The sequence below is a fragment of the Ursus americanus genome, chromosome 8 (assembly GCF_024610735.1).
Source record: "Ursus americanus isolate L20-20 chromosome 8, mUrsAme1.1.p, whole genome shotgun sequence".
Classification (NCBI taxonomy): Eukaryota; Metazoa; Chordata; class Mammalia; order Carnivora; family Ursidae; genus Ursus; species Ursus americanus.
In genome coordinates, this window is record NC_142134.1 from 66,705,404 (window position 1) to 66,777,492 (window position 72,089).

Genomic DNA, 72,089 nt, shown 5'->3' on the forward strand with positions numbered 1-72,089 from the left:
GGAGTCCAGATGATGTAGGATATTCTGAATCTGATGAGAGAGACTTTGGGTTTTCTCTGAGCATGTTGGGGAGCTTGCTGAGGATTTCAAGTAGAAGAATAATATAATGAGGTTGCCACTGGTGAAGGGTTTCCAGCTGCTGTGTTGAGAAGAGATTATAGGAGTGCAAAAATAAAAGCAGAGTGATCCCTTGGGAGTCTATTGCAATCTTCCAGGCAGAAGATGATGGTGGTTTGGATTATGCTGGGACAGGCGGGATGTGAGCAACCTTGTCAAGAAGATTTGCTGATGGGTTAGATGTAGGGTATGGCAGAAAGAGAGCATTGCGGATGATACTAGGGATTCAGAACTGAGGAAAGACTAGGATTGAATTGCCATGGATTTCAACAGAGAAGCTCCCAAAGAGACAGGTTTTGGGGAAAGGCTAACTCTAAAGCTCCCCCAACAGTGACATAGTTGCCTCGTTCCCCAACCAAATGTGGAGGATTCTCCAGAATTGCTGTGCAGGAAGAATTTAGAGACCATGGTCTCCCATTCTAGGGATGGAGGAGAAGCTTGGAACTACTTTTCTGACCACACTATAGGAAATTGAGAGAATAAAACTGTACACATCACAGAGTAATTGGCTATTGGAGAGTTGGGTTAACTAAGCCATTCTTTGATAGCAGCAGCGCAGAGGGAAATTTGAAGCTCCAGTGGTGGGTCTTTTGATCTTCCTGGAAGTAACCCCCTCACTGACATCCTTAGGGTTTTTCTGAAATTTGTTCTTTCGCCAGAACCGGAGGTATGGAAAAATGTTGCTATCATGTAGGTCAGTGACCTTGTTTGAGGCCTTTGTTGAAGAAAGAATCACCAGCATATCCTGCCTTATCAGAGAGGATTTGACCTCCCAGCAGAAGCAATATTAGCTAATTTAAAAAAAAATGAATCTATTACATGTATTTGTGGAAGCATTAGGAAGTGCAACCAGAAGACAAGGGAACCTCAAAATTGCAATTGTGGGAAGCCGCTGCCAACCCTAGAGTTGGAGGGATGAGCCAGGCCACCAGAAGAAGTGGGAACCATGCATGTCTGCTCAAGGGGAACTGGGACCACGGATTTCAAAGCTTTATCATATCCCCATGTGTATTTTAATTTCCCTTACGGTGGCAGATGCTTTAAACAAAGAGACAGAAAGAAAGGGAGGCCTTGGAAGATTATATTCTGTTTCACCAACACTCTTGGGGTAGGAAAATCTCACATGATGGAACTGGTAAAGGAAGATTTTAAGAGGAGAGAAACTAGGCAGTCATGTGGAATTATTAATTATGACAAAATAAAAATAAAACAGAGGTGAAACAGTAACCCCCCAGTGGCACTAATTCTTACATTCAGCTTTCCTCTCTGATATTCTAGACCATGGTTAGAAGTTCTCACTAAAATAATCATTTGCTTTTCCATCACCAGTTGTTCTTGGAGTTATGGTAAGCAAACCTCTTTGTCTGTTTCTCTTTCACAATAAAGTCATTGCTTTTGTGTCTAAGAGAACACCTACCCTGGACATGTAAATGACATTAGTTCTTCTGCAAGCATCATAACCTAGGAACATTTGTTGGATAAAATCAATATGGAGTCTGGCATTCAGAGATTGGCACGTTATACTTTGCAGAATAATTCGTTGTGAGCAACTGTTGGATTTTTCTTTGTTTGTTTGTTTTTAAGCAGTACTTTCAGGAGACACTAAAGTCAAAACTTGGTAATTCAAAATTCCACTCCTCGATTTGTAATTGTTGTAGACAAGCCAGATTTGATTTGCCGTCTGCAAGTCTGAAGTTTATAATGCATGTAATTTGATTTTCTTTCTCTAGAGATATTTTATCTATCTGATATGAGTCTTTATCAGCTTAAGCAAAGTGAAAATTTCCATAAAAGTTATTGTGAAGAATCCTATACTTTTAAAGAGACTGTTAGAAACTATTGCTAATTTTAAAAGGTATTTGTAGCTTGACTGTTGGACTTCAAGTATAAATTCTAGACAGGTTTCTAATTTTTGATTTTACTTTTTTCATTCTCATTTCCTTTTGTGTCCTCTGGCGTGTCAATGATATCTCCCATGTTAAATATTTGAAAATTCATCAAACTGGAAGTCATTTTCGGATATTCAAATTTGTATTTTAGAAATATTTATGTCTTAGAATATCAACTATTTCAATAATTAAAACTCTACAAATTGCTCAGTATTAATAACCTCTCAATGTGGTAAGCGCTTCATGCTTTTCACATTTTGCTTTTGCATATATTATCACAAGAGCCCTATGGAAGGGTTCAGGAGCATGGGTGACAACTGTCATTGTGATAGTGTGGCATGAACACAGGTCCATTGATGTAGAGTCTGTCTCTTCAAAGATGTCTTGTGTATAGAGCCCAGCAGAGTGAGCAGCGGAGTAGAGGTTCAGGAAATGTTGGCCTTCTTACCTTTACTGTCCTGTACTTGGCACATTGTCTGACTCTAGGGGGGTAAAAACCACATAAAAATAGGGGAATTACCTTGACTGTAATAAGATTCTTTAGTATCTTTCCAAAGTCGATAAAATAATAGCTTTTAAAGCAGCAAATGAGTCCCATTTACCTGTCCTGTTAATTCTGAAGGTTGTCATTTTTGAAGATGGGGTTCAGAAATTTATGCAATAAGTGAATGCCTAAGTAGACATAGAATAAGAAGCCTAAGTGCTTTGAATAGTGATTGAATCTAAAAAGGCAATAATATCTTGTTTCTTTAGAATTCACTCTTCATTGGAATGACTGCTAAATCCTTCTAGTTAGGATCGAAGTCCAGTTCTCCACAGAGGCAGAATAGATGTTCTCTCTGCTCTGGTTTTGGTAAAGGAACCTTTTTTTTCCCTTTACTTTCTTCCCTTTCTCAATCCCTAGACTTCTAGGCATCATCATTCGCAGTAGAATTGTACTTTCTGGTTGGTACAATCTATAAATAGCGTTGACATCTGATCCTGGGTCAGGCACCATGCGTGAGAATGACAGGGAACAGGGCACATTCCCTGCCCTTGGCAATTAGAAGAATCCTCCATGGAATTCAGTATCTTTGCCATTTATTGCAATAACTGCCTTCCTACCCATCATCTCATGAATTTCTCACCAGTGTCTTTGAGGATGGTACTAAGATCTTAGTAATAGGTTTGTCCTGAGGTTAAATATGCTTAATGTCTCTTGGAGACGAGGTGGCGTCTACATGAGTGGCGTCTACGCATCTATTTTCCAAGGCGGCAGCGGTGGTGGTGGTGGTGTGTTTGCTTCTGTGTGGGAGCCTCAGAAAGCCATCCTCTCCTCTGAGGAAATTTCACCCTCCCCTTGCCTTCACAGCTTCTCCAATCAGCACGCTAGCCAAATAAGCTTCTGCCTCCCTCTCCTTTCCTTGGGCAATCTGATCAAATGTGCGCGGTGTCTTCCGGGGGTTGCTGCCTTTGTCTACCCAGAGGTTGTAAAGGCAGAAAAAGAACTCTGCATTTTATAGGCTCCTTTGCAGCTGCAGTTGTGAACATAATTTATTTCCACCACTCTGATGCACTCACCTGAGATTTGGGAGGTGCAGTGTGGCCGAGGTCATCTGCCCATAGCTGCTCCGTTCCATCATCAAGCGCAGCCACGATAGTGGTCTTCACACAGCAGTGTTCTGATACAGAGTCACCAGCATTGGAGGGGTGACGAGAGGAGGGTGAAGGGCATGACAAGATCCTAGCATTAGGGTGCTGGCGACCTGTCTCTGGATGGCAGCCATGATATGTTACTAGGACGAAAAGTTCCAGCAGTGGCCATGATTTCTGCCTTTCAACAACTGGAGGGGCCCAGACTGCTATTAGTGTTCCCATTTTATAGACAAGGAAAACTGGAGTACAGAGAGGTTAAGTGAATTGCCCAACTCACACAACTAGTAAATGGCCAAGGCAGGGTTTAATCACCTGGTCTCAGGTTTGGTGTTTGCCCTTTTAATCTGGCTACTCTGAGTTTTTGAATATATGAGGACTAAACACTAATATCTCAGTCAACGATATGTCCACGGGGCCTTCTAAGAATGGACAAATAATGGGAAACCCTGCTCAAGTAGCGAAGCAATGCCTACAGCTTACAAAGAGTTGGAGGCCGATGGTGCAGAGCTATGTGGAAGTTTTACAGCTCAGGTATTGGGACGGAACTGCCACCATGTGTTCTGATTATGCATGTGTTGTTCTCTCTCTCTTTTTAAAAGATTTTATTTATTTATTTAGAGCATGATGGGGGGGGAGAGGGAGAGAGAGAATCTCAGGCAGACTCCCCCCTGAGCATGGGACCTGATGGGGCTCCATCTCAGGACACTGAGATCATGACTGGAGCCAAAACCAAGAGCTGGATGCTTAACTGACTGAGCCCCCCAGGCACCCCGGTATGTTGTTCTTTTGACTCTAAAACTGATGTGAGAGTCTGATGAAAACTTTAGACCACTTAATAAAAGAAATCTATTTTTATTTTTTTAATATTTTATTTATTTATTTGACAGAGAGTGTGTGCACATAAGCAGGGGGAGCAGGAGAGGGAGAAGCAGGCTCCCTAAGCAGGGAGCCCGATGCAGGGTTCAATCCCAGGACTTTGGGAGCATGACCTGAGCTGGAGGCAGATGCTTAACTGACTGAGCCACCCTGAGTAAAAGAAATCTAAACACACGCATGCAGTATTTTGTATGAAATTTATTGTTATAAATGGCTTCTCAGAATTAACCTAAACCTCCTTTTGGCAGTTTGGATTCCTTCTGGTGAGTTCTTTTTCCCCCACCATGTGTAGCCTTGATAGAGGTTGCTCTGATGGTCCCAGTATTCCCCGCCTCCCATCCATGCCGTTTGCCATGTGACATGTGACTCAGCAGTTTCTGTCACAGAAAAGATGGAGTATATGTTCCCCATCCCTTCAATATGAGTTTTCCCTCCAGAATATGGTGGGAGTGAAGGCGTACCACCTTCATAAAGAGACCTCGAGTATTTCTGCCTTTTCTCCTGTGTCTGTGTGAACGTGAGGAAATGTTTGGGCTAGCCTGATGGAAAATGAGAGACATATAGAAAAGGGACATATAAAGCTGAGGCCACTGGAGTTCGCCTAACAGTGGGCTAATGGTAGACATATGAACAATTTCAGTTCATAAGAAGAGCTTCCTAACTGACCCTGAGCTAACCCTAGATGCTTGTGTAATAAACACCCATTGCCATATGCCACTGAGACCCATGAGTGTTTATTGTCATTATTATATAGCGTTATAATGGCAATAGGTAACTGACACAGTGGAATTACAAATACAATACTACGTCCTTGTTCTGTCCAAGATATTGACAATGGCCAAAAACTGGGCCAATGGAGGACTTTAAATCTTGAGTCAGGTGACGAAAAATAGGGAGAAAAATTATTTTTGTAATCATTCTGTTACAGACTGCATATTTTTGTCCCCTCCCCAAATTTATGTATTGAATCTCTAATCCCCAAAATGATGGCATTTGGAAATGGGGCCTCTGGGAGGTAATTGAATGGTGAGGGTGGAGCCTTCATGATGAGATTAGTACCTTTTGTAGAAGAGACACTAGAGAACTTGCTTCTCTCTCTGCTCTCCTTCCTGTGAGGATGCAATGAAATGACAGCTATCTTTAAAAAAAGCAGCAGTCCCTTATTGGACTGGCTGTGTTAGCACACTGACTTTGAACTTCTAGCCTCCAGAACTGTGAGAAATGAATGTGTATTGTCTGAACCACCCAGTCTAGGCTATTTTGTTATAGCAGCCTGAGCCAAACACATTCACTCTGGCTGAAGGACCCAGATGAGATTGTTAAGTAGTTGCTGATACCTGCCTCCAAGAATATGCCTTGGCTTCTGCCCATTTGACTCTATGAGCCACATTTATTATTTCAATAAACTTATTTTTCTTTGAAATTAGCCCATTTTCTGTTTGTTGTTCTAGTTTCTACTGCTTTGTTCAAAGTTACTCCAAACTAAGTGCCTTAAAATAATTATTTAATTCCTGATTTGGGGGCATCAGGAATTTGAGGGTGGCTCAGATGGGTCATTTTGACTCGGAGCCTTTCATGTAGTTGCAGTCATTCACTGGAATGACTCACTGGAATGCCTAAGAGAGTTGGACTTCCAAGAGGACTTCGTTATGTGACTGGTCATTGTTGCTGGCTGTTGGCAGAGAGTCCAGCGAGGTTGCCCTCCAGATTGCCTACCTTTCACCTTGACATTCAGTCCCAGGATACTGGACTTCTAGCATGGTAGCTGGCTTCCCTCGGAGTGAATGTCCCCAGAGAACCAGGCATGGTTCCTCCCATGGGAAAAAGGTGAACAAATGTTGGCATGTTTGGAAACCACCCTATTCTGCCCTTTGGCCACAAAGTATTTTGATCCTTCCACTTGTAAAATATGCTCACTTCTCCCCAAACCCCTCCAAGAGTCCATCCACTGGGCCTGAGGTTCAGGCTCCAGGTTAAGGAGCATATTATCCTTTAAGTCAGGTGCATGTGTAGATGAGGCTCCACAGATTTGGTTTCTTGGCTGTAGGTTCTTTTAAGCTAAAAATCTTGGCACTAAGGGCAAGCCGTGTGCCCCTGACACACCCACGATACAGTGCTGCTGGTACAGATAGGACAAGTGCAAAAAACTCTGGTTTCGAGGTAAGAGACACATAGCAAGTCATGGGTCCCTGATAGCTCTGAAATCCAGAGGGATGCAAGCCTCCAGTTTAATTAGGGCCTGGTTCTGCTTCCTAAAGCAAAGCTTCTATTAGTGCAATGAAAGCAGTTGATTGGAAATTTATTTAATGATGAAGAATAGAAATAATCTTTTTTAAGAATTAAGATTTTTTGTTCTTTTTTCATGCAAAAATTATCTCTGCTTTCCAAAAAAAGGTTGACAGAGATCAAAATTATACTAATATCAGTTTGGTTATAATGAGGTGGTAAGATTGTAGAGAGCATATTGAAGTAACTACGTGTAGGTATCTTTGATATCCATTTGATTTTGATTATTTTTTAAGATTTATTTTGAGAGAAGAGTGCAGTGCGGGCATACAGTGTAGGGAAGGGTGGAGGGAGAAAGAGAGAGAGAGAGGCTCTTAAGCACTCTCCATGCCCCAGTGTGGAGCCCAATGCAGGGCTCGATCTCATGTCCCTGAGATCATGACCTGAGCCTAAATGGAGAGTCAGATGCTCAACTGACTGAGACACCCAGGCACCCCTGATTTTGACTTTTATTTTCACAGGAATAGTGCTGAAAACCCTAAATTATAAAGGAATAAGAGGCAAGCTGAGTATTCATTTTCATTATGCTTTATTATGGTCTTTGTTATATGAGGGAGGTTTGTCTTATGAAACACTAGATATTTCCAAGACCCTTTCTTTTGAGGTTGAATTCATGATTTCATTTCCTTCATCCTCAAATCAATGAGGGTATCTTTCCTGAAGTTTCATCATTGACGCTATATATGTTTGCTAGAAAAGAGTCGCGAGTCCTTTTTCAACCTCAACAGAAGTAATTTTCAGCAGACTTTTGTAGTATTTTTGAGTGTCTGCAGACTTCTGACAAATTGACTAGATTTTATCACTTTCAACTTTAGCCTGATGAAACTCTTCCTCCAGTACTGGAAAGTTTTCACAAATTTGTGATTCTCATCTCCTCTTCCAATGTGGCAAATTGGCCAATGGAATCCACAGTTGTCCGGCAGCAGCGTCCATAAAGGTGACTCCAGTGTTTCCAGTGAAATGATTTAATTCCTTCTTAAGTGCCCAGACAGCTGTCAGCTGCGCCAAGACATAAATGAACTCCACCCCTTCCAACTGTTCTGGGAATATGACTTACTTTTCTCATAAAAACATGTAACTGCTGCCCAAATTTCAATCAAGTCCTTCAAGACTCTTGTAAGCCAGGGAACATCTGTGTAGAAGATATCTTTGTATTCTGTCTCCTCTGAGCCAAAACCACATGAAGAGGCTGTGATTCAAGACCTAGCTCAGACGAAAGAGCCCGATTTCAGGGCAGCAGACAACACCCCTGGGACTATAGGTTGTCTGTGATTTCAGGTTGCAGTAAAGAAACCCCATGATGTGTACAGCTCCCTTCTTCATTAAAGCAGAAAAATATATTAATGTCATGTGTGACAGGTGATGCATCCATAGAAAACACCAAGAATTTGTGTGCCAGAGTTGTCCCTGGCAAATAAACTCTTCACTCTTTTGAGTTATCATTTGTATCCACAGTTTTCAAAGGGGATTAAAAAGTCATTTTTGCATAGATATAGTAAGTAGAAAATAAGTTTAGGTACTGGAACCACTGAGAGGGACCATGGTGGTTCCATCCAGTTAATGCTAAAGGAGAAAAATAAGGCGCATTACTACCTGAAACATATAAGAAGGGATACTGGCAGTTTTGGGGAGGATAATATTTTTGATAGAGGCAGGACTTCAGTTTTTTGAATTTGGCCATTTGTAAATCATATGGTTTTATGGACTGAATTGTGTGCTGCCAAAACTCATATCTTGAAGTTCTAACCCCGAGTGCCCCAGAATATGACCGCCTTTGGAGATAGGATGTTTAAAAGGTATAATTAAATTAAAGTGGGGTCATTAGGGTGAGTCCTAATCCAATATGCCTGGTGTCCTTATAAGAAGATGAGTTAGGACACAGACATTTACAGAGGGAAGACCATGCAGAGGCAAGGAGACGATGGCCATCCACAAGCCAAGGAGAGAGATTTCAGTACGAAACCAACCCTGCTGACACCTTGGTCTCGGACTTCTAGTCACCAGACTTGTTAGAAAATAAATTTTTGTTGTTTAAGTCACCTGGTCTGGGGCACTTTATTATGGCAGCCCCAGCAAACTAATACACATGGATTCTATAATATCTTGCCAATCATGTGAGGCTTTCTTTGATTGGCAATGTGGCAAGCATTCTTGGAGGATGCTTCAAAATTAGGTGTTTTGATTAAAGCAAATGCAGATTTTGGTAAAGTTCGTCTTTTCAAAGCAAGGCTTCTTTTCATGAAAAAGATCTACAATTCCTGCTGTCTTGACATGATCACTGAACATGTTTCTGTAATTGGGTTGACTTGAAGACTTATGCATGTGGCTTTTGTGTTCCTTGCTTTGGAAGAAAGCAAAGCCAAAAGATACCTAGGCTTTGTCCTACTAGCTGTTTCCAACTGAAGGTAAAGGTAATCATGATGAAAACTCAGGAAAAAAGTCCCTAATTAGAATGGCAAGGTATGTTTTCACTAATTCTTATCAGTGATAAATTATTCTAGGCCTCATTACATAATGAATATTTTAATAAATTGTTATAGGGCCCAGTCAGCTGAGAGAAGAAGGAATAAAAGGGAGCCCAGAGAAGAGATGTGCTTTTTTTTTTTTTTTTAAAGATTTACTTATTTATTTTAAAGAGAGAGAGCACAGGCACACACATGTACATAGTGGGGGAGGGAGAGGGAGAGAGAGTCTTAAGCAGACTCCACTCTGAGTGCAGACCCGCAACGTGGGACTCAGTCTCATGACCCTGAGATCACAACCTGAGCCAAAACCAAGAGTTGGACACTTAACTGACTGCGCCACCCAGGCACCAGATGTGCTTTTTTTAATGTCCTTTTCTTAAAGGGACAGTATCATTTCTGCTCACATTCTATGTCTGAGAACTAGTGACTTGGTCACACCTACATGTAGACAGGCTGGGAAAAGTCTCTGATGACACAGTCTCTTTCTAGTCACAACACTGTGTAATTGGAAAGGGGTGACAGACTTTGGTGGAGAGCTGGCTGGTCTCTGTCAAAACAGCTACCACCTATTTAATCCTCACTATGTGCTGAGTACTGCTCTGAGCACTTTCATTTCATATACCATTAAATCATCACATTTCATTAAGTTTGGTTAGCTTTCCTAGAATATTGATGACAATTGGAGTAGAGAAGTTAGATCAGTTGTTTACACTGATTTAATGCGAATGGAGGAATGAGAAGGCAGGATTTCAACCCAGCCCATGTAACCTTTAGGAGACTGCCTCTTGGTGTCTGAGTGTTTGGAGAAGGTGGTGAAGGATACTTACTCAGGAAAGCAACTCCAACATTGCTCCTGCCTTCTTTCTATCCTCCCAAAATATCCCTAGTTTTCCAATAGCTGAGTAAATCCCATGTCTTGGTCCATCCGGGCTGACATAATAAAGATATCACAGCCTGGATGGCTTATAAACAACACATATTTCTTTCTCACAGTTCTGAAGGTTTAGAAGTCCAAGATCAAGGTGCTGGCTGACTTGGTATCTGGTGAATGCCTACTTCAGGTTCATAGACATCTGTCCTTCCCCTGTGCCCATACATGGTAGAAGAGAGAAGAGAATTCTCTGGAGTCTCTTTTATATGGGCACCAATCCTATTCATGATGGCTGTGCCCTCAAGGTCTAACCAATGCCCAGAGACCCTGTGCTTAATACCATCATACTGGAGGTTAGGTTTCAACATATGAATTTTAGGGTGGACACATTCAACCTATGGTACCCCATGTCTTACATGTATCATTTCCTTATCTCACTAGCCTATAGGAATATATTCCTCTGTTTGGCTCCCATAGTACTCTGTATCATGCATCTGGTTCATATACAGATTTACTTATTGATTCACTTATTCACCATTCATTAGCCATCTTTTAAGCATCTTTTTTGTTCCAGTTACTGAGTTAGATACCAATGGTATACCGAATAGAACATGAATTGTGCTTCCAAGATTTTATAGTCCAAAGGGATATGTGCGTGAGGAATAGACATCAAATAGCTATTTGGAAGGGACCATATCAAATAGCATCAAATTTCTACCGTGAAATTCTCTTATATGTGCTGTGGTTTACCAGTGAATTGTTGGATTATAACTTCTATTACTTCTCTCTTTTCTCTTATGCCTAGTTTGGTGGCAGACACGTAATAGGAGATTAAAAAAATGCCTGTTTTTTAAAACATGCAAATTTTGTTATTTTAACTAACACGTATTTTGAAATAATATTTCAGCATTGGTTTGAAAATACACCAATAAATGATAAGCTACTCCAAAAGCACATAAGGAAAGTTGAATTTAATAGCATGGTCAACATTTCTTGTACCATATAACTGCTTCCAGGGCTGGTTAATTTCTGCAGATGTGAGTTTGAGTGGAATTTGATAATGGGAAGTAAGCTGTTGGCACTGAGAGAGAAGGTGTCACACAATGCCCGTCCAATTTCTAACTCACTTAAATAAAATGTCACATTTGCTCACCTTTGAGCTCAAAATAGCTCAGATATTGCACTGAACAATCAATGCTAACGTACAATATTTTTTTGTGTGTGAGAGGACTAATATAAAGTTCAGCACATTTATGACATACCACATACACACACATGCGCGCACACGTGCCCGTGCACACACACGCAGAGTTAGAGGGGAGAACAGGTGTTGAATTATACATTTGGATCCAAAGCCTCAAAATCCATTTTTCCCAGACTTTGGGAAGTTTTAATAATTAGGCTATCATACAGCAAATAGGGAAAAGAAAGCTAGGGGTGCTGCGGTCGCAACAATCAATTCAAGAAGTGAGAAAAACTCAATTAACCAACTAGATTGTGTTCAATGCCTGATTTTTCTCCCTACTGGAAGTGATGGAGTTATGGAAATGGCCTCAAAAACTCCAATTTTAATTCTCTGGGCTTTGAGGGCTTTTCTTTGAGAAATGAGATAACCGTATTCGAGTTTGAGTAATCACTTTTGTAATGAATGTCTCTGTTGGCAAAGTGAAAACAAATTTTGATACAGTGATCTGTACAGTTTTGGAGAAGTAATCTTTTATCCTTATACACCTTAATTATTAAGACAAATGAATATTTTGTTCAAATTAATTGAATGATTAATTACCTGAATCTTCACCTTAATTTTCCTATTAGTAATTTTTCTTGTTGATACTCTTAGTAGGATAAGGTCATCTCAGAGAATTATTGTAGTTGCTATTCTAGGAAAAAAAGTCTTCTGTAGCAAAAGAAACTATGAATTTTCACCATATCTACTCAGGTAGTATTTGACTCTGTGTTTCCTGACACAAAAAGTGTCGTCAACTTTTATATATGGAAAAGAAAATCAAGTATTTTCCCCAACGAAATTCTCCTCCCTGTAGAAGATCTCAGGAAAATCTTCTACATCAGATCTGAGGCCCTATGTTGCCACCAGGGAATATAGTTTCACTCTCAGGAGAAGCAGATGAAGTGAAGAGATTATGATTTTCTCTGTTTTTAAGTAGGGTGTGGTAGGCAGCCTCCAACATGGCTCCAAATGATCCTCTTCCTGGTACTCACATGCTTGTGTGATCCCCCGCCCCCGCCTTGAATTTTCTGACCAGCCTCTAACAAATAGAATGCAGCCAACTGATGGGATGTCACTTCTGAGATTAGATTCCAAAAGACTTTAATCGGAATCTAGAATTTTTGACATTTTCCCTTTAATAGCCCATGAACAAATAATTTCCCTTAATTGGTGTCCATAAATTTCCAGATGAATAAGGTCTACTTCATGCCCAGCACAATGAAGAAAAAAGACCCACACTGAAGCCTCAAGAAATGCAGAACATTAGCACTAAAAAGAGAATTCTAAGAGCTTCCAGACAGGAAAATCTTGCAGGTCACCTATGATCAGGAATTATAAGTGTGTCAAGCATCTCAGTAACAACACTGGCAGTTAGAAGACAACAGAGAAATGCTTCGAAGTCCTGAGGAAATGAGTTCTAACTGGAATTGCATCCTCAACCAAACCTATAAATCAAGTCTGAGGGTGGAATTGCAGATTTTCAGCCGTGCAAGAAGATGTTAGTGGATTCATTGCCATGGCCCTTCACTCAGTGCCTAGGGGCAGGTAAGAGAAGAAACCATAAAGCATGACATCCGGGAAACAGAGGGTCCCCGAGAGTAGAGAGAAGTGCAAAGGAAGAGGAGGTCTGTTATGTCTCCTATGCAGCTGGCCAAGGGGGGACCAGACCATTTGGATACCAGGAGAGGTGTCCCAAAGGAAAAAAGTCGGTCAGGTATCAACGTGTTTGAGATTGGTGGGAAGTGTTTTGCAGCTCTGACAGAGTTTGAGAATGTGGAGCTGATTCACAAAGAGGACACCGAGCAAACAAAACCCTTCTTCCTTAGGAGGAGGAAATGAAGGTAATGTCCACAACTGCAAAGTCAAGAGATAGCAAAACAGGTATCTTATGATGAAACAAGGTGGCACATGTCAGAAGAAACGACAAAGGAGTGGAAGGTGGTGACTCCGGAGGTTAGGAATTGAGGGTAAGAAGGGACAGGAGAAGGCGACTGTCTTTTTGAAGAGGGGGGATTTGGTTAGAATCTAGTCATACTCTTTGACTCTTAGAATTATGCATTCACTACATCAGAAACAATGATATACTGTACGGTGATTAACATAACATCATAAAATTAAATTAAAAAAAAGAATTATGCATTCATAAGAAAAGTAAGTTCCCACGACTCATATTGTATAAACGTTAGAATGCCTCACCCCGCTCTTCCTCCTCCCTATGCACCCCTCCCCTTCACACCCTGGAGACCCTGAAGTGTTCTACCTTCTCACTGCTGGTGTCCGCAGAGACCCCACAAGTTCCCACCACTGACTTGGGGATATCATTCCTTTTCTCGGGGTGCCTCTCCCCCTCCTTCTGCTCTGTGTCAGGAGTGCTCCTGGGGAAAAGGGTTCCCATAAACATGGCTTTTTCTATCCCCTCCTTTTCCCTCCCTAGACATTCACCGCCAGCCCCTGGCAGGCACTCGGCGGCGGCGGCTGGGGTCACTGGCAGGTCTCCCTAATGATTTTTCCTCTTGCCCATTTTGTAGTGGTTTGAAAGCTATAGACCTCCTGTCTACTCGGCCTCCGTCTTAGCGCACCTGGGGAGTTTCTCCTGCCTGTGTTCTATCACAGCCTCGGCTCTGCCCTGGAAATTGAATTGTCCTTTTGCTCATTTGGCCTTTTTAGCGAGGTTTCATCCCATTAGGATGTGCTAAGGCGCGCTTGGCTGTCATCGATTTCTACACGAGTTCTGGAGAGCCAGGCTGTTAAGCAAACACTGCTCACCGAGTTCCTCTTTCGAATGCACTCCCAGGAGGGAGGGCTGCAAACTCCCAGGAAGGTCATTATCAGGTCATTATCATGGCAGTTCGGCTGGCTACTGGGATAGAGGTGGGGGAAGGTGTGCAGGGGTTTGGGCCATATATTTCTTTCCTTTTCTAGGTTCTGGAATACTGACTCTGATCCAGTTCTTTAGTCAAACTCTAGTGTGATTTAGCAGGGGGACATTCTTCCCTTTTATTGCTCTCTATTTCGTATGCCCGAAGTCCTAGAATGAGCTATGGCAAGGATAAGGACAGACCGCTATGGAAACACAGAGGAGAGGCACCTAATTCAGCCTTGCCCAATCAGGGAAAGCTTCTCTGGGCAGGGATGTCTGAGCATTGACTCTACATGGAGCTAGAAAGATCGTCAAGATCATTGTAGCGAGCTCTTGAGCTCGGTGGGAAGACAACGAGGTGTAAAATGATAACTAACAGTCACACCAAAAGGTGAGTTCTTACCTTTCCAGAGCATTTCACATTTTCTAAACCCGTGTCCAAGTGCACGAGTATCAGGTAGGCCACCAGCTTGTGCTTGGAGCGTCAGCAAAGGTGGGGTCTGATGGAATGGGCATGGCGTCCGGCTTTAGCAAATTTACCCACAATTTTGCAATTAAGAAAATCAACATGCTGTCTATTTTAATTGCAGATTTTATTTAAGTTTTGGGTTTCGTGGTTTGTATCGATTTTGTTTTGTCGAACATGTAGGATGAGAAATAATTGAGTGGGAGAGACACTCTAAGGTGTTGTTGTTTTTTTTGACACAAAGTTTCAAAGTGACTAACAGTCACTTTACATATATTTTTCTTATAACAACCTTGAGAATAGCTGGATAGGCTGAATAATAAAATATTATCATTATTTTTAAAGATTTTATTTTTATTTATTTGACAGAGAGAGAGCACAAGCAGGGGGAGGGGCAGAGGGAGGAGCAGACTTCCCGCTGAGCAGGGAGCCAGATGGAGGTCTCCATCCCAGGACCCTGGGATCATGACCTGAACTGAAGGCAGCCACCCAGGGGCCCCATTATTATTGTTCTTTATCATCACCATGTTCATAGATGACCAAGCTTAGGTCAGAGAGCTGCTAAAGGACTTCACCAAAATCACACCACTGCACTGCAGGTGAAAAGCAGAGGGGGGCTTGAACTCAAAAACCACTTAGAGACCATGACTGTGAAGAGACCATGACCCATGAAGAGACCATGGCCTGTGACAGGGCCAAATCCTTTTTCTACCATGTGATGACATTCCTTTACCTCATTCACCTTTGAATTGGGTGAAAATCTATATTCCATAGAGTTGTGGGAAGGTGAAAGAAGATTGTGTAGGAACAGCATCCAGCCTAGGGCTGGCTTGAAGTGCACGTTGAATAAATGGTAGTTATTACCATCTCCTGGTTCCTGGGTTCAGTATCTTGTCTACTCTGGCAGCCTGCAAGGCAGGATGGCAGGGAATTAAGTATTTAGCTCGCTGTCAGGACTGTAGTGCTGCTACCGCACCGTGGTGACTTTGTTGATTCTTGAAGACCAACCTTGGTGCTCTGTGCCCTGCTTCTTCCGCTGGATAGAGAGGGTTGAAGCAGCTGGGGATAATTTGTGAGTTCGGATCCTAGATAGAATTCTTGTAAATGCCCATGTTTTCCAGTGAACCCTTACTCTCTGATTGATTCAATCAGCATGCAGTGATCAGAGTGGACGTTCTGGGGCCAGCATGGCTATATTGGAAACCTGGCTTTCTTTACTTTGTATTTTATTTTATTTTATTTTATTATTATTTTTCATCATGATAAGTGTACTCTTTAATCCCATCACCTATTTCACCCATCACTCCACCCACCTCCCCCCTGGTACTTTCTCCTTACATCATTTCTACACCCACCTCTTTACTTTCTACTTGCATTATGTTGGAGACATTATGAAAATGGTCTGTGCCTCAGTTTCCCTGTCCATAAAATGAGAAGAGACTAGCATGTATTTATTGGGTGGTCAAGGGGATTAAATGAATTGATAAATGTAAGTTACTTTTAAAAGTACCTATTAGGAAGTAAGTTTCAGTGTTAACTGAGTAGTATACACCAGGTCCTATTTTAAGCACCAAGATATTGCCAATGACCAAGATAGACAAAGTCTCTATCTCTATGGACCTGAAGTTCTAGTGTGAACAAATCATTAATGCTAGGATTCTGAAACTCAGATGTACTATGAGGACACATTTTGCTGCTGCCGGGTCAGAATGGAACAGCAAACACTTCCAGTGTTCCTCTGGGTTTTGCCAGATCTTTCAGAACCCTGATGATATTTCCTTCAGCCCATGGGTAAGGCTTTAGTTTTTTCCCTCAGGAATGACTTCCCACAAACTGATACTTAGGATTTCATAATAAGCAACTTCTTTGTAAGAACCATTTTATGGATGTCAGAAAACAAATGTGTTTGCTACAAGGCCAAAGATTAAAGATTAGAAATGTCTAGTTTTGAGTTTAGTTTTAATATGTGGGGATGAGCTGATTTCTTAAGTTTAGAGTACATAATCTTTGTATCATAAAATTTGCGTCATGCCAAAAATAGCTGAAGGTCCATTATTGGCAAAGCCACTCTGTGACAAAGGGATGTGAAAGGAGATAACCTCTAGTTATTGAAAATCCAGATCTAAGTGTCTTCCTTGTTCTCCTATAGTATTTTTATAATAACTGTAACCTACTTTTAACTACTGTACTTCCCCAACTCAGGGAAGTTTTTTTCCACTGAATTACAGGCAGAAATTTAGCAACAGTTGATTTAAGATTGAAACATTGTGTTTGTGTTCTGCCTATTAGCACACATATAACAATTAACATAAACTCACAAATAACTTGAGATTATCCAAAACCTAAGTCACTGATGAGCTCATTCTGTATAGACTGTACACATCACAATTTCCGAAGAAAGCAGTTGGATAATTGGCAGGCAGAGTCCCAAATAGACATTGTTTCCTTTGGCAGGAGCATACTACCACTTCCTCTGTGTCACCTGTCATGCATAGCAAGAAATTACGCACTGTAATAGCAGAGAGCCAGTGATTCTCTGTATGGAGCTACTTCCTTCATTTCGTCTGATTTGCATATTTCCTAGCATCCTCGGTGCAGAATGCTCATGTCTATTTGGAAGTACACACATAGGCTCTCCCCAACATGCAGAAGGATTTAGAAACATTCAAAATCACCATCTCAGACTTCAAATTAAGAATTTAATTAACTTCCTCCTAATGGCCACTTGTGATATTTCTTGTCAAAATCCCTTCTTCTGGGAAATGCATGCTGATCCCTCATCTTGCATCCCAGGGCATGTGTTTATAGATTTTCCATGATTTAGCATAAAACCAACGCAAAGTCCCCATCAAAAACCCAGCCACAATCGTTAAGTTCAAATTGGAGTAGAGTTCTTTGCTTTAGCAGATAGGACTGCTATTTTACCAGTAGGCACTGTAGGTCTTTACAGAAAAACATGTATAATCTTCGGGGTTAAATATTTTGAATAGGTCCCTAGGTAATCTTGCAGCTCTATGAACACACTATCAGTGACCTACAGATTATCACATGTTCACTTTGTCCATATAGATAAGTTTTGTGTTTCCAAAAAGTTAAGAACCGTATCAGTCCAATTTTAGAGAATTTTTAGAACACACAGTTTTGGGGAAAATGATTAGTGATTCTTGTGTTGATCATCTTGGCATCACCTTCCCTCAATACTTAATGAAACATAGTGCAATCCGCTAATGTTCTTTAACAAGGAAGATGCTGGTTAAAAATGTTGGTATGAAATTGTCTGTTAATCCACTTTGAGTGCCATCTGAAATCACAGACTTGTTTTATTCAAGTACAGTCCTTTTTCTAAATTAAGCAATAGGCACTTGTGAAACACCACACCTCTTCTGACATTTAAAATGGTGTGTAACTCTCTCTCTCTCAAATAAAAAGAAGGCGGGGTGGTGTGTCTGCATGGCTCAGTCCATTAAGCACCCAACTCTTGATTTTGGTCAGGTCATGATCTCAGGGTCATGGAATTGAGCCCTGCCTCTCCCTCTGCTCCTCCCCACTCATGCTCACTCTCTCGCTCTCTCTCTCAAATAAAATAAAATAAAATAAAATAAAATAAAATAAAATAAAATAAAATAAAATAAAAAGATGGTGTATAACTGAAAGGAATACATACCATGATTGAATTTATGAGTCATAATCCTAATATCAGGACCACCTGACAAATTGTGCTAGATACTTGTTTTTCAAACGAAGTATTTAGGGACTGAAACATAAGAAATCCTGGCTAACATTTAAGAGTACTGACCATATCTCAGACATTGTTTTTGGACATGCACTAACTTGGTTAATGTAGACAAGACCCTATGAGATACTTATATTCATTATCTCAATTATGCAGATGAGAAAATTGAGATATACGACTTAAGGTTATACACCCAGATGGTGGTTCAAAGTTAGATACAAGTTCAAAGCCAGGATAAAGAGTCAGGTCCCCAGCTTAAGAGCCCCTGTCTGTAACCAACCACAGCATGAGCCTCTTAATATAAAATGGGGGTTGTGTATATATTGGTCTTTAGTTGAAAACTAATCCAGGAAGGCTTATTTTATGTACTCTAACTTTTCATTTCTCACTCTATTGATCCTACAAATGGCCTTGGGATGTTAGCTGCATATGTTCCAGGGCATAATCTAAATCCAACTCACATATAGAAATTAATTATTTCTTCTTTACCACTGGACTCATGGAACCTTTCTACACAGAAAGTCACTCATCCAGTCCAATAATATAACCATATGGGTTCTTCCACATCTTTCCTTGGCCACATTGATGTTTCTCAACACTGGTAGCAATTCAACAGGAAAATAATTCACGTTGCATGGAAGAGAACACTGGATGGAGGAGACATGCAAGTTCCTGGCTCCAAGTCTCAGTTCTACAGTCAGCATGTTCTACATTAGGCATGAAACAGGATTCGAGTAACCTAGATTCTAGTGTTAACTTTGTGAAGAGCTCTTTCCCCTCTAGTTTTATTTCTTCACTTGAACAGTAAAGAGACTGGATCAGATGCTTCTGTCTTGGAAAATCCTCTTATGCAATTGAATTATCAACCGAGTCACTCTTTTCTATGTCAGGGTATAAAGCAGTGTGTCTTCATTTCCTATTGCTGCAGAACAAATTAGCACAAAAATAGTGGATTATAACAGTGTCCACTTCTTTTCTTTTTGTTAATTGAAATATATTTGACATATAACACTGTGCAAATTTAGATGTACAACATATTAATTTGATACATTTACATATTGTAATATGTTGCCATTGTAGTGATAATTAGCACCTCTATCGTGTTACATCATTAAGTTCTAGTCTCTTAGCAAGTTTGATGATTATAATAAAATGTTATTGTCAATATTCACTATACTGTGCATTAGATCTCCAGGGCTTATTTACTACTCATTGTAAGTTTGTACCCTTAAACAACATCTGCCCTGTCCCCACAATCTTATTCCCTGATAACCGCCATTTGATTTTCTGTTTTTGTGAGTTTGGCTTTTTTAGATTCCTCACATAAGTGATATCATACAGTACTTGTCTTCGACTTGTTTCATTTAGCACAATGTGCTCTCCATCCATGTTGTTGCAGATGGCAGGATGTCCTTCTTTCTCACGGCCAAATAATATTCCATCGTGTATATATTTATCACATTTTTATCCATTCATCTGTTGAGCACTTAGGTTGTTTCCATATAGGGCTGTTATGAATAATGCTGCAGTAAACACGGGAGTGCAGCTATCTCTTTGTTATCCTGTCTTCATTTCCTTTGAGTATTTAACCAGAAATAGAATTGCTGAATCAGAGTAGATCTAGTTTTCATTTTTTCTGGAAACTCCATATTGTTTTTCCATAGCGGTTGAACAAATTTACATTCCCACCATCAGTGAACAAGACTTTGGTTTTCTCCACACCCAGCATTTGTTACCTCTTGTTTTCTTGATGATAATCATTCTAACAGGGTGAGGTGATATCTTATTGTGGTTTTGATCTGCATTTCCCTGATGATGAGTGATGTTGACCATCTTTTCATGGACCTGTTGACCATTTGGATGTCTTCTTTGGAAAAATGGCTAGTCAGTTCTTCTCATTTTTAAACTGGATTTTTTTGTAGTTACGAATTGTAAGAGTTCTTTATATATTTTAGATATTAATCCCTTATCTGATATAAGGCTTACAAAAATGTCCTTCCATTCTGTAGGTTGCCTTTGCATTTGGTTATTTCTTTTGCTGTGCAGAAGCTTTTAAGTTTGATGTAGTCTCATTTTTGTTGATTTTTGCTTTTGCTATTTGTACTTTGTGTGTCATAACCAGTAAATCATTGCCAAAAACCATGTCCATTTCTTAGGTCAGAAGTCTGAATAGGGATCTATTGGGTTCTCTTCTGAATGTCTCAGAAGGCAGACTGGATTCTCTTCTGGGGTTGAGAGTCGCCTTCTAAACTACCTTTTGCTGGCAGAATTTAACATCTTGTGGTTGTAGGAATGAGGTTTCCATTTTCTGGCTGATTCTCAACTGGGGCTCCTCTCTGGTCCTGGAGGCCACCTGTGTTTCCTGCCACATCACTCCCTCGGCAACATGACAGTTTGCTCCTCTAAGGCCACAAGGAGAATTGCTCACTTTGTATAACTCTTACATCTTTTTTAAAAAATTTTTGTTGCTATGCTTCAATTTTATTTTTTAAAGTAATATCTATGCTTACTGTGGGGCTCAAACTCATGACCCCAGAGATCAAGAGTCACATGCTTTTCTGACTGAGCCAGCTAGGTGTCCCAAACTCTGACATCTTTTAAGGGCTTACATGATAAAGTGAAGCCCACCAAGTATAATCTCTTTTTTTGGTTAGCTCAAAGTCAACTGACTAGGGATTTTAATTACATCTGCAAAATCCTTTCTGCTGTATAACATGATATGATCATGTGAGTGGAAATCATTGTATTCACAAGTCCTGCTTATAACCACATGGAGGTAATTGTACAGGTGTGTACATGAGAATGCAGGAATCTTGGGAACCATTGTAGAATTCTTCCTTTCAAGGAGTGTGTGGGTAGAGGGAACCTAAATCTTGTTCCATAATGGAGACTACCAATTGGAAGTCACCAGTGGGTTACATCAGAAGAGATTGTGTTTGTGTCTTGGCTGCCTAGAGAATTTACATAAGAGCCCAGTGAACTTAGAAAAAAGAATATGTCAAGGTCCTGAACACATTGCTCTAAAAAATCCATGTTTTGAGAAATTCTGGTTTTGGATCCAGAAGGCCTAGGGTCACAACCTAACAACTGTGAGCTTAACAACTCTATGACCTTTGCAAGTTATTTTAAGTTTCTTGGCCTGTTTCCTCATCTCTAATATAAAAATTTGCCTCATAGGTGTTTCAAAATTAAGTAACTTAATATGTGTGAACTATTTAAAAAGAAATAACTACATAGTGATTAACACATAAAGCTTCATTTTTTAGTTATTTAATTGACATTCATGCAACACTTTATGTGGAATAGGCACTTTCTAAGAACTCTGTGAGGTAGGTGCTGCTATTGCCTCCATTTTACAGATGAGGAAATGGAGGCACAGAGAATTTAAGTAACTTGTCCAAAGGCAAAGTGCTGGTAGGCAAGGACTTAGGACCTGAATCCAGGTAATCTGTTCACTAATGGTGTTTTGCTGTCAGGAAAAGACATCCAGTCCTCAGGGGGAAGCTCGTCGTGCAGAAACTTTGCCTTAAATCTGTGCCTGGGCTTAGGTTGTTGGGGGAGACGGGGGTGGGGTGCTGGTTCTGGCTCAGCAAGCAGCTGAGCATTAATGCCCTTCCCAAATCAGACATTCTGGGATGAATGGTGTGCTTCAACAGAAAAAAGGCAGAATGATGGTACCTAGTTCATGACTGGATCCTCAACAGCTGAAACTGGATTTTCCTTATGACTGATGCTCGCAATTGACCCCATATTTATATGACTCTGAGACCCTCCAGATTCACATATTGAAATCCTAGCTCCCAATGTGATGTATTAGAAAAGTTAATTAGGCCTTTGGGAAGGAATTAGGTCATGAAGATGCAGTCTTCATGAGTGAGATTAGTGTCCAAAGAGCATTCTTGGCCTCTCACAGCCACATGAGAGTGTAAGAGGAGGGTAGCTCTCAACAACCTGGGAGAGAGCCCTCCCAGAATCCAGCCCTGCTTGGCTCTCTAACCTGGGGTTTCCCACCTCCAGGACTGTGAGAAACAGATTTCTGTTGTTCATCAGCCACCTGGGCTATAGTACTTTTTCCAGCAACCTGGAGCCAAGGCAGCGCTCCATGAAAAATAAGGAACGTGTGAATGGAAGTTCAATTCTTGACCTGGGGAAGCCCAAGCTTTGAACACCCTTGGTTGGGCATAAAAAGTGCTGAAGGAATGGGACTGATTTCTTTCAGGAAATCCCAGGAGACCGCATGGGGCTCTGCAGGAGCAGGGGTTATGGAGCTAGAACAGCAGGTACTCTGGTTCCAGGGCCTGAGATGGCCCTGACTGAGCTTAACATTGAGTGGAAGTGGCTTCTTTTCTCCCCCAGGAAACCTTAAGTTATCGCTGCCAGACTCCATCACACCAGTGGGGGAGGATGGGACCAGGCGGTGCGGGTTCTGAGCAGCCGAACCCCAGTAAAGCAACATGCAGGAAAGGGGAGCTTCCAGTGGACTCATCACATCAGCCAGTGTTTCTTCAGTGAAGGAATCATGCAGCAGGGCATGCCTCTCAGCAAACTTTAATCTGAGAAGTTTTAGGGTCATCTGGCCAGATGCAGATGAGATAATTAACGTTGGAAATATATAAATATATATAAATTGGTATTTTACATATTATATACGTTTATATATTATATATAACTTATATATATATTCATATATAAATATGAAATTTTCCAATTTGTACCCCAGACTACTTCTAAGGGTCAGATGGTTGAAGTTAGAGTTCCTGATGCCAAGATGGCAAATGTTATTTAAAAAAAATTGAAATGATAATGCTGTCAAGTGAGTCAAGTCCATGAAATAAAGAATTAAGACCATTTCCAAGTTTTGTGTGCTCCTAAACCAAAATCTTCCTGTGTTGCTGAGTTTTTAGGCCCCAAAACTTAGAGTTCATAAAACAGGAAGGGCCCACAGGCGTTAAATGTCTTTATTTTCATCATGATTCAAAGCCCAGACACATCTTATTTCACTGAAATGGAATGCCAAACAATCTCACACCTACCAGCGTAGATAGATTTTATATTCCAGTCTTTTGCTAGGATATTGGTAAATTTGGTAGGGTTGTCAAATTTGTTATCATGTTGCAGACCTTCAAAAAAAAAAACCCAGCAGGGCGACCAGAAACAATGAAGTGCCACAGATGAAGTTGAGTTCAGGACTTTAACTGATAGTCATCTCCTGTTTCTTATTTTTCATGCCCAGCTTGATGTGATGCCACTGGGAACTTGTTAACTTGGCCGTGTTTATCATGATTCTGTTTTGTTGTACAAGTACAACAGACTGTTTCTTTTTCCTTTTAATCAATAGGTAAAGCAGGAGTGAGGTAGAGAGGAGAGGAATTGTGTTAGATTAATGGTTTCTGACTTATGGTGAAATTCAGCTCCAATATTGTACTTGTTGTCCATCTGAGATAGTCTCTTCTAGGAGCAAAATATTTCTAAACAACTCAACCACATTGCTCCCATACATCACAGATGCTATTTCACCTCTTCACTGAGAGAAGACACGAGAAGCAGAGAAGCATTTCAATCCATCAGGATTTGAAATTGTTACTTGGAAGATAGACTTTGGCAGGCAGGGTGAATGCAAATTTGGGGGGAGAGGGATTGGCAGAAAGAGTAGAAGAGGAAGGGACATATCGGAGGCCTATCTAACGAGCTAGCTAGACACCGAACATATATTATTTCATTTAGCCTTCCTTATAAATGAAGGGGGTTCTAAGCTTACCTTGCAGGTAAGAAGAGGACTGAATAGTGCTGTGGTTTAGAAAGCTTGAGTAATCAGCTTAAGGTCCCATGTCAGAAGGTGACAAATGTGGGTATAGACTCAGATCTGTATGACACAAAGCCAAGTATTTATTCATTCTTTCACACACCCCCCCCCCCGAGTAAACCACAGTCTCTTTCTTTGGGATTTTATAATAATGGGGGATACATTTGCTATTATGGTCTATAGTGAGTACTTTAGTGGAAGTTTTCCACAGAATGGGATATTAGGGTATTCGGTTTGATTTCCACTATTAACATTCTTTCTCTACAATCAAATAAGATCTGAGGAGACACGGCCTGAATCAGTGAGTTTGAAAGGAAGAAAGAATGGCAGTTTATGGACACAAGAGGCATTGATGAGATTACAATGAGTTGTGTGGTATAAGAAATAGTACATCTGTACATAAGTATCTTAAGTAAATATGAAGAGAAAATGATCTGAATTCTGTGGAGCTCAGAGTAACACAAGGCCTTGCCACCCCTTCTTGTCTGTCCTGAGTAATCTCCAGAGCTGCATGAGAGGTGAAGTGACATATTGGAAAGGACGTAGCTTTGGAGACACAAAGGTTTGAGTTGTGTCAAGACCAACATTGCCAGCTCCTTGTGTCATTTACTTAATCTCTCTGGACTTAAATTTCCTCATCTGTAACACAGGCATGATAATGACTCCCTTCTGGGGTTGTTGGGAAGACTAAATGGATATAGAAAACATGGTGTCTGGCACATAGTAGACACTCACTAAGAAAAGTCAGATCGCCATATTCAACTTAAATATTCATTGATAAAGGAAATATAAATTGAGGAAAAATATGGAAGGAGTTGAAAAAGCAGTGTGGAAATGTGTAGCTCTTCCAAATGTAGCCATCCTTTGTATAGTCACGACTATTTTCTACGTGATGTACCTACTCCTTGGAAGACCCATAATCTACAGAGTCATGGTTTCCAAATAATCCACCAGTGGATTTCTTTTTGGCTCTTGAAGGCTTTTAGGAAATGACATTTTAGGAGGAAATGATGGTGAGGAAACTCAGAGAAGGGAGGTGAATCCATACCAAAGCCGTATCACAATTAGCTAAGACCGGCTGTTCCAGAAGTCCCATAGTAAAGCACACTGGAACTTGGAACACTAAGCTTAGATATGCACTACCCTTGATTTCATTTTGAGAAAAGGCCAATCAGGAAAAATGAATCAGAAAGAGCTACTGCTCTCAGGGGCTTGAGCCAAGGCTTCCTTTCTGCTGTTACAAGCCATTTCCCCCCTTGCAATCATTTCCAACACAGAATTTTACATTCAAATGCTTTTCTTTCTCCTGCTCTCCTTGGAACAACAATATATGAAATCATTCCAGGAGGGAGAGCACCTTCTGTGAGGAGATTAACCTGACATGTGATCGAAAGAAATGGAAGATAATAGAATGACATAAAACCTGAGCATTTCTGGAAATGAGGTAGGTTTTATGCTGTAGTTAGGAAAAGGGTATTTAGGACCTTGTGAATGCACTGCCCAAGCAATGACTCACTCCACTTAGCATGGACACCTGGAAAGCTCAGTTCAGATATCATTATGACAAAGTATAATTTTCCTAGGCTGTGGTGTTCTGTCTGACTCAGCTGACACAAAACCTACCACATTTCCTTCACTTGGGTCATGACTAACACATATACTGAATCGAGAGAGCTATTTTGCTGTATCTCCAACGAAGCACCCAAGGTTGTTATCATAAAGGGTACATTTGGTGTGATACATTTACCAAAACAAATAAACAGAAGCCCACTGTTACACCTTCAAGTAGAAACACTTAAGTATTGCATATGCAGTCTCTAGGTAGTAACATATTAGAGTGGTTCTTTGTATTCCTCACCATGTACCTACTCTCTAAAGGGTGTTTGGAACCAGTATCAGAACACTTGAAAATTCCATTATTTGAATTGAGACTAATAAAGTTCTGCATAAAACAGAAGAACATGGCCAGAAAGCTTTATTGTGTTGACAGCGTTAAATTTAGGAACTAGTTTTGTGTTGTCTCAGACATGAGCGTATGTTATGATGGGATAATGTTTTTCAGACTTGTTAAAGCTGTGTCTGGCATTTCAAGAGATTTAAAAACAGCCCATTGAAAGCATAGGATTCATTATTTTGAAAATGAAGCAGTTAAATTCAAATAATCGGTTTCTAACTAGTCATTATCCAAAATAAGAAGACTCCAAATTAATTGAGCTATTCACTGGGGTATTCATAACCATTGTAGAGATAAGGGGAAAAAATTAAGTATTTGATCTGATAATACTTGATTGAATTATTTTTTTAAAACAAATTTGAAATGCCTGCGTGCCTCATTCAGTTAAGCGCCTGCCTTCAGGTCAGATCATGATCCCAGGGTCCTGGGATTGAGTTCCCGCATCGGGCTCCTTGTTCAGTGGGGAGCCTACTTCTCTCTCTGTCTGGTGCTCTCCCTGCTGAGCTCTAGCAAATAAATAAATAAAATTTTAAAAAAAATTTCATTTCCCCCAAAGCTTAGCATTGCATCTTACATAGTAGGAACTGAAAAACTCTTTATTAAAAGAGTGACTGGATGAAAAAAGGAGAGAAAATACATTATTTTTTAAAAGAAGGCCATGATATCAGTCTCTTGATGTCAAAGGAAGTTAAAATCCTTTTAAGAAGGATAGGTTGTTTCTTTATCCCTTTCTTCTCCTACCGATCTTCCTAGTTCTTATGTTCCATAGATGAGAGAAACCATATGATAAAGAAAGGGGGGATAATCAGAAGGGGGAATGAAGCATGAGAGACTATGGACTCTGAGTAACAAACTGAGGGCTTCAGAGGGGAGAGGAGTGGGGGAATGGGATAGGCTGGTGATGGGTAGTAAGGAGGGCACGTATTGCATGGTGCACTGGGTGTTATACACAACTAATGAATCATCGAACTTTACATCAAAAACCAGGAATGTACTATTTGGTGACTAATATAATATAATAAAAAAATAATATTAAAAAAAAAAGAAGGATAGGTTGTCTTTTGTTAGAAAAAAAGACCATAATGGTAGTCCTTCCCCTTGGGTGTGATTTGAAAGTTATGCTCTGCCATAACCAAGTCTCAGGAAATTTGTTGTTACTCACAGCAGCTCTATTGAAGGTGGAGGGAAACCAGATGAAAGCTTGGAAAGGGTGAACAAGAAGAGAAATATTGAAATTTTTTCCAATGAAGACATATGAATGGCTAATAGACACATGAAAAATTGTTCAACATCATTAGCCATCAGGGAAATTAACAAATCAAAACCACATTGAGATACCACCTTACACCATTTAGAATGGCAAAAATTGACAAGGCAAGAAACAACAAATCTTGGGGAGGATGTGGAGAAAGGGGGACCCTCTTATGCTGTTGGTGGGAATGCAAGTTGGTACAGCCACTTTGGGAAACAGTGTGGATATTCCTTAAAAAATTAAAAATAGAGCTACCCTATGACCCAGCAATTGCACTAATGGGTATTTACCCCAAAGATACAGACATAGTGAAGAGAAGGGCCATATGCACCCCAATGTTCATAGCAGCATTGTCCACAATACCCAAATTGTGGAAGGAGCCGAGATGCCCTTCAGTAGACGAATGGATAAAGAAGATGTGGTCCATATATACAATGGAATATTACTCAGCCATCAGAAAGTACGTTTACCCAACATTTGCAGCAACATGGATGGGACTGGAGGAGGTTATGCTAAGTGAAATAAGTCAAGCAGAGAAAGACAATTATCATATGGTTTCACTCATTTGTGGAACATAAGGAACAGCAGGGAGATTGTTAGGAGAAGGAAGGGAAAAATGAAGGGGGGAGAAAACTGAGGGGGAGATGAACCATGAGAGACTATGGACTCCAGGAAACAATCTGAGCATGTCAGAGGGGAGGGGGGAGGGGGATGGGCTAGTCCAGTGAAGGGTATTTAGGAGAGCACGTATTGCATGGAGCACTGGGTGTTATACGCAAACAATGAATCATGGAACACTACATCAAAAACTAATGATGTACTGTATGGGGACTAACATAGCATAATAAAACAACAACAACAACAACAAAAAGAAGAGAAATATTGGAATTAGGAGAGGAGCTTAAGAGACTGGCAGGAACCAGGATCCTCCAGAAGAGCGTGACCAACAAAACTTTTCTCCGTGGTGGGAACGGATTTGAAATTTTAAGGGAGTGAAGTCTAGTATTTAAACTCACATTGATCATCACTGTGCCTTGCTTTAACTTCTTTCTGTCACCCCAACTTTAATCAAGAGGCTGCTACACTCAGGAGGATTGAGATAGTGTTTATTTTGGGAGAATGAAGGAACCTCAGTATTTCTCAATGTGGGACAAAGTGGTTGGATAATGGTGAGAATAAAAAGATGGGAAAAAAAGAAAAGAAAAAATGGGGGATCAGAGGAGGTGGTACAAGGCAGATAGTCAGAAACCACTGGAAACAGGAAATCTAAGCGATAGGAATGCAGAAGAACCTAAATCTCTTCTTGACCTTGGAGATTTAGGACAGCCTGGCCTAGGGGTTGGGAGGAGGCACCGGTACATGCTCTTCTCCCCACTACAAACATCCACCCGTGTCTGTGCATTTTGTCTCCATCAACTACTTGTAATCATCTCTTCCCAGGAAGATCTAATGAAAAGTGCCTCGATCAATACAGATAATCACTGCCAAGGATTCTAGCCTTCTGGCAGCAAAGTATATTTTCATGTGATTTCCATTTAATTAACCCGTAACTGATGAATATGTTTTTCTTTAGAGTTGCCCAGAAGTAGGGGTTCTAAATGTCCCGATGATCTGATTAATTTTGGCTAAGGCGTACCTTCTGTATTACTTGGATATATGGTTATTAAGTAACTCCTTAACAAATCTTCAGTTTCTTTTGATCACTGCTTCATGCTGAAAGCATTCAAGCGCTTAAATCTGGATCTCAAGTCTAGGTCCAGCTCCCAGAAAGAAGCTGAGAAAGTATTTTATATGGACTACTTGTCTCTGGCTGAAGTTAGGGAACGATGACAGAGATGAGATTTATGTGTGTAGAGTGTGTGTGTGTGTGTGAGAGAGAGAGAGACAGAAAGAGAGAGAGAGAGATCTATCCAGTGTTTCAAGCTTTATTCTAAAAGTAAAGAATATGTAAAGGGCCAGAGTTTTCAGGATATATGAAGGCACTGTTTCTTTTTTTCTGCAGGGAAACCCCCATAGAACATGGCTTATCTCTCATGATAATTTGAGCCTGGTAGCCAGGCTGACATTTCTTGAGAACTACAAATTCTATCAGAGACAATTATTTATTTGGCTCTCTCGCCAATCTCTGTCCACAGAGAATAATGCTTCAAACAGTGGCTTAGTGAGGGGGCAGCTCTCCATGGCACAGAGAGTAGACGAGACTGCCTTTTTCCTAAGATGATTCTTTTTCTCCCTTGATTCTCAACTGATTTTCATTCTGATTCATCCTTTTAGTGGAAAGAAACACTCCAAACCCAAGTTGGAGCGCCATTAAAAAGTTTTCTTCTACCAGTATAACTAGATTTGGTGCTTTCTTTTTGGGATTTTAAGTAATTTAGTTCTAATTAGGGATATTTTATTCAAGTGGGATGAAACTCAACCAGCTGTTCTCACCTCTAAGTGGGTGAATCCATGATGCTCTGAGTAGACAAGACTTTGTAATGAGCTCCTTCCCTCGGAATGCAATTGCCCTCTTGTCTTTACTACAAAGCAGTTTCTAAAAAAGGGTGGGAGGGGAAGGTGTGGAGATAGGTCTCAAAAAAATGTAAAATCAGATTTTTAAGACTATTATTTTCTATGTGCTTTTAAGACAATCAGAAACCTTGGACGGTCCGATTGCCACGTGCAAATGCCCCAGTACTATTCTATTGGGCTTCAAACATAGTATTCACCACGGACACTTATAATTGCAGATTTCGTGCTACATTATCAGCTCCGTCCATGAGGGGAATAGCAAGATAATGGAAAACAGACTGTAAATGAATATTGGATGTTAATAGGAATTCCCACTCAAATTATGTTTTATTCAATTGTTGAACCTCAAATAGTGTTATTAAGAGGCTCGTAAGAATACATGTGGGGAACACGGGAGAAGTAAGACAAAAGAGTAACTTACCAACCAGGAGAAACTCAAGGGAAAATTTAAGACCCTTGTAGTTAAAGGTTTTTATTTTTAATTCCTTAAAATTTTATAGGCAATTATATGACAAGTCTAATATTCTCTATTTATTTTTCAAAAAGTCGAGAAGGAAGACTGAGGGTGGCATGATTACTTTTGTATGAGATGGCAGGCCTGATTATTACAGATCTCTAAATGCTTGCCAGTACATTGTTCTAATTACCAGAGCTCCTTTCCACACCCCAAACACCATCATCGTATGATGCTGAATCAAAGGAAAAGAACCACCGCAACAGAAAACTTAGGGAAAAAAATTTCAAGTTGATTGATTTTTATACTTCGAAGGAGTTGCCTGGACTGGAAATGGATCCAGAGTCTCTTAAGAACCAGCCAAGATCCTCAGAGGTTAAAAAAAAAATGTTGGAACATTTTGAGAATTTTAATTACTGACTAATCGATTACCATCCCCATAGATCAAATGTGTCCTTTTTTTTTTTTAAAGGGAGACCTACACAGAAGCATGACCTTTGCCCATTTTGCTAAGGTTTAGAGAGAAAGGTTTTAGACAGAAAATCATCAAACTGATACAGAAAATTGTATGCTATACACATACAAACACGTGTATTTGCATATGCGTGTATATATATGTGTGTGTGTATGTATATATACATATATTTATATATAAATATAAATATTTATATATAAATTACATATACAGTACATATATAAATTACATATATAGTAAATATACGTAATTTCCTTCACTGCATTTTATGCAGCTCTTCTTTCTCTAGACCAAAGATTCCCAGCAGCCTTTGCCATCATGAAATTGATTTATTTTCACCACCTTGAAAGCACTTAGGTGGCCTCACCTCCAGCAGATCAGGGTCATAACAACCAGATGGTTCCAGGGCCGACCAGAAGTTTCTTGAGCCTCACCGAAAGGACCGGTCTCTCCAGGCACAGATCCAGTGGAGATCTTGTAACGATCACCTTTAAAACAAAATGCCTCTCTAAATAAAACATTTTTCATTGAAACCAGTTGATAACAATTCTAGTAAAGGAAATAATAGAATATATGACAAAATGCTCATTTAAAGTGAGAAGGAACGTTCAATGTAGCGACAGATCCAAGACTCTTTTCTGCTATGCAATTTCTTTTTCACTAGTCTCGTATAACTCTTCCTCTGTCTCTAGCTTCAGAGTCAGACACACATCATGATTTAAAGAGCCTTTGCAGGTGCTTGAAGCTTTGGTGGCACACGGCCTTGAGCACTCTCTCTGGCTCTCTGAGTCTGGGGAACAAGATTTTGTTCCAGGCTTTCGGCAATTCTGCTCATGTCTGTTGCAAAGTCCCGCCATCCGTTCCTGCAGGCACCGGATTTCATTACTTGCCGACCCTGCCCTCTCAGGTAATATGACTCCTTGCACCGTCTTTCTATCAGTCCCCTCTTTTGATCATGCTTTCTTCAGAATCCAAACAGAGGTGGCAAAATCAACAAGAAATTGCCTCTTATCCGGAAGCCTAGTTTAAGCTCATACTTTTCTCCACGTGACTCAGTGACTCAGATATTGTCCGCAGTTGTACATTCTTATCTCGGGCTCCTGATCTTATTTCCAGGTGTCCTCAGACACTGGATGGAGAGAGAGGTTTCAGTATCCTGGATTGTATTTCTTCAGTCCTCTAGGAAGCCATCGATAGCCCTCCCTTCCCCAGCCTGTGATTTACATTATGTGCCTTTTGGTTTCAGTCACGCGAAGTTCTCATAACTTGCCCTGTAAAGAAATTGCCTGTTTTGTGGTCTGTCATCCCTAAAACTCAGGATCTCAGAGCAGGAACTGTGTCTTATGTTTTGTTGCATCCCCAGCTCCTAGAACAGTTCTGGTTGCAAAAAATCTGCCTTCCCAAACATTTCAGACATTTAAGGAAATGCCATAGCTTTCTACTAAGAGGAGCATTGCCTTAATTTTTTATATGAACACTTTAAAATCATGGTATATGAGTAGCTAACCAACTGCACAAACCAATAAAACAGTTGTTGCATGATCACACGGCAGTGGTTCCTCCATTTTTGATTCGACAGCAATCGATTCTAAGAGTGGATGGAAGAGGGGTTGGGCTGACCTCTCTGGGGGCATAACACCAGGAGGCTCTGGGGAAGGTGAGGGAACAAAGCCAACACTCCCCTCTTTTCCCAAGCATTCTGGTTCTATGGTCTGGCATATAGACTAGACTTTTTTTAAGAGGCAGATTTCAAAAGGAGTACAGAAAGCAAATCAAGGGGCGCCTGGGTGGCACAGCGGTTAAGCGTCTGCCTTCGGCTCAGGGCGTGATCCCGGCGTTATGGGATCAAGCCCCACATCAGGCTCCTCTGCTAGGAGCCTGCTTCTTCCTCTCCCACTCCCCCTGCTTGTGTTCCCTCTCTCACTGGCTGTCTCTATCTCTGTTGAATAAATAAATAAAATCTTAAAAAAAAAAAAAAAAAGCAAATCAAGAAGGAGGAGGGAACCGAGGAATCAACTTTTCATCAAGTGAAGGGAAATGCCATGAAAACGCTATGCCATTTGATACAGCAGCCATCCACAAGAAACAGGAAGAACTGGCTTCTTTTTAAAGTTGGTGGAGATTATCATTCTTGGCTGGGCAACTCTCAGCTTAGGCTCCACATTTGTCTCTGGCAGTGCCTTTTCTACCAAGACGAAAACAACATCAGGAGATATGGAGGAGTTCTGAGTTCCGGAGCTACTGCCCAAACTACGGAGGCTGGGCACATCGGAAATGCTCTTATTTGGTGAAGAAAGTCATTAGAGGGCTCTCATTATGTCGGTGTTTATAACTCAGTGGTTCCTTCCCAGACTTCCAGGAGCATCACTGGAATCGACCGCCCACAGTCCGTCAATACGGATGACATGGTGGAAAACACTCTGCTCATGCTCGGAATGTTACTGTGGTAGCAACAATAAGAATTTTTTAGCACCTACTGTGTGCCAGGCTCAGTGCTTTCATACATCCCAATTTGTCATGACAACCTTTTTTTTTTTGCTAAGTATCTTTACCCATTTTGTAAAATTTGAGCAAGGAGCTAAGATTTAGACCATCATTTATCTTACTCTACAATTTGTGTTCTTCTTAGTCATCCAGCGTATTGTAGGCTAGTGACATTTTGTTTCAACTAAAAAAAATGGGCATAATTCTAGAATGGTTCTAATTACTATGCAATCAAATATGCTTATAACAGTTTTCTCGTCTTTTATTACCTTGTGATGGCTCGTCTTGGACATTGTTTAAATCATGACTCTTTCTAGCTCCTTATTACTTGAGAGGCATGGATTTGTTGACAAAGAAGCCACGCAAAAACAAAAAACACTCAAAAAATTCAAAGTTAATCAAAAGAAGTTTTGTCTCTGGTTGTCCATAAGAGACTCATTTTTGCAGCCCTCCACAATTTACAATTGTGTTAATTACATGTTCTATTGCATAGCTTGGTGGTCCTGTTGATAGACAAAATATACACTATTAAGCTCATTCAAAAGATGAATAAAATTAAGCTGAAAGATTATTTTTCAAAAGAAGTAAATCTGTATTTTCTTTTCTTTAAAGATTTTTATTTATTTGGCAGAGAGAGAACACAAGCAGGGGGAGCAGCAGGCAGGGGAAGACGGAGAAGTAGGCTCCCTACTGAGTAGGGAGCCCGATGTGGAGTTCAATCCTAAGACCCTGGGATCATGAGCTGAGCCAAAGGCAGCCGCTTAACAGACTGAGCCACACAGATGCCCCTAAATCTGTATTTTCAAAGAATATGTATGAAGTGCTTACTATCGGAGTCTCGGCTCTTATGGATTTTCTATTCTAGTGAATGAAGCTAGGCAGTAAGGAAAGAAATTAGAATCAGAGGGTGATGGTGAAAATGGGAAGGAGAGGGGTGGTATTTTGAACTGAGATCTGAAAGCTGAGAAGGGTCCTGCTGTGTAAAATCATAGGGAACGGTGATGAGAACAGAAGAAAGAGCAAGTTCAAAGGCCCTGAGACTGGACCAGTACTGGCAAGTTTGAGAACTGAAGGCACGACAGGAGCATGGGATTTAGGAAGGCGAGGGGGAACAGGTGCTCCAAAGATAATAAGGTAGAGCCTGATCCCAAAAACTTTCGGAGTACGATTCTACATGTAATAAGGCAATGAGAAGATTTTAATCATAGCACCAGTGGATTAAGAAAAATTCTATTTCCCCCGAAGATATCTTAAGCACATCTAGCCTTGGTGCTTGGATCTAATGGAAACCAAAGCTTTCAGTTCTGTCCAGTTTCTCTGTCCCCTAAGGACATTTGAGTGCAAAGCTTATTAGGTTCCAGCCACCCTGGTTCCTTTTCCATTTCTTTTTTTTTTTTTTTTTTTTTTTAGCTTTATTTATTTACTTGAGAGAGAGAGAGCATGAGTGGGGTGGGGAGGGAGGAACAGAAGAAGAGGGAGAAGCAGACTCCCTGCTGAGCAGGGAGCCCCGACTTGGGGCTTGATCCCAGGACCCTGGGATCATGACCTGAGCCTAAAGATCTTGACCTGACCCCAAGGCAGATACTCAACCACTTGAGCCACCCAGGCACCCCTCACATGTGCGAGGTTCATTCTCAGAGCTTTTGTATAAGCTCATACAGGATGCCTGAAATGCATTCCTTCCTTTCTGTCTTGACCACCTCTTGTTAATTTAATAGGTCTCTGCTTGAATATTATATCTGTAGGGAAGCCTCTTGTGATTCTTAGACTAGCCTAATTCCTCTGTGTTCCTCATAACACAGTCATGATTCTTATAATGTGCAGTTATCTGTTCATCGTCTCTCTCTCCCACCAAGCTGTAAGCTCCCTATGATGGCTAGTTTGCTGGGCCAGCTTGGCTAGGCTATAGTTGTCAGTTACTGAATCAAACACTAATCTAAGTGTTGCCCTGGAGGTACTATGTGGATGTGGTTAATTAACATGTACCATCAACTGACTTTAAAGGAAATGACCCTCAATGTGAGTGGCCTTCTTATAAACAGTTGAAAGGCTTTAACAGCAAAACTGAGATTTGCATGAAAAAGAAGAAATGTTAATTCAAGACTAACATGAGCTCCTGCCCAGGAGTTTCTAAACTGCCAGCCTGCCCTATGGATTTAGGTTCTGTCTGCCCCCAGAAATCATGGGAGCTAACAAATCCCTAAGAGAAGGAGGGAGTGATACATAGATTTAAGTCAGGGAGGAAGATGCTCATGGGAGCTCTGTATGATGCAACCCACATTTTCGTATATTAGTTTCAATCACACACAGAAATCCTTGGCATTTGAAGGTCACTTGTGGTTTGAATTCATGGAAAGTGGCTCCCTCTTGCAAGGAATGCCGGTTCAAAGGAATGGCAAGGCCGAGATGGAGGTCAGATTGTGTCAATTTCTCTTTTAATGTGCTTTTTCTATGTTCCCTTTTTCCTTTTAGATTTCATTTAATTTTCTTGCTTCTGCTACAGAATTGTGAAGCATTTTCATATTAGACAAGGAACATCTGCCTATAGTTACAGGCACTGTCAGGAAGGCCTTTGAGATTAACATATGCCCAAAGCAAATTTACTGGTTTTACATAAGTCAAAAATCATCCATTAGAAAGAAAAATTAAGCTAAAAAGTGACAAAGTATTGGGTCATATCTTATCAATCATGAGAATTAATGCTATTATTCTCAAACTGCTACAGAAATGGAGGAAAAGTTATTTGAACACAAATGACAGATTTAAATTATTTAACAGGTTTTCAGTTTGACTCTGAGAGAACCACAGTTTTCTGACAATGCCCCGAAAGGAAGAACAGCTCCAACACTCTGATTCTGGGATTTGTGTAATGATGAATCCATGATTACTTGGGCTGTCACCATCCACCCATGCTGCTGAAATAAGCTATTTAGCCAAAATAAGAATTAGTATAATTTATGGCTTTGTTTTTACAACTGGGACGAGGAAAGAATTGATCAAGTAGCAATCTATCAGCCTTGCTCAAGGCCTGGCTGTTTTTTTCCCCTTAAATTAAAATGAAAACCATGAAGAATATTGATTGAAAATCTTCCAAATTCTATTTAATTCCCAACCTCATCTCAGAAACTGTGATCACTTTTAAAGGTAAAATTGATTGCTTATTAGCTGTTTTTATGGGGCTATTTCATTTCTTACTTCCCTTCATTATCTCTGCTTGAATATCCAGGTAAATTGTATTGGTCCTACTGTTTGTACCAGTCCAGCTTGGGCCATGTGGGAAAGAAACAAGCATTTATTGAATACCCTTTGGGTACCTACCACTGGTGTACATCCTGTACAGGGCACACAGAAGAGACAAACACAATCTCTGCCTTCATACACTTAGACTCTAATGGCATAGACATCCTGTATTTGATAATTAAAATGACAAAAGGAAAAATGACTGCAGAGTCTAAAGAATTGGGGCCTAGCCTTGGCTTTTTCTCTAAGCAGCTGTGTAGCATTGATTAAGCACTGGACCTGTCTAAACCTCCATTTACTCAGATAATTTCTATGACTCCTAGGTTAGCACATGTTCTTAGGGGAAGTGTTATAGGAGCATAGGAAGACTGCTATAGCAAACAAGGTCATCTTGCTTGGAAAAAGTTGCCCGAACACAATTACCTAAATGTTTATTGAGCACCTACTGTGTTCAGGGTGCTGTGTGTATAACTGAGGTGATACCAAGAGATATGAAATACATACCATTCCTGTCCTCAAGGAGAGCATAGAATAGTACTGCAGATGTATAATAGACTGGGAGTCAGGACTAAGGGTTTGACCTCTGGAGTGTATTTGAATCCACTTTGCCATTAACTAGCTGTGAGTAGATAATGCAGTTGATTATCTTCTTAGAAGAGTGTAAGAAAGTTTCTACCTCATAGGCTTATTGAAATAAATAATTTATTCATTTAATGGACTAACATTTAATGAATGCCTACTCTACATCAAAGACTGTAACAGATGCTTGGTATACATTGGTGAACAAAAGAGACAAAGATATCTGCCCTTGGATGGCTCAGTTTCCAAGGGAAGGGAGACAGAAACTAAATGAGAGATGTAATAAGGAAGTAGACCGTATAATATGTGATAAGTTGATAGATGATATGGCGGGAAGGAAAAACAGAACAAGATAGAAGGAATCTGGGAATAGGGCCTGGGGAGGAGGCTACAGTTTTAAATATGGTAGGCTTCATAGAGATTTGAGAGTAAGGTGAGAAAGATGGCCAGCTTGTAGCCTAGAAGAATTCAGGGACAGAGTACAGTCAATACACTACTCTTAGGCAGGAGCAAGCCTGACATATTGAGGGAAGAGCAAGACTTTTCCAGTGTAAGTGATGGAAATGGTTTTAGGGAATGAGGTCAGATAGGCAACCAGAGGGAAAGATCAGTTTGCATAGGACCGTTTAGCCATTGTAGAGATTTTGGCTTTTTTATGAGGATAAGGGGGTGGGGCATAATAGAACTGCACTAAGTAGTGACATAATCTGACTTAAGTGTAAAGTACCATGGTAGGGGCGCCTGGGTGGCTCAGCTGTTAAGTGTCTGCCTTCGGCTCAGGTCATGATCCCAGGGTCCTGGGATGGAGCCCCACCTCTGGCTCCCTGCTCAGCAGGGTGCCTGCTCCTCCCTCTGCCCCTCTCCCTGCTCATGATCTCTCTCTGTCTCTCAAATAAATAAATACATTTTTTTAAAAAGTACAATTGTAAAAGTAGGGAGAAGCAGGGGTGTGTGTGGGCAATGGTGCAAAAGGGAAACAGAGTAGGAGGCTACTGTCATTAGTCAAGGGAAGATGGTGCCTGGAGCTGGCATGGTGGGAAAGGGCTAGATTCTGGATTTACTTTAACAGAAGAGTCAATGAGATTTTCTGATGGCTTGTAGGTGGGTATGAGAGAGGACACAAGTAACAGATAATTCCATAGCTTTATCCTGAGTAAATGAAATTTATAAAGCAGAGAAAACATGTAAAAGCTTTGAAAGTACTTAGCACAGTGTTTGATGCATAGTAGGTACTCAATTAAGAAATCAAGGTAATGATGTTTGGAAATAACTTGCCAGTCTGCCTAACTCTTTCTGTCTTTGAGATGTCACTTTAGATACTACTTGCATGGTACACCTTCCCCGACTTCCTCTGGATGATGTGCCCCTTCTGTCTTATCCCAGAAGTCTATCCAAGTCCTCCTCCACATCAACTCATTTTACATTACAATTTATGAAAATACCTTCAGAAAGAAAACAAGGGGTAGGAAGATTGAAAGAAGAATCTTCCCATCTGCTCTGAGATCAGAAAATGTTTCCGTGAAGGAAGCAACATTTGAGATGGGATTTGGAAGAATGGCTAGGATATGAGGTCAAGGTCAAGGGAATACAATAAACAGGGTCAATTTTCATGCTCCCTGGAGGGAGACATCAATGTAGGTGTCTACTTCACATTTTACGTTGCCATTCATGGCAGGCAAGGTGAAAACTAACTAGTTCCTAATTTGAGATTTCTGTTCCATATCCTTTTGTCTGGCTAAAGAAGGTCACCAAACAATGACCAAAGGAGCAGTGGCATGCTTCCATCCTGTGAAGGCACACTCTATGCCTATTGCCTATGATAAGAACAAATTAATGGCCCTGCTTATAGGTGTTTTTTCTGTGTGGTGGTGATGATACTAAAATAGAAAATATGTTGTGTTTTCCCGTTATTTCCTTACTGACTTTTCCAAATCTTCCATGCTGCTCTGGAGCAAGTTATGGGAATAGAGGAAACTGGGATTAGTATGTGCACATCACAAGAAGATAGTCAAACCCTAAGATAAGAATGCTGCATAGAGTTAGCTAATATTTACATAGGTATATATGGTTTATCTTCTCCATGGACATTATATGTTAATGAGATATATACCACATATGTAGCCATATTCCACACAAAACTCTATTAATGGACAGACCCAATAAAGGCATAAATCTTTATTGATTTAGGATGCAACATTATAGATGTCGTACCATTAAAGTAAGAAAATAAAATGCAAATATATGCATTTATTCACAAAATATGTACAACCAAGGAAATATAACCTCTTTTGAATCTGTTCCTATTAGAGGATTTTTTTTTTCTTATATGGAGTAGATTGTTTAGGTTTTTATAAAGCATGTTCAAAAATGCCGGTAAAATAGGCTTTCTTTTTCTGGTAGCTCACCTGCAGCAACCAAAGATATTCTTCATTGTAACAACAAAGAATTTCAAACTGTGTTCAGATTAAGGTTATTCTATCTTGCAAATTTTTTATTCTATGTTCAATATGCATGAATGTCTCTGATGTGATTGAGGTTGTAAAAATGAATTTTGAATATTGCTTTGAAGATTTTTATGATATAAGAGTACTTTTTTTTAAAGTATGAATGTAATCAAGGTACTTCAAGGTGGCCTGTTGGGAGTCTTCTTATAAGTAAATGGAGCACAGTGACATTCATTTTAGGGTGGGTGACCTTAAGAAGTGCAGAGAAACAACTGGCATCAGAAGGTTTGTCCACAGTTTTCAGGGTGTTTCTAGACCCAGGAATGGAATCCAGAGATAGGTCTTCAGCTCCTAGGAGGAAAAATTTAATAGTAAGTCAGGAGTCTCATTTTGTAGGAAACTGAGATCCCAAGCAATTTATTACAGCAGGGACCAGGAGTGAATATGGAGTCAGAGCTCAGGCACAGATAGAGAATAGGATGGGAGTTGGCCTGGCAGGAAAGGTTATGTATCTCGGAGGTCTGGAATGGTGCTCTGAAGGAGTCCTGGCAGTCTCTACCTAAGGTCTGGAAGTTGGGAAAGATGGATCTGCAGGTTGCCTCATCAATGACAGAGAAGGAAGGATTAATGAAGAACAATTATGCTATAAGCTCCAGGAATATAAAGCCTATTATCTCACAGGCTGCTGTTAGGAATGCAAATTGATATAATCATTCTAGGGAGAATTTCACCCTTAGTACAGATTAAGAAATAAAAAATGTACCTACCTCTCACCTCAAATGTTTAATTCTAGGAGTTCTATTATGAATAAATCATGCAATACATACAGATGAAATGTTCAAAGATACTCAACTAATTAAAAGAAAAGCAAGGAAGAGGGGATTAAGGAACCAATCTAAATGCATTATAGGATTTTGGTTAAGTAAATTATATTTTCCTTTGCTTGAAAAGAACTCAACTGACCTCTCTGCTCCTCTCACTCATCAAACTGCCTCTTTTCTTTTCATCTTTCAGATAGTTGCAATATTATTTATACTGAAAACTTTTCCTGACTCCTTCAAGCCTGAGTGAAGTGCCTCTTCCATACATTCCCACAGATTTTCTAATTCCTCCTCCATATTGATTCTTCTCTTACTATATACTAAATGCCTGATCCATTTTCCTAATACTGTTTAGAAACTAGGGTGATGTTAAAACATTTTCAAATGAACACCAGTGGAGCAATTTTATCAATAAAGACTAGCACATAATAAATATCAAAGAAAGTTTTTTGCCCTAAAGAGAAATGATACTAGATGGAAACAAAAATAAACATGTAAAACATACCAACAGCAGTAGCAAATATGTGGATAAATATATGAGACTGTCTTTTTTCTTCTCTTAATTTATTTAAGAGCCACCTTATTTTCTAAGGCAAATTAATAATGATAGGCTATGGATATTATAGCATATGTAGAAGTAAAACCTATGACAGTGGACAAAAAAAAGGAAGTGAATAAAAGGTAATATACTTTGTAAGAATCTTACATTACACATAAAGTAGCATAACATTACTCTCAAGACATTACTGTATGACAGATCTGATAAATTAACGATGTGTATTATAATCCCTAAAACAATAATAACCATTACCATTAATTTAAAAAAAATAAGAGACAAAAGTAAAAACCTAATAGTGGAGATTAAAAAAGAAATAAACTTAAGGGAAAAGCACTGATTTATCCAAATGAAGACAGGAAAGGAAAAGAAAATGGGGAAAGAACAGATGGGAAAAATAAGAAACTAATAGCAAGATGGCAACTTAAAATTCAAGCATATCAATAATTACAGTAAGTGTAAATGGAGTAAACACTCCAATTAATTGGCAGAGCCTGACAATAGGGAATTAAAAACAAAATCTAGGGAGCCCAGCTGGCTCAGTTGGTTAAGCTTGGGTGGTTCCAACTCTTGATTTTGGCTAGGTTCATTATCTTAGGGTCATGTGATCAAGCTTCATGTCAGGCTCTGAGCTAGGTGTAGAGTCTGCTTAAGATTCTCTCTCTCCCTTTCCCTCTGCCCCTACCCCTACCCCTGTGAAATCTATAAATAAACTAATAAATAAATAAATAAATAAATAAATAAATAAATAAATAAATCTAATTACATTCTATTACAAGAGATGCATTTTATTTTTTTTTAAGATTTTGTCAAATTTATTTATTTGAGAGAGAGAGAGTATGAGAGAGCATGAGAGAGAGAATACAAGCAGGGGAGAAGGGTAGAGGGAGAAGCAGACTCCCTGCCAAGCAGGGAGCCCAATGCAGGACTCGATCCCAGGACCCTGGGATCATGACCTGAGCCAAAGGCAGATGCTTAACTGATTGAGCTACCCAGGTGCCCAAGAGATACATTTTAAACATGAAAAACAGATTAGCTAAAAGTAAAAGAACAGAAAAAGGTAATGCCATGAAAATACTACACAAAAGATAATCACAATATTAATATCAGACAAAATAGATTTCAGGATATTGAGTATGCCAATAGATACAGAGAGATATCTTAAAATGGTTAAAGAGTCAATTCATCACGAAGATATAACAATTCTAAAAGTGTGTGTGTACCTTTTAATTTAAATGATTTGATGATTTGATCATTCATGTGGAATAAAGGTTATAAAAAATGCTACAAAAATCCTATAAATAAACATTTGTAAAGCTGCTATTGTCATTATACCAGTATTAAGATGTGTTCTACCTTGTATCTTTTACTATTGTTTATGACAGGTTTTACATTGTACCAATTTGAGAATCCTGTCAATGCTATGGCTTGATTAAACTGTTGCTAATCATATACTTCCAGTATTTATTTTCAGACTGAATAACAACCAGAGAATATAAACACCAAGGTACATCTGATTATGTTTTTAAATAAAAAGCAATAAAAAAAGAATGTATGCACCTAAAAAGAGCTTAAAATAGATATATCCACAATTATAGTTTCTGATTTTTAACATTCCTCTGACTAATTGATACAAAATTAGGCAAAAAATTTAGGAAGAATATAAAAGAATTGAACAGTTCCATCAACTATTTTAACCTCATTTATATATGTGGTACACTGCTCTCCCAAACTGCAGAAAACAAATTATTTTCTAGTGAACAGGGAACATTTATAAAGATAGATTATATTCTGGGCTATAAAAAAAGTCTAAGAAAATTTCAAAGAATTTATATTATCTGACAAATATTAGAAATCAATAAAGTAGGGGCACCCTGGGTGGCTTAGTTGGTTAAGCGTCAGACTCTTGATTTTGGCTCAGGTCATGATCTCAGGGTTGTGGGATCTAGCCCCGCATTGGGCTCTTCCCTGAGAATGGAGCCTGCTTAAGATTTTCTCTCTCTCCCTCTGCCCCTCTCCCCACATCTCCCTCTCTTAAAAAAATAAGATCAATAAAGTAGATACCTAGAAAATTCTCAACTACTTGGAAATTAAGTAATACACCTCTAAGTAAACCATGTGTCAGAAGAAATCACAGTGATATTTTGAAAATATTTCAAATTGAATGGTAAAGAAAAGACTGCATATCAAAATTTGTGAAAACAGCAACAACACTGTTAAAATTTTAAATTCTTATATAAGAAAAGAAAAAAGGTTTGAAATTAATCCACTTTGAGAAATCAGAAAAAATGAATAAATTAAACCAAAAGTAAGTAGAAAGAAGGAAAAAATTAAAATGAGTAGAAATCAATGAAATAAAAATGGAGATAATTAATACATTCAAAAGTCATTTCTTTGAAAAGTGTGATAAAATTTAAAAATCTTTGGGTGAACTGATCAAGGAAAAAAGAGAGAAAGAGTTATCAAATATCAATAATGATGGACATCACTATAAATCCTTGTATTTATTATATATCAATAATGGTGGACATCACTACAAATCTTTATAGAGGTTTAAATGATAATAGAGCGATAATATGAATAACATAAATAGCGTTCTGATGCTAAATTTGGTTATTCAAGTTAAATGAGCTAATTCCTTGAGGGAACATATTTTTTAAAAGATTTTATTTATTTATTTGAGAGAGAGAGAGAGTGAGCACTTAAGCACAAACAAGGCAGGAGCAGAGGGAGAGGGACAAGCAGACTCTGCACAGAGTGCAAAGCTCCACGTAGGGCTCAATCCCATGACCCTGAGATCATGACCTGAGCCAAAATCAAGAGTCAGACACTTAACCAACTGAGCCACCCAGGTGCCCTGAGAGAACATATTTTTAAAACAGACCCAAGGAGAAAAAAAGAAAAGAAAATCTGAATAGCCATACATCTGTTAAATAAATTGAATACATAATTTAAAATCTTCTCAGAAAGATAACGCCATATCCACGTAGCTATATTGGTGAATTTAATCAAACATATAAGTAGGAAAAAATACCAATCTTCCACAGACACTTTCAGAAAATAAGGCAATACCAACCTGATCAGACATTATAAGAACATTTATGTTCATGAAATACCAATATTCCTCATGAACATATATGGACAGAATATTAGCAAATAATATTAGCAATATGTAAAAAGCATAATATAGCATGACCATGTGGAATCTATTCCAAAAATGTAAGATGTTTCAACATTCCAAAATCAATTAAAGTAATTTACAAAACTAATAGAATAAAGGCTAAAAATCATATGATCGTTTTAGTAGATGTAGGAAAACTTTTGAAAAAGTTCAACATACATTCATGATAGCAAACTGTCAGTGAACTAGAAATTAAGGAGAACTTCCTCAATCTGATAAAAGATGTCTTAAAATAAAATCTCAGCTGACATGATACTTAATGGTGAAAACTTAAATTTCTTGGTCCTATCTATGTTTTGGCATGAGTCAAGGACATCTACTCTCACTAGTTCTATTGAATATTAAACTTCAAGTCTTAGCCAGTGAAAGGAAGAAAATGACCACAAAGGCATACAGATTAGAAAGGGAAAAATAAAATTGTCTTTATTTTCAATTGACATGATTTTCTAAGTAGCAAATCCCAAGGATTCAACAAATAAATCACAAAAAAAACAGTAAGTGAATTAAGTAATGTGACAGTATACAAAAATCAATTGTATTTCCATTTATGACCAATGAATAATTGGAAAATAAAATTTTAAATACAATTTTCAATAATATGAAAACATAAAATCCTTACAAATAAATATGTTAGATGTGAAAGACTTGTAAACTGAAAACTACAAGATAATTCTGAGCAGACAAAGAGGACCTAAATAAGAGGAGACATACATCATACTGTTAGATTGGAAGACTCGGTGTTGAGATATCATTATCCCTAAAATGTTCTATGAATTCAGTGCAACCTCAATCAAAAGCTTAGCAAGCTTTTTGATAGAGATTGACAAAGTGATTCCAAGAAATTATATGGAAGTGCAAAAGACCTAGAATAACCAAGACAATTTTGAAACAGAATGAAATTTGATGACTTGCACTACCTGATCTCCGGACTTACTAAAAAGTTATAGTCATCTACAAAGTGTAGTTCTGGCATAAGTGTAGACAAAAAGATCAATGGAACATAATAGAGGCCAGAAATAGACTCATGCATACACAGTCGCTTAATTTACTACAAAGGTGCCAAAGGAGTTCAATGGGAAAAGAAAGTCTGTTCACCAGTGGTGCTGAAAGAGCTGAATATCCACATGCAAGAAAATGAACATGGACTCCTACCACACATCTTACACAAAAATGAATTCAATTTGAATCATATACATAAACATAAAAGCTAGAACCATTAAGGTTCTAGGGAAAAAATAGGAGAATGTATTTGTGACCTTGGAGTAGCCAAGTAATTTTAGTCAGGAGCACAGAAATTAGGAAGTTTCTACTAAATGACAAATTGGACTTTATGAAAATTTAAAACTTCCATTTATCAAAATGTATTCTTAAGAAAACGAATATGCTAGTCACTGTCTGAGAGGAAAATGTTTACAATGCGTATTTCTAACAAAAGACTTACCTCCAGACTATAAAAGATTCTTATGAACAGCCCAGTTACAAAATATAGAACACACTTGAAGAGACGGCTCATAGAGGAAGAAACAACAAATGGCCAATAAATATATGAAAATGTGGTTAACATGGTAACTATCAGGCAAATGCAAATTAAAACTACAATGACACACCACCATAGTCTCCCTAAAATGGCTAAAATTTAAAACGCTGAGAATACCAAATGTTGGTGAGGATTTGGAACAACCAGAACTTTCAAACGTTGTTAGTGAAATTGTAAAGTAATGCAACCCGTCTTGGAAGATGGTCTGTGAGCTTCTTCCAAGCTTAAACATTTGTCTACTCTGTTGTCCCCGCAATTTAGCTGAGAGAAACCAAATCTTATGTCAATGGAAAGACTTGTACAAAAATATTTATGGCAGTTTTATTCATGATAGTCTGGAAATGGAAACAGCTCAACTATCCATCAACTGGAGAACGGATCAGCAAGTTGTGGCATATTCAAACAATTCAGCAATAAAACTGAATAATCTACTGATACGCACAATAACACGAGTCTCAGAAACATTATGCTAAGTGATAGGAGCCAGACACAAATGGGCATTTACCACAGAGCGCTATTTATGCGAAGTTTTAGAACAGGCGCAGCTGGTTTATTGTAGTAAGAATCCGAATCAGGGTGTCCTCTAAAACAGGAGGATTTACTCTGAAGGGGCATGAGAGAACTTGCTGGAATGAAGGAAATATTCTATATCCGAACAGCAATGTGGGTTGCAGGTTTGTCAAAACTCATACAACCATTCAGCCAATATTTGTGCATTTTATATGAAAATTACATTTCAACTTTAAAAAAAAAGAACCAAATTATATAATTTTGTTAGTGACATATTATTCAGCAAAAATTGTAAAATTTATAAATTTAAAATAATCCCTTTATGTAGATGCGTATTTTATTGGTCAGGATTCATGATTACAAACCACAGACTCCAGCTAGGGATTTATTTAAAAATACTTAGTCCCGGGGCGCCTGGGTGGCTCAGTCAGTTAAGTGCTGGACTCTTGATTTCAGCCAGGTCATGTTCTCAGAGTCATGAGATGGAGCCCCACGTTGGAGTCCAGCGCTGGGCAAGGAGCCTGCTTAAGTTTCTCTCTCTCCCTCAAAACGAAAACAAAAATAAACAACAAAAACCCAAAAAGCAAAAAACTTAGTCCCGTGCTGACTGTTCAGGAAGGTCAGGGACTTACGCTTGCATGTCACTTAGTCAAGAACAAAACAGGAAGAGACTCTCAGCCACACATGGGACTGTTCAGGTGAGATCCCATTGCCATTGCCATCTGCTGCTTGGCACTTATGTTGCCAGGGTAGAACCTGCATGCACGCCACCCTAGATATCCAGATGTCTCCACCGCTGGGGATTCAAGGAGGATCGGCTTCCCTATGTGAAGCTGCCATCTCACATTGCTCACTTCCCTCTTGCAAGACGTATGCAGAGCAATCTGCTGAGTAAAACCCTCATTGCAAAAGACCTGGGAAAGATCTTCTCTGGTTTCTGACCGGGAAGATACAGTGCTGTCCCAAAGGGAATGGGAGTGGCTGATGACTGAACCAATCTGATTCATCTATCAAGGTTCAAATACTTCATACACCTTCTTTTTTATGTGCAAAAATTTAAACAACAGGAGTAGCATGATGTGTTCACATTGAACATATGTAAAAACGTTTGTTTTTACAAACCAAAATTGGATTCACTATATGTTATCCAAAGGGGAAATAGAATGTCTTATCAGTTGTGACTACCAAAACTCGGTGTTTTTTGTTTTGTTTTGTCTTTTTGTACCTTAGCTGAATCACAGTCCTGCCTTGGTACTTTATAACCTATGGACTAAGTAATAAGTCTAACGACCGCTAGCTAATATACTCCCAAAATACACAGCCAACAAGAAACAGTTCTGCAGTTGGTCATGAAGCCACTGGTATTCATAATTCTCTTCCTCCACTCTGTATTTCGTGTTTTATTTTTCTTCAAAAACACCTTGGTTGGTTGGGGTTTTTTACCTGGTGGAATAAACAAAGCTTGCTGTTCTGGGGTATTTGAGTCATTGATGGACTTCCCTATATGGGTTGCTTCAGTCTTTCATTAACACTTTATAGTGGACTTGGAAACTAGAAGGTACTCAGAATGATCCCCTGTGATCTAGAATGCTCCTCTCTGTCTCCATTATAGAGCAGCAATTTTCCATTGGTGGTTATGGTTAATAACCCTGTCCATCCAGTAACCTAAGGATCCCCAAATGACCATATAGCAGTTTTAACTTTACGTGCAGTGGAGGAATTACTCTTAGGCACTCAGACCTATAATTAGCAGAGCCTGGAGTCCTAAAGACCATAAAACATTGAAAGTAGGTCAATAAGTGAAAGGTGCTAAGCCTACTCTCACCCCCTAGTTTTGACTATGAGAGAAACAGCATGATGTACTGATGTCTTGTTCAAAGCACATTTGTTTCCTCAGCTTCTCGAAGTGACCTTTCTATGCTGGTACTTACCTAAGTCTTCCATAGGTCGTTCTTCACGGTTTACTCTTTCTTAGTGAATCTAACAGTGTTGCTAACAGAAGTGTCACTAAGGAAAAGCCAATCTACATTCCCCATGCTCTCAGTCTACTTCCAGGTAGCAGGCTCATCACTCAAGTCTAGAAATTGACATTGCTGTTGACAAGAGTGAAACTTTGCTCTCTTAATGGCAGGGCAGATGTGGTGAGGGGAAGTTCATGCTTTACACATGAACATTTTATGTTCTTGCTACCTTGTCGTTTTGTTCATGAATACTAGAGCAACTTCTCAAAGTTGCCATGGCTAGGGAAACAGGTTAAATGACATCCATGGAAGAGTCTTTTTCTTTTTTTTTTTCTTTTTTTTTTTTTTAAGATTTTATTTATTTATTTGACAGAGACAGCCAGCAAGAGAGGGAACACAAGCAGGGGGAGTGGGAGAGGAAGAAGCAGGCTCCCAGCGGAAGAGCCTGATGTGGGGCTCAATCCCAGAATGCTGGGATCACGCCCTGAGCCGAAGGCAGATGCTTAACGACTGTGCCACCCAGGCGCCCCTGAGACTTTTTCTTTTTTTAAGATTTATTTGAGAGAGAGAGAAAACAAGACAGCGGGACGAGGGGCAGAGGGAGAGAGAGAATCCTGAAGCAGACTCCCTGATGAGCAGGGAGCCTGACTCAGTTCTTGATCCCAGGACCCCAGGATCATGACTTGAGCCAAAATCAAAAGTTGGCCACTTAACTTACTGTGCCACCCAGGCACCCCAGAAGAGATCATTTTTAAACCTTATCAGTAAGTCTCCTCTGTTCTCTTTCTCCTCTCCCACATTTATATGTTTACCATGCCTACTTTTATACTCTGAACTCACTAAGAGTGGTTTTTCCATATATTTCTTTCACAAGTCTCATTACCAAATGTAAAATCTCATTTTTTCCCAATACTCTGCTGTTAGGCAATTCATTTAGCCATTACCCATGAATCGATGAAGAGACTCATCTCAAGTCTTAATCCCTTCTATGCACAAGGGAATATGTGATATATTTCTTATAGTTTCACCAACTAGAAGCATTTCCTACATAATTGTCCCTTGGGACCTCACCTAAATGAGGCTACAATAGCATAGCATTCCACTCCCACCTCAGCATATTATGCAGAATCTTCTATAAATCGTTTTCCCCCCTTTGTCAGTCAGTCATTGGGAATTCTTTATGAGGGCAAAGATGTAGATTGACCAATACATGATAGTGTGTTAGGGGGAAGCACATCGGTAGTGTGAGCCAGTTCTGCAAATTACTTGTGCCTCCAAGGATCTGCTTGTATTTGATCTTGTATGTTCAGCCTCACTAGATCATAGATGCTGCTGGAACAGCTGACTATAATTTCTTTCATGGTGCAGTTATGTACTCTTTCACGATTAGGTGTTCAGTCTCTACAGAGGTCCAGTAACAAGCCAAGAACTACTTTTCAAAAGAATAGTTACCGGCCTAAATGCAGGTGGATCAGCTCCCAAGCCTACCGTATCTATTACTGCTCAGGACAAGACCATCTTGTGCACGCCTTGAGGGGCTGCTATTCCCCTGATAAAACACACTGTATCAGCCAAAGACCTCTTTGGACCAAGCTATCATCTTTTTCGTCCTAGCCCTGCTACAAATTATTGCATAGTGTGCCATCTTGTCTCTGGTGACTAGGTGCCACCATGAGACCTCATCATTTTCATAGTAATAAGGCAACCCATTCAGTGGCGGTGCCTCCTACCTTTGTCCTTCATCTTCCTACCTTTATCCCAAGAACATTCACTTTTCCAAGACAATGGCGTTTTACTCACCAATGTATTTCTTAGTGTTGCACTGAAGGGAATGTTCTCTTAAAACTCTTGGAGGATGCAGGAAATGGGTAAGTGGCTTATTCATGATAGATTCACTATCCAAATTCACTATCATTAAGTCTATAATTTCTTTTTTACATTATCACAAGGAATCCTGAGGTCTTGGTTTCACTTAGTGCAGTCTACAGTTGAATACATATTTTAGCCAACTAATAAACAACCAGACCCACGCTTAGCTGTTCCACACAGCACACAGAATGCAGAATTTGGGGCAAAAGTATCCATATAAGTAAATTCAGCCCAATCTAAACTCCCTACTCTACTTTCCTTAGAATCTAGCACTACATAATCCTCCAGGATTTTTGTTTACAGTTTTTGGCAAAACCTCGCATTTTTTTGGTAGACAGGTTTCTCCTCTCAGGTCTGACCTTGCCATCTTTTACTCCCCAGTCCTGGGAATGCTGGAACCTGCCTCCAGTTTTAGTCTAAGAGGCAATGAGAGTTGGTAGATTTAAGACAAGAATTAATTACAAGAATCAGCTCCATAAGCATCTTCTGCTAGCAAAGGAGATTCGGGTGTTCCTCTTCCTTCTCAGAGTCTCATTCTCTCCCAGTCAACACCCAGGTTCTCATGTAAGAGACCTAGGCAAGGCCAAGAATTTAACCTACATTGCATTTCAGTAATCTTCCTGATCAAATTTTTGGTCCAATTATAGGCTCTATCAGCTAGCAGTGTGGTAAGAGGTAATGTAGATTAATATAGTTTTAAAAAATCCTTGGTTCCCTGCCTGTGTCTTAAGAATGAAAAACCACGAGTCTGTGATTTAATTGTTAAAATTACCCCATGCAGTTAGAAGTAACCAGCCTATTCCTCAGATTCATGATGATGTTTCTCAGCATCTCTTCTGCCAAAACTTTATCCCCAATAGACACTGCTGTCCGGGAAACCATAGGTAATTCCAAGTCACTGTTTTGTCACTGTGTGCAACAGGTGGCTAGTGTTGCATTCTCTAATGACAATGGTTGGTCACTGACTCCAACTCAGGTCAGTCCCAATTGAGATCTTCATTTCTTTGAGTGTTGTGCCTGCAACCACTTCTGTCAATACTTATCCTACTTGTCAGGATATTTACTTAGAAATAATATATTTCACTCTTAGTAGTTTAAGCAGATAGGACTTTTTTTTTTTTTTACAAGTTATTCTATTACAAATAGGTAGCTTCAGAATTATTTTTCTGTGGAGGTGGCACTGGAGAATGTAGGGAACAAAATGCAGACAGATGACTCATAACGAGAGAAAAACACATTATGGAAACCTCCATTATACAACAGATTGTTCTAGCAGGAATCTCAGTGCTGCCACTGACCTTCACTCTATTGTCACGGGATAGACACGAGAACCTCTGCCATTAGTGGCCTAAAAGAATCAAGCACTTTTTGCCATTATATTTGAAAGAAAACCTAGTCTCTCCGGGTGTCACCTGTACCTCACTTTACTTTCTTTCACTTTCCAAATCTCACATCAAACCCAACTCACATGCAAAATCCAGGTTTCTAGATTTGGGAAAGTTACGCCTGCTGAATAGGGCAGAAATATGTTTGCACAGGAAAGCTCTATACGGTACACATAAAAGTGTTCCTGACAATTATCTCTGGCTGGAATGGCGTCTAACATGTCATCTCTCTTGCCTATTTATATCTCTAAATTCTCAATAAACATACTTTCTTTATGAAATAAGAAAACGTTGATTTAAAAAATTCAATAAAAAAACCAAAAATGATATCTTCTGCTTTTCACACACTGTGACTGTCAGATTAGCAGGTATTTGCAACAACACACTGAATTCACTCCTTAAGAGCCAGAGGACCCACATGTCATTATTGTAGTTTATTCTCCCCCGGAAGTTTATTGATAGATTGATTCACCAAACAGTAAGAAGTTGCTAATGTATGATTATTTTTGTTCTAGGTTCTGGAGAATATTTCCAGAACTTTCCCCTGGGAATATGCTGTCTGGACACAGGGGTAGATAAGAACACAAAGTGTAATAAAGCGACATAAGTCAATCAGAGAAAGGCAATTATCATATGATCTCACTCATGTGTGGGATTTAAGAAACAAAACAGAGGATCATAAGGGAAGGGAGGAAAAAATAAAATAAGACAAAATCTGAGAGGGAGACAAACCCTAAGAGACTCTTAACTCTAGGAAACAAACTGAGGGTTGTTGGATGGGAAGGAGGTGGAAGGATGGGGTAACTGGGTGATGGGCATTAAAGAGGGCATGTGATGCAGTGAGCACTGGGTGTTCTATGCAACTGATGAATCACTGAACTCTACTTCTGAAACTAATAATACACTATGTTAGTTTAAATGAAAAAAAGTGTAATAAAGAGTTACTAGTGCCAAAATTGGCCTGTATACATGAGGCTCATAGCATATGCACACATGGATTTACAATAGAAATTGGACCATTTCTACTAAAAGGAAAAAAAAAGAGGGGTTAAGACAAATATCAAAGAGGTTGTTGATTATTTTGAACTTAATCTTAAAAATTAAATACATGTGTAATATGTGGACAGGAGGGTGAGGGAAGATCATGAGTGATACATAGAATAAATACCATGTTGCCCTCCCTTGGCAGCACTCACTTTAGTATCACACATTACTTTATGATTCTGCTCCTTGGCTTCTTGCAGAAAGTAACAGATTTATAATTATCATAATTGAGTCTCAATCAGAGAATTACACTGAGTCATCTTGAGGCAGAATGTGGGATATGGAATATCCCCACAATCATGCTACAAATAATGAAAAAGACTGCAGAAAATAAACCTAAGAGCTTCCAGTCTGAAGCACAGCACACACCTGCTTTAGATTCTGGTCCCACCAGGTATCTCATCTTGGGAAAATAATTTAATTCCTCTGAGCCTCAGTTTCCCACACCTATCAAGAGAATATCTAAATAGTATCTACTTCTTAGGGTTGAGGAGATAAATTTAACAAAATAATGTCTACAAAGTACTTACCTGTTCAGTTCCTGACCTAGAATAAATATTCAATAAATATTAGCTAATATTATTAGATTTATTTGACTTGGCTTTCATTGTGTGACTCCAAACATCTAATCAGTCCTGTGCTATCTATTCTGTGAAAATTTAATTAATACCAGACAGCACTTAAGATTAACTAAGAAAAGAGATTACTTGAGAAACACAGAATCCTCCAGGTAGGCATGCATGGTTTTCTGTTTTTTGTTTTTCTCCCCCTACTGATATTGCTTGAACTGACAGATTCATTGTAATGTCACTTTCAGTGACACACACGGAGTAGAGCATTTAGGGATGGGGTAATCACAAACTCCAGTTGACTGACTCAAAGACACTGTCCTCTACAGGGAGCAGCTGTGTGCGTGGTCTCAAGAAAAGCTGAGGTAATTCAGCACCAACACAATCATTTGAAAAATGATGTCAAACAATTAGTCACCTCAGAAAAAAATGAAGCAGATAATTTGTAATTTGACAAAAGTCCTCCAAGTGTGGAGTTCTCTTTCCATGTTTTTAACCACATGTGTTGGAGTCCTGGGCAAACTGCTCTTGGTCAATGCGCTCAAGGCTGTGACTGTGGAAGAGGCTGTTGACTGACCTGATGTTCTTACACAAGAATAGACCTAAAATTATCTCAAATCATAAGAAAAGGAGGCAGTATGGTTCAAGTGGGAGAAAATGGATCGTCAATTGCTTTATACGCATTAGCAAAATGACAGTGTAACATGGTGTTGAAAGGTGAAGGCCAGAATGCCTGGTTTGCACTTCTTTCTCATCCATTTACTATCTGTGGGAACTCGAGCAAGCTTAATTTCTCTTTGCCTTAATTTTCTTTACCCTAAAATAGGAATAATAGTACCTCGCAGGACTAAAAGAATTAGCACATGTAAAGTGTTTAGAATAGTGTCTGGACCTAGTAAGCTTTCAATCAACATTAGTTATTTTTGTTAGCTTTGTGATTTTGGCCTAATTGTCTCTGAATCTCTATTTCCTCCCATGTACGATGGGGATAAAAGTAAAACATACCTTAGGTTCTCCCTGACCATAAAATGAGAAAGGTATATGTAAGTGTGTAGGAAAATACACACACACACACACACACACACACACACACACACACACATGCATAGCCATATTCATCCTTAACAAAAGTAGCTATTGGTCCATATTGCTCTCTGCTGAAATGCTGCAAAGCACTCACACATCCTCTGCAAGGAGGACGAGGGATGCAGGTGCATGGCCTTCCTAAAGAAAGAACAAAAGCTGGTGGTGGAGGCATTCCCTAATTTTAGTTTAAATATGGCAAGTTTAAGGATTAGCTGTTATTCGGAAACAATGTGATCCCTAATTCCCTGTGACTCCAACTAAAACAGCTCTCCTAAACTTTATTATCTGAATGTTAGGATGACATTATCATTCAGAAAACCTTGCTTTATTTCATTAGTTTATGCTTGTCCTTTGAGAATTTTTTAATTTCCTTCATTTCATTTTATTTTTGGTTACAATCTCTTGCAAGACATTTCATAGAAGATTGTAAATGAATGTTACGGATGAAATGTATCAGATCATTTTTAAATAAATAGAATTTAAATCTTTCCAATATAACCTAAGCTCTTTGAGATGTGGGGTTAACATGACAGATCAGGCAAACTGGAGAAAAGTGTGAATTTCAATTCCTGGGGGCACCTGGGTGGCTCAGTCAAGTAAGCATCTGCCTTTGGCTCAAGTCATGATCCCAGGTCCTGGGATCGAGTCCCATATCGGGCTCTCTGCTCTGCAGGGAGTCTGCTTCTCTCTCTACCCCTCCCCCATTCATCCTCTCAATCTCTCTCTCTCTCTCTCTCTCTCAGTCAAATAAATAAAATCTTAAAAACAAAGAATTTTAATTTCTGTCCTCCACCCGACAAATATTTGAGACTTCCCCAGTTGCCCATGATGGGGCATGGGTTCCTCTCCTTCCTCGTTATATTCAGCCTAAACAAATTATGTGTCTGTTCCTTTTTATTGTCTCTTCAAAACTCACCTGTCCAAAGGTCTTACCTCAATTCCCAGACTTTTCAAGCAGTTGGAACTCTACTGATGGAATTAACATATAAGAAGTTGATAATGTCTAAATATAAGGTAAGAATAATATGTAATGTAATCTCTCTAGATAATGATTATTTTTACTGTAATAGGAGAAAGCCAATGCCTTCAAGCAAACTCATTATTAATAATGGATGTTTTAGATTTAGGGAAATGGTTTTGGAAGAAAAGTTCATAGAGTTCTTCAAATCATGTACACTCCTGAGAAACCTTTGCCTGGGGAAGTACAATGAACCAGGAATGGAAGAAGGAATCCGGGGTCCCATTGGCAGGCATGTTATGTAACAGTCAATGGCTATGGAGTCCTCCCTAAGGGTCCCTGCATTTAGCATGGGTGTTAGCTTATTTAATTCTCATAACAACTCCATAGAGTAGGTAGTGTAAAGAGTCTTATTTATGAATGAGAAAATGAAGGGACACAGTAAGTGAGGTTACACTGCTAGTTGTCCTACCAACAAAATTCAAACCCAGGCTCTGTAGCTTGGAAACCTTGTCACTTGCCTCCTCAGCTATGCGGCCTCCCAGGAAGTAACTCATTCAGTCCCCAGAGAAGCCATGAACTATGTCAGTGCTATTAGTTCCACTTAATGGGAAGAGTATTTGCGCAAGGTCCCTCAGCAAGGAAACAGAATTGGGATTTAAATTCAGCCTTGCCTTTTCCCAAAGGCCGTGTTATTTCCATGTTACAAACTGCTCCTACAAAGGCCTCTGTGTCCCTATCGCATGGCCAATTTCTCTTGCAATGATTTCCTTGCAGTGAGGTTGATACAGACGATGTACTTCGGGCAAAGGGACACCCGTCTTTGGTCATTCATTTTCCTGATGACATCTGGCTGCAGGTGGGGTCTCCCACCTCAGGAACATTTTCCAGAGTGCTTCTGACAAAACAAGTAACTGTGGCCTCTTCTAGCCTTAAAGCTGCCTAATGACCAACTTCACAAACTAAAGGCGACTTTACTCAGATAAAGTAATTCCTCTGGCACTCCTCTAAAGTGATTTAATGTCTCGTAATTCCATGTGCCATGAAGGGACAATTAAAAGCAAACACAGTAGGATTCAATTCTCTCCACGCTGTAGCACCAAGTCACAGATCTTAATTCCCATTTCATTTGTTTTTAGTGGCAAGGCAATCAGGGCACGGATCTTTCTTATTTCTTTTTCTGTTCCTCATTAGCCTTCATATCCCCCCTTGCCATTTAAGGGACACCCGTTCCTGTGATAAATCTCCAGAAAAAAAAAAAAAAGGATTAGGATGATACAAGGTATGAGGGGTGGAGGTGGTATAGAGAATAATGAGTTCAGAATAATCCAGACAGGCTCTGATTTCCAGAATGGTTTCTCTTCCTAAACCCCTCTTTTCAGCTCTTCAACCACGATTGGCTGAATTAGCCTTTTATTACACTGAGGGAAAAGGCTGCAACAGAAAAATGGCCCCAGGAGAGGAAAACTCATGATGGGGGTATAAATGATGATTTGTACCAGATCCCCCCCCCCGAGAGCAGATTTTATTAGGGGGAAAGAAGAGGAAGGGAGTTCACAGTTTTGAGTATCTCTCTGCCTCTACCAGCATTGGGATGAGCTACTGTTTATTTCACCTTCCAGAGACTTCTGAGAGCTAGGTAATTAACATCTGGATTTTACAGTTGATGAAATCACAAGGAGGTTCAGTGACTTGCCTGAGGAGATACAGTCAGAGAGGTTCAGAAGCAGGAGGCAAATCTGACTCTAAAAACTGGTCTCTTTGGAAGTCATCATCCTTTAACTTTTATCAACAAGTACTTTTTGATCAGGGCACTGCTTTTGATACTGGGTATGAAAAAGGCTAAGACATGAATGCTGCCCTCTATTGGAAAAGGGTGGAACTTTTCCACTTTGAGCCACGCTCCCATTTGAAAGGACCCCTGATTAGAGTAACGCTCCTCATGTTTTGCCCTGACCCTCAGACCCTCACTGTCCTCCAAGGCAGAGGAGGGACTCCTATGACTGGTGAGTTAGGGAAGAAAATATTGAGTACAGGTTAGCCCTCTTCTGTTTTGGGAACTGCCTATTGGCGGAGGGGATGTATCCTTCTTCATCTAGTCTTACCTTTCTGGTACTTCTAGGTTTAGAAGCCCTGCCCTTGGGTGTGGGGTTGGGTTTTCAGTTCCGCTCTTGAAGGGTGAGTAGGTTTACCTCTAGGGTGTATTCCTATTAGCAAGCCGATAAAACCTTCTCTCTATGCCCTGCTTTCTTTCAATATCAACTTGAGCTCTGATAAAGGTAATAATTCACACTTCCAATCTCTATCTGCCTGACTGTTGCTTTGTCTATCAATTAGTTGCAAAACGAGTTGCAACCCCCAAACCCTCAATGGGTTTGATCTCACAGGAAAAGCCAAATGTAGGCCATGATAAGATAACAATGCATCTGTCATTAACATGTATTAATTTCTTTTTTTATAATAATATTTTTATTATATGTTAGTCACCATACAGTACATCCCTGATTTTTGATGTAAAGTTTGATGATTCATTAGTTGCGTATAACACCCAGTGCACCATGCAATACGTGCCCTCCTTACTACCCATCACCAGCCTATCCCATTCCCCCACTCCTCTCCCCTCTGAAGCCCTCAGTTTGTTTTTCAGAGCACCATGTATTAATTTTTGTAGAAAGAACCCCACATGCAAGCCTGAATTCCTAGACTTTGGTAAAATAGTCTCTTAGTTGAATAGCTGTGGTTTTCAAAATTCAAAAATGTTAACACCCTAGTCCTTGTCAACACAAAGAATTCTGATGAAGGGAAACATCAGGTCAGTCAACCTTACTTCTCAGGATCTAGAGAAACACTGTCCTCCTTTAAACTAGAAGCTTTGACATCCAGAAGACATTGTCCTTTTTGGTATCTCACCCTATAACCACCCTTACCTAGAAGATGCCAAGTGAAAGCAACAGAATCAGCCAGATTTACCGTAAATCAAGCAACACATCCAGATGATTAATTGACATTTTCTAACAATCATCCTGATGTTTTGGTAATTGGCTAAAGAGGCCAGCTTTCAAAGAAGTATCTTTGCAAGTAGTCACTTTGAACATCAAATATACATAGAGTGGCAAATGTTAGCTTTTACCTAAACATGTTGGCAGATACGTTTTAGTAGATAGTGTCGGTGAGTGCAGATTTTTAAAAAATTGTAATTATCTAGGTCATTCAGAAAATTGTAAAATTCTTTCTTCATCTGAAATACTCAAAAGACTGCGGTTGTATGGCTCTCAGCTGAGTTCTTAGTTCTGTGAACTCATTTGGGCATTGTTGGAAGGTGATTCTAAAAATAACCAAAGTCTCAAAAGGAAGGGGACTGAAACCATATGTAGATATTTAGATATATCAGAATCAAGTCATCTGTTCTTTTTTATCTGCTTGTTAAGTGGAAGCTTTGAAGCTGTATGTGTTGCTTCTTTTCAAAAGGCAGGCAGTAAAGGAAATACTTTTAATCAGGACTCCATTCTCCTGTATTTTACTTAATGGGTTACCTAGGTAACTCACCAGTTTTCAGTGATCCTTAAACCTCCCATTTTTATCTTGGAAGAGAAATGCTTTATATACACTTCGAGGATTTATGAAGGATGCTTTAATATCTCTGGCTGAAGAGAGTCTGCATAATCTTTTGGTTTGGACATTAATATACCTTTACATTGTGAATGAATTATTCATACATTTATTGAGTATCTACTATGGTCCAGGCACTATATTGGGCATTGAAATGGAAAATCTTTAACATGTTTTATTGCTCATTTCCTTGTGATTTAGAATTATGTATATATTACGTAAAATTACAATATATGTGTGTGTGTATACTGAACCACATATTGCCTATAATTTTTGTTCACCATGTGTAATCTTCTATGTTCTATTTCCTGTTCTCAGTTCACAGACACCATGTTCATCTTCTTAAACACCAATTTTGCCAAGTCATTTCCGTGATTAAAAATCAACATGGCTCTTTATTACCTGAAGGATAAAGTTAAAATTATTCACTCTGTCATTTAAAGCTCTTCTGGTTCTAACCTATATTTTATGCCACGTTTTCTTCTCTTTTTTTTAATGCCACATTTTCTTTAAGAACCCTAACAAAATCTTCTTCCACTGTAGTCAAACCATTTCATTTGCATTTTCCCCAAGATGTTTCTTGATTCTTCTACACCAAGCCTTTTGCCAAAGGCATTTTTATTTTCTAGGAATGTCCTCCCATTGTCTTCTGCCTCTCTTAACTCTATCTTTCCTTCAAGGAAGAGAAAACATCATTCCCTGATACAAAACATCTCTGATTTTTCCCTAACATGGACGTGAACACTTTGTCACTTACCATGTATGATACTGGCTTACACTGTTGTCTGATTTTTTCTGTCTAAAGATCTTGGGCCATAATGTGATGGGACTGATTCCACTAGCTCTGCTTTAAAACTACTCTTGCTATTTCATAGTCCAATGAAGGCTTACCTCTTCTTCTAGATTGCATTCATCTTGTAGGAAAGGAATATGGTCTTGTACATTCTTGCCTCCATATATCACCAAGCACAGTACCTGGCTAAAAATAGGCTATCAGTGTGTAATTTTCTCTTCTTTTCTTTTCTTTTCTTTTTTTTTTAAGATTTTATTTATGAGAGAGAGAGAGCATGGGCAGAAGGGCAGAAGGAGAGGGGCAAGCAGACTCCCCCTTGAGCAGGGAGCCTGACACAGGGCTCGATTCCAGGACTCCAGGATCATGACTTGAGCTGAACGTAGACACTCAACTGACTGAGCTACCCAACCGCCCCAGTAATTTTCTTTAGTGTGGCAGCAGGAACAGTGGAAATGGTGCTGGATTGAAAACCAAGAGGCTTGGGTTCTAGTTTTGACTCCGTTAGTTGTGTCCTCTTGGGAAATTCTAATATTTTTCTGGACCTATTTCATCAGCTGTCTAATGAGGGACTTGATAACGTGATTTTTTTTAGTCCCATTTCAGCAATAATAATACGTGATTGGTTTGGTAATAAAAGTCTTATATCTCCCTCCACATAAATGCTGGAGTTAGTGGAATTTTATATAGCTGCGTGAAACTTGTAAAGGATTGATTTTTCTCATGCAGCATACCAAATAGGTAAGGTGTTCCAGGGCTGGTTCAGATAACTTTTCACTTTTTGCTCTCTCATCTTTAGCATCTGATTTTCTCCCTCTCAGTCACAAGATGGCTGCTGCACTTCCAAGCCACTCATTCATGCTCTTTAGTCAAAAAGAAAGGGGAAAGGGTAAAGGGCACCCTTCACCTGAGCACGCCCCCTTTTACCAGCAAAAAAATAGTTCTCCTAGAAGCCCCAATTATAAGACTTCCATTCTCATCTTCCAGCCAATTGTATGGCACATAGTTACCCCTGAAGAAGGTCAAGAAAATGAAGTTTTTAGCTAGGCATGGCCATCTCAGTAAAATTAATCTCAGTTTCTCCATCTCTCTCTTATTTGGCCTTGCTTGTTCTCTGTCTTTGTCTCTCTCTCTCACACACACACTCTCTTGCTATGGGATAAATGGAGGATAAATTAATAAGGTCTTCATACTGGCACATAAATATCTGTATCTTCACATCTTTACATTTTGTTGATTAATTACTGTGATGAGACAGTCTACAAACAAGTAAGAGCCAACAAAACATTTTGCGGAGAAGAGTTGAAGGACTTCAGACAATTTGGTTTTGGGTATGTGCTACCATGTCTCTTGATCTTTGGATTTTCTTGTCCAGAAGGTTCTATTGTATTTTTAAATCATAACTTCATTGATGCATGATTTCTGTACAATAGCCACATTTATTTGAAGTGTATAGTTTGAGTTTTGACAGGTGTATTATACTCATGAAACTACTATAAAAAACAAGACACCAAATATTGCATCATCCCCCTCAAAATTTCTCTTGCCTCTTTGTAACCCATCCCATTCCCAACTCCTGCCTCAGACAACCACTAATCTGCCTTCTTTTACTACATATTCATTTGGATTTCTAGATCTTTATATAAATGTGATCATTCAGGATCTACTCTTTCGTGTCTAGCGCCTTTTCCTCAGCATAATGATTTTGAGATTCATCCATGTTGTTGCATTTATTAATAGTGCATTCCTCTTTGTGACAGAATCATGTTCTACTGTATGGGTATATCACATGTTTTTCATTCACTTGTTGATGGACTTTGTTGTTTCCTATTTTTTTTTAAAGATTTTATTTATTTATTCGACAGAGAGAGAGACAGCCAGCGAGAGAGGGAACACAAGCAGGGGGAGTGGGAGAGGAAGAAGCAGGCTCATAAGCAGAGGAGCCTGATGTGGGGCTCGATCCCATAACGCCGGGATCACGCCCTGAGCCGAAGGCAGACGCTTAACCGCTGTGCCACCCAGGCGCCCCTGTTGTTTTCTATTTTTTACTATTAAGAATAATGATGCTATGAACATTCATGTGGAAGGACTTGTTTGGACATATACATTCATGTTTTCTTGGTTAAATACATAGGAACAGGATACATAATTGGTAATGTAAGTCTGACTTGTAAGAATCTACCAAATTATTTCCAAAGTTTTGTGCCATTTTATATTCCTATCAGCAATTCATAAAAATTTGAGTTGCTCCACATTTTTGGTGACACTTGGTATGGTCAATCTTTAATTTTAGCCATTCTGATGGGACTGGAACCATTGGATTTTGTATATTCATTATGATCTGACCGTGTCACTGGAAATAAATTTCCATATTTCTGTGACACTTAAGTTGATTATTTTTTTGAAGTATTATCTGAAAATGATGGATAATTTTGTTTCCTTATTTCCAATTATATAATTTAAAAATTTTGCATCTCAATGCAGTGTTAAAACTTCTAAACTTACATTAAGTAGTATTAGAGATAATGAATGTTCACTGTTTATATAATATTTAACCTATTCCCAATTGAATGGCAATTTATTTAGTGATTCAGCATTTGGGATAGGTACCTTTCATCACAGTAAAAAATAAGCCTTTGAAAATTGTTGACAAAGAGGTTTTTTTAAATCATAGCTACATGATGAATTTTTTTAAAAAGTCTTTTTGGCATCTAGTGATGTGATTTTATCCCAATTTGATTCAAATTCCTCAGATGAACTCTTTTTGAGTACATATTATTATAAATTTTCATTTGTTAGTACTTCATTTATAATTTTGTCAGAAGTATTCATAAGCAATATTGATCTTTAATTGTTGTGTTTTCATATCAGCATTGTACTATCTTTACAGAAATCAATATGGAATCTTTCCACTGCATGCATGATCTGAAATAATTTATACATTATTGATATATCACTTCTTGAATATTTGGAAACTCATCATATGAACTTACATAGCCTTTTGGAAGAAAACAACTTTTTTTTAAAAAGATTTTATTTATTTATTTGACAGAGACAGCCAGCGAGAGAGGGAACACAAGCAGGGGGAGTGGGAGAGGGAGAAGCAGGCTCTTAGTGGAGGAGCCTGATGTGGGGCTCGATCCCAGAACGCTGGGATCATGCCCTGAGCCGAAGGCAGGTGCTTAACGACTGCGCCACCCAGGCACCCCAGAAAACAACTTTTCTGAATGCGTTCTATAATTATTAATCTATTAAGATTTCCTCCTTCATGAGTTTTTATTGTTTTTCACCATCTCCTGTTCCCTCTGACAAACACACAAAGTCATTCATTTTATTGCATGGTTAATTTCATTAGCACAGGGCATTATTTTTGTGCTTAACAATTAAGAAAAAAAATCTCTGCATCGGTGGTTTGGCTCATTTCTCTTCCTTAGTTTCCTGTATTGGGCTTTTCTTTTATTAGATCATATTAGATTTTTTATTTACTATTTACTAATTTCTTAGTTTTTTCAAAAAATATTATTGGATATGTTTACACATTTAGTATTTTTGCTCTTTTTAAAAAATGAATTGGTATTCACTTCCTTTTCTATACCTAATTGCAAGTAGTATCTGTTCTAGTCTCAGGTGTCCCTTTCTTGTCCTCACTCTTGGGGGTTAGCATTTGGGGGAAGGAGCCATTAGGAGGATGGAAGTTCAAAGAAGATATCATGTCAATCTTTCCAGTGTTGTCTGCCTTGTTTCTGGTGATTGATTCATCTGTTTTTGTTTTGTTTTGTTTTGGTTTTTTTTTTTTTTTTTTTTGGTGGTAAATCCTATGTTTCCTGGTATTTTACTTCTACATAGCATTCATTCATTCAACAGGTATTTTTTAAGCCATTTTTAGAACTGCAGATACTGCAGCAGTGTGAAACAGGGCTTAAGCAAAACAGATAAATTCCTGCCTTTGTAAAATTTCTGGTCCAGTAAGGAAGAAAGGTAATCAACATATGATGATGATGAAGTGTAATGAAGGGTCACATTGAGAAAATAAAGGGTGCTATGGGAAAAAAACAAGAGAATGTAACCTAGATCAGAGCGCACAGGCTTCGTTTCTGATTTTTGTTCTAATCACTTGTTTCCCCATAACATCCAGGAATAAGTTACTCATTGGCTTTTATGAGGTACTCTGAGATCATGAAAGATTAAGTCGTGTTTCTCATTCTCAGATTATTTTCGTTTAAGCCACTTTGTTTGGGAGGAAGAGCTGAATCAATAAAATCAATAAATCAGTAGTATTTGTGCTTCAGGTCTAAATTGCAAACACACCCTTAAGCAGAAGTAAAACTAAATGTAACAGTAGTGAAATTACAATTGCAGGGAGATTAACTAAAAACTGGAATAAAAAACACTAAAAGCCACTGGGGTTGTGTTCAAACATAATTTATGAGAGACTGTTAGTCTTCATGTGGATAAAGCCATATGGGTGGAATGAGGGAGAAAGCAAAGAATAACACATCCTCTTTCGGCCCAGTATTACTGCAGCTACTGAACTATCAAGACAACATTTCTCAGAAAGCAGAGTCCAACACCTGCTGCTAAGGGTGGGAGCAACTTTCTTTGACGGAGTGACCAGCCTGTCATAAGTGAAATATCTCTAATTTGGTGGTTGCATCCAAAAATAATGAAAGAAGTTTCAATAGGAAAATCAGGTTATAGAACTGAATATTTAGCATTGGTAGGATTTGCAGAGTGCAAAAACTCACCATTCTTTCTTCTATATTCCAGACCTATAGAGAAATAGACACAGTAGCCAGGTGAGAAGTAAAGTACAATATTTCCTAATTTTTAATTAACTGGATTTGGAGAATCCAAATCCCCTTCTGTGAGGGCCCCCTATAACCTCCTACAACTCTAGACTTTGAGATTTAGTTGGGGATGAATGAGTGTATAGAGCAGCTCCTAACTTAGACCACAGTGTTAGACCATGCTGCCTTAGGCATTGTTGAGTCTAAGAACCATGGGTGAGGGCTCACTTCTCAATGACAACTTGTAAGTACATGAATCCTGCCCCATGGAGAAACATGAAAGAATGAATATCAGGCTCTCATTATCTCAGCAATCAGAGGAATCCTTCTCCTCTCATGAGAGGCATAAGTATGTGCATAGAAATAGCAAGAACTACTTCCCTTTAATGCTTTTTTGAGAAGATGGAGGTTTGGGAAGATTTCTTATTGCACGAGTTGCTGCAGGAGAAGGGAGACTGGGTTCTCTTCCAGTGTATGTAAAAAAGTATAAACATGTAGTATACATGTATAATTCCTGGAAAAAAATCCTGGAATGGAAATTCACCGACATTTTGAAATCAGTATCTCAGTTGAATGACTTTTAAATTTTTAAATTGTTCTCCAATGGTCATGTGTTCAATAATGGAGAGCAAGGCAATCCCATTTATTTTTAAATATATTCATAGTGATGGATTGTATTTTGAGTTTTCCCATAATAAAGTAATTCCTGAAAGCCCTTTGTTTGGCAGACAGAAAAATATTAATTCCAAAAGGACAGGGATTTATAGTCAACAACAAATCAATGGATAGACAGTTATTTGACACCTACCATAGAGCAGACATTATTTTATGTGCTGCGAGTACCCTGATGAACAAGACAAAGTCCCATCCTTCTAACAGTTTTTATTCTAGTAGAGGGACAAACAACAAAAATAGGTGCAAACAAATGAAATGCATTTCTGGGTACTGATAATTTTGAATATAAAAATAAAGTAGGATCAGGTGACTATGTGGAGGTGTGCTATTCCACATGGAAGGAACTGAAAGTATGAAGGCCTCACATTTTGGGGCTGTAAAACCAAATGATAGGAGAGGAAAGACCAGTAACCTAAGTCATGAAGCAATAGGAAGCCGTGAGAACTCCAATGACTTGGAAAGCGTAGGTCCCATCTGAAGGAGCTGAGTGTCAGAAACAGGAGTCTAGTGCTGCTGGGTATTTGGGATCTTTTTTGTCCACGAGAAACTGGAAACCCATATTGTTGACAAAAATCTTCCAATTTTTAAATATTTGCAGACATTTTACAGTGTTTGGGGCCAACAACAAATAAAAGCGCACAAATATATGTCTGAATTGAATCAATGGCTTCCAACTACTACCTTCTTTCATAAGCCATAATGTTTAAGGGAATTTACAGATCATAAAGTTCAACCTAAGCAGTAAATATATGAGAAAGTTGAGGCCCAAGCAGATTAAGTGATTTAACTATGGACGTACAGCTGAGACAATTGTTCAGGCAGGATTAAAATGTGCTTTTCAGAATTTTTTCTCTTACACAGCAGTGTCTGATACATGTCTTATTTTCTCTGATCTGAGCCGTGGATTATATTCCAACATATCATAATAAATCTTGTTTATTTTTTCTCCTTTCCATATACCGATGTCTGAAGGGGAAAACTAAGCACATCTCAATATGTTTAATAATCATAGCAGTTACTGGCATAATGGGTGAGATACTCGATGTTAGGATAGCTTTCTAAAGAGCCATAAAACAAACTGTTTAGGTATGGGAGTATTACATCACCTAAAAAGTCATTGAGTCCATATAAAAAGGAGTCAAGAAAATCTACCACTTTGATGTCAGACACTTTAATGTATGCTTTTACTAAGAGGAAGTCTACCAGGTAATGTCTCTAGTGTCAGAGTGGTTGGAAGGGAGCTTCTGAAATAGAAGCAGTCTCACTTTTCCTCTTTGTTGGCTTCACGAATGGTCTCATTCCCATTCTCAAAGATGACTTTTTATTGTTGTACCTGGTAGCAGAGGAAGGTGACGTAATAGCTGGTGAAACAGCCTAGAGTATCAAGAAAGAGTGAGAGCTTACCTTAGGCAAAAAGCACTCTGAACTTCTTTTTTGTCATAATTTTGCAATTGAGTTTCATTCATCATTGGCAAATGTTGGTTTCCTGGTAAATTCCATGTCTGTCTTGCTTTTGGTTGTGTCCACATTTATGGAATGAGTGGAAGAATGAAAACACAAACAGAATAGAACTTAGCCTGGGTGAAAATAAAAATAGTTTAGCATTTGGGGCGCCGGGGTGTCTCAGTGGCTGAGTGTCCTATTCTTGATTTCAGTTCAGGATATGATCTCAGGGTCATGAGATCAAGCCCCACACTGAGTGTGGAACTTGCTTAAGATTCTCTCTCTCCCTCTCCTTCTGCCCCTACTCCCCCCCCACCCTACCCTGCTCACGCACTCTTTCTCTCTTTGTCTCAAAAGAAAAGTTTAGCATTTGAATATTCTAGAGAGAGGCAATTACTTTGAGTGAGCAAGGCAGAGGTATCAGTAGAACTGGAATGGAGAGTTTCTTTCAGTCATCTTTGGGCGCCATTTCATGTTCTAGAGATTGGTCCTGTTAGGAAAAGTTGAGAGAGAGTGAGGCATACAATTCAGGAGACATGGATACTAGAACTGGCTCTGTGGATACCTAATGTTGGTTTAGTTCTTGAATATTCTGTATCTGTTTTCTCATCTATCAAATAGAGCCAATAACTGTATAAAATGTGATGCCAGGGGCGCCTGGGTGGCTCAGTCATTAAGCGTCTGCCTTCGGCTCAGGGTGTGATCCCAGGGTCCTGCGATCGAGCCCCGCACTGGGCTCCCTGCTCTGCTGGGAGCCTGCTTCTTCCTCTCCCAATCCCCCTGCTTATGTTCCCTGTCTTGCTGAATGTCTCTCTCTCTCTGTCAAATAAATAAATAAAATCTTAAAAAAAAAAATGTGATGACAGACCAAAAGCTTTAAAGATAGAAAGTGCTAAACAAGATGCCTAGTTACTGAAGAATCTCAATTAATATGAAGCCTCTTAGATGGGATGAGTCTTAGGAGTTGGTGCTTTTCTTTTATTTATTTTATTTTTTAAAATATTTATTTATTTGTCAGAGAGAGAGCACAAGCAGGGGGAGCAGTAGGCTGAGGGAGAAGCAGGCTCCCCACTGAGCAAGGAGCCCAATGTGAGACTTGGTCCAAAGACCCTGGTATCATGACCCAAGCCAAAGGCAGACAGTTAACCAAATGAGCTGCCTAGGCATCCCTGGAGTTGGTTCTTTTAATCAGTGAACTAAAGGTATTTATTTTCATAGGATTTGCTCCTGAAGCAGCCAAGAACTGTTACCTATATTAAATGAGGCAATTTATGTGAAAGAACTCACACACACACATTACACATATATACATATATATGTATATATATGGCATAAATATATCAAACTAAATCAATGTTGGTTTAGTGAATTGAAAAGAAAGGCTGACTGGTTGCTACATGCATAGCCTCCCAGTTGAGTCTTATCTTGGTGGAATTACCTTAGGTCAGTGTGATCTTACTTGCTTGCTGGTTAGCTAGCTATCATGTATCTAAAATGGTGTGGGATCTAGGAGACTGATTTACACTAACTAAGCTCATAAGAGATTAGTGTAAAACTGGTTTGGCATTCACCATTGGTTAGCTGACTCAACAGCCACCCTTCTTCCTAGCCATGCCTCCAGGAAGGATGGTGTTTGTCGTACTTCTGACTAATAGATATGAGTAGAAACATCTAGCACAGGTGTTCCGGGAAGTTTTTGCTTTCTTAATGAACAGAGACAGATTCAACAGGCACCCCTATTGCCTTTCATTCCTTAGCTTTCTTTCTTATTGCTTGTTTGGAATGAGGATATCACGCTTGGAGGGATAGCAGCTGTCTTGTGACTGTGAGGTTGCTCATCTAAAAACAGAAACCAAAAGAAATAGAGAGTCTAGGTTCTTTAAGGGGGTGTCTCTCAACCTATCTGGGGTAAAGATCATTTAAAAAACTATTCTAGTCTATTATAGACTGATTAAAATACAACAAAATAAATAGAAAAATCAAGTGAAAAACATACAAAATACAAGTCCAAATATTTTATCATTTGATTCAGCAGGCATAAAATAATTCTGTCAAATTGTTAACCAAGTCTCCAAGTGTTTACTCTGATTTTCTATGCTTATCTCATCTGTATTTGTTTGCTGGAGCTGCCATGACCAAATACCACAGACTGGGTGGCTTAAATAACAGAAATTTATTTTCTCATAGTCCTGGAGGCCGGAAGTCCCAGATCAAGGTGCCAGTGGATTGGGTTTCTCCTGAGACCTCTCTGCTTGCCTTGCAGGTGGCCGCCTTCTCTCTGTGTCTTCACATGAGCTTTTCTCTGTGTGTGTGTGTGTATCTCTGGTGTCTCTTCCTCTTGTAAAGACCATAGTCCTATTAAATTAAGACCCCACTCTTAAGACTTCATTTAACTTTAATTACCTCTTCAAAGGCTCTATCTTCAAATATAGTTACAGTAGGAGTTAGATTTTTTTTTAATATTTTATTTATTTGTCAGAGAGAGAGAGAGAGCACAAGCAGGGGGAGAGGCAGGCAGAGGGATTAGCAGGTTTCCTGCTGAGCAAGGAGCCCAACATGGGACTTGATCCCAGGACCCTGAGATCATGACTTGAGCCAAAGGCAGACACTTAACCACCTGAGCCACCCAGGCGTCCCAGGAGTTAGAGCTTTGACATATGAATATTGGGAGGACATAAGTCAGTCCCTAACATTATCATAGACCAGTAACAACCAGCAGCCCTGGGGCCACACTTTGTAATCACTGCCCCAAGATGCAAGTGGTTACATCATCAGTCCTGGACTAGAACTTCCAGAATTCTTGTTTAGTGAGAAAAACACACCTCAATTTGTTGAAGCCACTATACATCCGGTTTCACTTACTTGCAATTGAAAGATCCAAATGGATACAACCAGAAAGCACATTTAAAAAAAATTTACATCAGGAAACATAGCTCCCTTGAGAACAAAGCCAATCACATCCATTGGAGAATTCATCCCTTGTTTGAGTCCTTTGCATTCCAAGCCTCCGTTCTCCCTCTTCTGATAACAGACCTTCATTTTACTTTGGGAATTCTCTTACATTGCATGCGGTTTTCATAGGACTCTCAGTCAAGGTGCTTTGTCCTCCTCTGGGCAAAAGACTCAACCCAGTACAGGCCGGTTCTGTTTCCTTGATTAGCTGGTGACCTTCCACTGACAAACAAGGAACGCTGTTAATAGAGTCGGTTAATTCAGAGAAGTAAACAAGGACTATGGAATTTGCTCAGTGAACATGTAATAACAAAAAGGGAGATACTTGAAACAAGAGCTCAAACACAGGCCTCATTGAGAAGGCTCTTTAGCTGATTGGGACACTTGGGGTGCTTCATCTTATGTGTTTACAGCACTTTGTATGTGCTTTCCCCAGAGTGATTATGGTGCCTTCTAGCAAACATATGTTTGAGTTTCTCCTGCCCAGTTGGTCAGCATAGTCCATAAGGAGGAGAACTAGCTCTCTTAATCTTTGTATTTCTAGTACCTAGCATAGTAGAGATGCATAAGAGGCACTTACTAAATCATCGCTGAATGAATGAACTGAATATTTCAATATTACCAATTTCAACTTATTGATCATTTCAGTCAGGAAAAGTGATTTAGCTTCCAGTATGCACCACAGAAGCAGTGGTAGGGATATGAGAATGGATAAGGTATAATCCTGACTGAAGAACTTTGTGGTCCAGGGGATGGAGAGTTGCCATGAGATAGCAGCCCTTGGGAGCACCCAAGTGGCTCAGTCAGTTGAACCAGATATCTGACTCTTGATTTCAGCTCAGGTCATGATCTCAGGGTCATGAGCCTGTGTCTGGCTCTGCATTCGAGGCAGAGTCTGCTTGAGATTCTCTCCCTCTCCCTCTGCCCTCCCCCATTCATGCGCTCCCTCTCTCTCAAGTAAATAAATATTAAAAAAAAAAAAAGATAGCAGACCCTCGAATAGATTATGATGCAATAGGCCTAGGCAAGTGTGCATAATATTTATTCACCAACCCATGAGACAAATAGTATCTATGTAGTACTGTCTATGAGTCAGGCATCATGACCAAGTATGTACTAGCTATGATGGGAACAAACTTTTAAAGCACTGTATGGAGAGGGCAGAGAAAGCTCATTGAAGAAGGTAATATCTGAGCAGATCCATAAAGAACGAGAAAATAATTTGAAATAGTTGCAGAAGGAGATAAGAGTTGGCTGATGATACAATGAAATCCTGTTGAGCATATTTGAAATTTCAGATGATGTTTGAGACAATACTTCATGGTAGCATCCAGGTGCGTGACGGTGTGGTTTTCCTCGATGTTCAGCTACAGAGTCTTAGAAGCCAGGAAATTGGATGGATCTTAATATTGACCCAACATTAGAAATTTACTGAGTGGGTAATAATAAAATAATGCCAACAGTTAGGTCCAGCCTGGGTAGGATAGAAAAATCAGGAGGAAGGTGACCAAAGATGGAGGACACCAAGGGATGAGAGGGGCTCCACCGTTTCAAAGAGCTGATTAAGCTACAGGTGTATGGTTGTGCTTTTTATGCATGATCTTACAAGGAGACAGTTTTATTATCTACATTTTTTAGGTGAAAAGAAATTGAGGTAACGAAGTCCAGCCATTTACCTGATATCATACGCTCCATAAATGATGGAGATGACATTTAGATAGGATCCAGATCACCGGACCCTAGAGCCTAAATTTTAAACTGTGTTAATTGGGAAGTATATTAAATCCTTAAAATTGAAAAAATAAAAACAACTTGTTTATAAAACTATTGTAACATAGAATCAGTGCATGTTCTCCCAGAAGTCATGCCAAATAAGTATTGGAAAATCTTTGCTTTTACACATTTGCTTTTGCTGAAGTATTTTACATTACTGAAATTTCAGCACTTCTGCCCTCCAAAAACATTTACCATTTACCATGGTTCAGCAAAACACTACAATGTTATGGCATCGGATTTTTGTTACTCTTGGTATAAATGGCATTAACTCATGCTGGGCACATGATGATACACTTGACCAGGAGACAATGTCCTTTGTCCACTGAATTCAATTCATATCATTATGAGGATCTATCCTTACTTGGGTGAAGACTTGGAGACACTTTAAGAACCACACAGTGAAAAGGCCCTTCTGGTGGGTCCCTCTGAATGAGGACTTGGGACTCCTTGGGGAGCATCCCATTTACAGCTGAGAGTCTGCCATGTAATTGTGAATTCTTTCTCCTGCATGCCGTGTGCAATGAGAGAATTTAGGTGAGCCGAGAGTCCTGGACAACATGGGTCTTTTAACCGGTAATTTATTCTGTGTTGGTTATTGAATATCAGACTGTGGAATTTCAACGTTATATATAGAACAACATTAACTGGGGCTTGGGATAGTGCTTTGAAATGATCTGAGGTAGTATGATAAATGAAAACACAACAGAGGCACAACTTTTTCCTTGGGATACATCATGTGAGAGCATTCGACTTGATGCAAACACCTACTAAAAAATGAAACCCTCAACTGTTGTTAGTCCTTGATTTATAATTTACAAACATCACGCAAAAAGGACTTTAGGGCTTGGGAGGCGGTTAAGTGATATTGCAATAGCAAGTCATCAAAAAATTGTGAAAACAGCCACTTCCTTCCTCGTACTTCCTTCCTTTGTAAAATCAGCTTATTTTGTCACTT